Genomic DNA, 72,089 nt, shown 5'->3' with positions numbered 1-72,089 from the left:
AAATTAAAAATAGAAATAGAAATAACCTATGATCTAGTAAATATACTACTGGGTATTTACCCCCCAAACACAAAAATACAAGAACACTAATACAAAGGAATACATGCTGCCCTACATTTATTGCAGCATTATCTACAGCCATATTATGGAAACAGCCCAAGTGTCCACTGACAGATGAATGGATAAAGAAGAGGTGGTATGAATGTATGTATATGTATGTGTGTGCATGTGTGTATATACAAACAATGGGATATTTTTCAGTCATAAAAAAGAATGAAGTCCTACCATTTGCAATGACATGAATGGAGCTAGAGAGTATGCTAAGTGAAATAAAGTATTCAGAGAAAGACAAATAACATATGATTTCACTCATATGTGGAACTTAAGAAATGAAACAAACAAACATAAAGGGGCAAACCAAGAAACAGACTTTTAACTATAGAGAACAAACTGGTTACCAGAGGGGAGGTGGGTGAGACATGAGTGAAATAGGTGTTGGGGATTAAGGAGTGTGTTTATGATGAGCACCAGGTATTGTATAGAAATGTTGAATCACTATATTGTACACCTGAAAGTAATATTACATTGTGCTAACTAACTGAAATTTAAATAAAAGTTTTAAAAAATCATCAGTTAAATGCTGTTTGTATTTTTCTGTTGTAGTTGTCTTTTTGTTTTTCTTCTTTTGGGAGGCAGTGTTTTTGAAATACACTTCAAAAAAAATTTTAATTCCAGTCTAGATACTTTCTAGATCTATCCATGGTATTGCAAATAGCAAGATTTCTTTCTTTTTTATGGCTGAATAATATTTCAGTGTGTGTGTCTGTGTATACACACACACACACACACATAACGCAATAGAAATGTCTCTTCATGATTTCTGCCCACTTTTTAATTAGAGTATTTGTTTTTTGAGTGTTGTATCAGTTCTTTGGTATTTGGGATACTCCCTTTATCCAATATATCATTTGCAAATATTTTCTTCCAGTCCATAGGTTGCCTTTTAGTTTTTTGGTTGTTCCCTTTGCTGTGTAGAAGCTTTTTATTTTGATGATGTCCCAATAGCTTATTTGTGTGTGTGTGTGTGTGTGTTTCTCTTGCCTTAGGAGACATATCTAAAAAGTTGCTATAACCAATGTCAAAGAAGTTAATGTCTTTGTTCTCTTCTAGAATTTTTATGATTTCATGGAGCACATGGGTGGCTCAGTGGGTTAATCTTCTGCCTTCAGCTCAGGTCATGATCTCAGGGTCCTGAGATCGAGCCGCACATTGGGCTCTCTGCTCAGCAGGGAGCCTGCTTCCTCCCTCTCTCTCTGTTTGCCTCTCTGCCTACTTGTGATCTGTCAGATAAATAAATAAAATCTTTTAAAAAAATGAATTTTTATGATTTGTTTTCATGTTTGTGTCCTTAATCCATTTTGAATTTATTTTTGTGTATGACATAAGGAAGTGGCCCAGTTTTATCCTTTTTCATGTAGCTGTTCAGTTTTCCCAACACCATTTGTTGAAGAGACTCTTTTTCCCATTACCTATTATTTCCTGCTTCATTAAAGACTAACCAAATAGTTGTGGGTTCATTTATCAGCTTTTTTTTTTAATATTTTATTTATTTATTTCACAGACAGAGATCACAAGTAGGCAGAGAGAGAAGGGGAAGCAGGCCCTCTGCCGAGCAGAGAGCCCGACGCGGGGCTCGATCCCAAGACCCCGGGACCATGACCCGAGGCAAAGCAGAGGCTTTAACCCACTGAGCCACCCAGGCGCCCCTCATTTATCAGCTTTTTATTCTGTTCTATTGATCTGTTCTATTGATTGTCACTACCATACTGTTTTGATCACCACAGCTTTATAGTATAACTTAATATCTGGAATTCTAATGCCCCCAGCTTTACTTTTCTTTTTCAAGTTTCCTTTGGCTATTAGGGGTCATTCGTGGCTTCATACAAATTTTAGGATTGTTTGCCCTAGCTCTGTGAAAAATGCTGGTGGTATTTTGATAGGGAATGTATTAAATGTGTAGATCTCTTTGGGTAGTACAGACATTTTAACAATATTTTTTCTTCTAATCCAAGAGCATGGAATGTCTTTCCATTTCTTCATATCATCTTCAGTTTCTTTCATCAGTGTGTTATAGTTTTCAGAGTACAGGTCTTTCAACTCTTTGGTTAGGCTTATTCCTAGTTATCTTATGGTTTTTAGTGCATGGTACATGGGATTGATTCCTTAGTTTCTTTTTCTAACTCTTCATTATTAGTGTATGGAAATGCAACAGATTTCTGTAAGTTGATTTTGTATCCTGTGACTCTACTGAATTTGTTTATCAGTTCTAGCTATTTTGGGTGGAGTCTTTCATGTTTTCTGTATAGAGTATCATGTCATTTGCAAATATTGAAGCTTGACTTCTTCCTTGCCAATTTGGGTGCCTTTTATTTCTTTTTATTGTTTGATTACTGTGGCTAGGACTTCCAGTACTATGATTAATAACAGTACTGAAGCTGGATATCTCTGTCTTATCCCTGATCCTAGAGGAAGAGCTCTCATTTTCCCCCATTAAGGATGATATTAGCTGCAGATTTTTCACAGATGGCTTTTATTATATTGAGGTATGTTCTCTCCAAACCTACTTTGTTGAGGGTTTTTATCATGAATGAATGTTTTACTTTGTCAAATGCTTTTTCTGCATCTACTGAAATGATTATATGGCTCTTATCCTTTCTTTTATTAATGTGGCATATCACATTGTTTGATTTGCAAATTTTGAACCCTCTTGCATCCTGGGAATAAATTACACTTGAAGATTTTTTTTTTTTAATGTATAGTTGCATTCAGTTTGCTAGTATTTTATTGATAATTTTTTCATCCATCTTCATCAAAGATGAATTCTTTTTTTTAGTGGACCCTTTATCTGGTTTTAGAATCAAGGTAATGCTGGCTCCATAGAATGAATTTGGAAGTGTACTTCCTTTTCTATTGTTTTTGGAATAGTTTGAGAATACATACGAACTCTTCTTTAAATGTTTGATAGATTTCACCGATTAAACCATCTGGCCCTGGACTTTGTTTATTGGGAGTATTTTGATTATTGATTCAATTTCTTTGCCAGTTATGGGTCTGTTCAAGTTTCCTGTTTCTTCCTGCTTCAGTGTTGGTAGTTTATACGTTTCTAGGAATTTACCAATTTCTCCAGTTGTCCGATTTATTGGCATATAGTTTTTCATAATATTTTCTTATAGTTGTTTGTATTCCTGTGATCCTGGTTGTTATTTCTCCTCTCTCACTTGTGGTTTTATTTATTTGGATCACTTTTCCTTTTGATAAGTGGATTGGGAGTTATCAACTTTATTAACTTTTGCAAAGAACTATCTCCTGTTTCATTGACATGTTCTGCTTTTTAGTTTCTGTACCATTTACTTCTGCTCTAATCTTTATTATTTCCTTTTTGTTGCCTTTGGACTTTGTTTATTGTTCTTTTTCTAGCTCCTTTACATGTAAGATTAGATTGTTTGACATTTTCCTTGCTTCTTGCTTCTTGAGGCAGACCTGCATTGCTACCTACTTCCCTCTCAGGACTACTTTTCTACATTTGGACCACTATGTTTTCATTTTCTTTTGTTTCCATGTATTTTTAAATTTTGTCTCTGATTTCCTGGTTCTCCCATTCAGTGTTTAGTAGCATGTTGTTTAACCTCCAGGTATTTGTGGTCTTTCCAAACTTTTTCTTGTGGTTGACTTCTAAATTCACAGCATTGTGGACAGAAAAGGTACCTTGTGTGATTTCAATCTTTTTGTATTTGTTGAGGCCTGTTTTGTGACCTAATATGTAATCTATTCTGGAGAATGTTCCATGTTCACTTGAACAGAATGTATATGCTGCTATTTTAGGATAGAATGTTCTGAATAGATCTATTAAGTCCATCTGGTCTAGTATGTCATTCAAAGCCATTGTTTCCTTATTTTTTGTTTAGTTGATCTGTTCCTTGATATAAGTAGGAGGTGTTTAAGTCCCCTACAATTATTGTGTTTTTATCAAATAGTTCCTTTATGTTATTATTGTTTTATATATTTGGGTGCTCCATTTTGGTACTCTCACTTTGGGTGCATAAATATTTATAACTATTACATCTTCTTGTAGGATTGTTCCCCTTATGATTATATAATCCACTTCATCTCTTGTTACAGGCTGTGATTTAAAGTCTAGTATGTCCAGTATAAGTATTGCTATTCTGGTTTTCTTTTCATATCCATTTGCATGATAAATGTTTCTCCATCTCTTCACTTTCAAACTACAGACGTCTTTAGGTCTAAAATGAGTCTCTTATAGGCAGCATATAGATAGGTCTTGTTTTTTTAACCATTCTGACACCCTATGTATTGGAGTGTTTAGTCCATTTATATTCAAAGTAATTATTGATAGATATATATTTTATTATTTGTTTCATCATTGTTTCTAGTGATTTTCTCTGATCCTTTCTTATCTTTGTCACTTTTGACCTTTCTATTCAAAGAGTCCCCTTTAATATTTCTTACAAGGCTTGTTTAGTGGATCACGAACTCCCTTAGTTTCTGTTTGTCTGGGAAAATTATCTGTACTTCTATTCTAAACAATGCCCTTTCTGGATAGAGTATTTTTGGCTGCAGACTTTTCCCATTCAGCACGTTGAATATATCATGCGACTTCCTTCTGACTTGCCAAGTTTCTATAGAGAAATTTCCAGGTAGCCTCATGGGTTTTCCCTTGTAAGTTAAAGACTTTTTTTGTCTTGCACTTTTAAGATTTTTTCCTTTGTCATTATATTTTACAAAATTAGTTACAATATATCTTGGTGTTAGCCTGCTTTTATTGATTTTGATAGCAGTTCTCTGTGCCTCCTATATGTGAATGTCTGTTTCCTTCCCCAGATTAGTTTTCTGCTATTATCTCTTTACTTAAACTATGTCTTCTTTTCGCTCTTCTTCTTTTCAAACTCCTATCAGATAGCTGTTATTATGCTTGATGGAGTCACTGAGTTCCCTATGTCTGTTCTTATGTTGCATAATTCTTTCTTTCTTTCTTTTGTTCAGTTTCATTACTTTCTATTATTTTGTCTTCCAGATCACTAATTCATTCCTCTGCTTTTTCCAGCCTGCTGTTCATTGCATCAAGCCTGTTTCAAATCTCATTTATTACATTCATCTCTGATTTTTTAAAATCTTTTTTATCTCTGTAATAAGAGTCTCACTGATGTTGTCTATTCTTTTTTTAAGCCCAGTGAGTATCCTTATGATCGTTGCTTTAAACTCTCCATCAGGCATGTTATTTATATCTGTAACACTTAGATCTTTGGCAATGGCCTTATCTTGTTCTTTCATTTGGGATAAATTCCTCTGTCTTGGCATTTTGTCTAAGTCTCTGCCTTCTTCTCTGTGTTAGAAAATCCAGTTATGTTTCCTACATCTGAAAGTAATGGCCTTATGAAAATGAGACCATGTGGTGCTTGGGGTCTGGCACTTTAGAGAGTCTCTCCAATGTGTACTGTGTGCACTTCGCTATAATGTTTTGGCTGCTCTATCCTTCAGGCCTGTCATGTGCAGAGCTCTCCGTGCCTTCTGAGGGCAATGTTTGGGCCCTGGCCTGAATGTGGTGAGTTTAACTAGGTGCACTCTGGTCTGCTTTTGAAATGGGACCTGACACAACTTCTACCAGAACTGAGGCCCTGCAGAACTTTCTGCTTGGGAGACATAGTGTGGGCAAGGGTTTGTGCTGGTCTTCAGGGGGAGGGCTCTTCTTCACTGGTAATGAAGCAACTTAACTGAGAGGAGCCTTCCCACCAGAGCACAAAGTGGGTGGGGCTTAGTGTAAGTAAGTTGGGCAGCCAGTGTTGATACTACACTGTTTCCTGCGGGTGTTTCTGTGTGTATGCTGAGAGGCAGAAGAGGGAAATAGTGCCAGCCAGCTCTTTTGTTCCCAGAGAGGTGTCTCTGTGAAAACTGGCTCTTAGGGATTCCCTCCAAGAAGAGCAACAATCCCCCTGTGTGCCCCAGGTGTTCTTCAAATCACTGTTTTCCTGCTGTCTGCCCCACCCCCTCCCCTGAGTTGTTTGCTGCGGGCCTTCTCTCCAGGAGTAGGGCAGTGCCCTTAGGGCTCTATCCCAGCCAAGTCTGCTGAACTTAAAAACTCCAGGCTTTAAGCCCCACTGGTTGTAAGAACTCTTGAAATTCAGCCCCTCTCATTTTCCAAGCCAGTGGCTTTCAGGATATGTTCTCCTTGGGTATTCCCCTGTGTGCTCCTCTCTCTTACCCTTCTTCATGACCACAGCTCCCTCCACTCTACTGTACCTGCAATCAAATAAATTTGTATATCTTTCCTCCTGTTAAACTCCTGTTCTCAGTTTACTGCTCAGATCCAGCCAGCCAACCTAAAAGGGTAGAGAAGAATTTTTTTCTCCTATATATACATATTGATATTAAAGCCAAAATTTTGATAGTGAACACCACTTCTGACAGTTCTATTGATGATTTTATAAGCATAAACAACAATAGATCTCATCTGAAATATCTATTTAAAAGGCATAAATATCTACTGGGAAAAAACTAAGAATAGGATGTTAAAATTAGGGAGGTTTCAGTCTAAAATTCAAAAAAGATTGCTAAACTTCTGTTCTGTTAGGGAATTCTGAGCTGTAAGTTTATTCTTCATATGGTTTAGGGAAATTAAGATTTTTCATACAGAGGAGCAACTCCCAATTTAACACCTTGGTACATGGCTGAAGGAACTTGATAACTGCCATTTTCAACAGTTGCCCACCTTTTTTTTTTTTTTCTTTTTAATGGTTCTATTTATTTATTTGGGGGAGAGAGAGAGTGAGCAAAAGAGAGCACAAGCAGTGGGAGGGACAGAAGGAGAGGGAGAAGCAGACACCCCACTGAGCAGGGATCCTGACCTGGTGCTTGATCTCAGGACTCTGAGATCATGACCTGGGGGGAAGACGGACACTTAACCAATTGAGCCACCCAGGTGCCCTCACTCCCACCTTTTTAAAAGAAAGTCATGGGGGTCTGGGAGGAAAGCGCATCCTATATGGTTTAGTAACCAGTTGGGTAAGTTGGAGAATATCTTATTGCCTGCAAGATCTCTTCTAAAATCCCAGATCCAAGACCGGAATAAAGAACACTGCATCCTAGAGCTGGAATGAGCCTCACCGTCATCTAATCCAATGGTTCCACACTTGGACTCAGCTACAAGTGTCAAAAAAAGAAAAACCCTCAGGGCTTCTCCTTCCAGAAAAGTGGAAATATTTTCTCTATCCCCCTTCCTAATTATAACTTAAGTTCCTGGACATTGTATATAAACATACCCAAGAAGGCTCTGAAAAGTTGAGAGAAGAAAGCAGACTTGCCAGGATTTCAAGAAACAACATGGTGGTGAGTTCCTGGGATTCTGTTTTGTCTTAAATATCCCAGAAACCAACAATCTGGAAATGTCAATGGCTGCAGACAAAAGAAAACTCCTCCATAAGCCTAGCCTCTTTGACCAAAACAGAAGGAAAGAGGCAGCCTAGCAAGAGAAAAACCACCAAGGCAATAACTGCTCTACTCTAGCCAAATGCTATATAAAAGAACTGTGGACCCACTAACCCATACCAGTAAATGCCAAGTGGGAATCCTGGAATTCCACTCAAACCATGCTGTGAAGAGACATCTTAACCCCACCATTGGGTAGTGTCAGAAAAGTCTGAGTAAGTTTCTAGGACTTTCATCCCTACAGGGATGGGCAGTTTGAGGCCATCTCTATGTTATCAGCGGAAATTACATGGGGAGTCTGGACTTTCACCCCTTCTTCCATCTTTGTGTTATGGTGTTGTCCAAGGAGGGCTACTGGAGGACTTGTGTCACTATTAAGACAGCCAATCCCCTCTTGGTGCCAGCAGAGGCCACGTGGGAAGCAATAATGAAACACTCCTACATCTCCAGGAACTATCAGTGGAGGCTTACTGGGGAGTTGGAACTCCTGTCTTCACACAGCGGTACTGAGGAGTCTCCCTCACACCTGGCTGGATATCAACATAGGCTGAGGGAGAGATCTGGTTGTCTACCCCCAGCTGGCAATAAAAAGGTGCTACCCCACTGCTCTCTTCCTCTTCCTCCCTAGTCCACTGCTCTCTTCCTTCCCACTCTGTCAGAGTGATAGCATAGAAAGTTAGCCAAAACAAAAGATGTAAGCAAGATCTAGAGTAAGATTTAAAATCTTATAACATAATAATGAAAATATACAGACTTCAATTGAAAATCACTTATACCATGAGTCAAAAAGATCTCAAATTGAATGAGAAAGATAATCAAGAAATGCCAACACGAAGGTGACAGAAATGTTAGGATTATCTGATAAGTATTTTAAGACAATCATTATTAAAATGCTTCAATGAGGGACGCCTGGGTGGCTCAGTTGGTTAAGCGACTGCCTTCAGCTCAGGTCATGATCCTAGTGTCCTGGGATCAAGTCCCACATCGGGCTCCTTGCTTGGCAGGGAGCCTGCTTCTCCCTCTGCCTCTGCTTGCCACTCTGTCTGCCTGTGCTTGCTTTTGCTTCTCTCACTATGACAAATAAATAAATAAAATCTTTTAAAAAAATTAAAAAAATAAAATAAAATAAAATAAAATAAAATGCTTCAATGAGCAATTATGAGCATGCTTGAAATAAGTGAAAAATTAGAAAAGTTTCAGCATGTTATATACATATGATATATAAAAATGTATATAATACATGTAAATATAAATGTGTAAATATATAAATATATATATAAAAGTTTTTAGTAAGCAATAAAAAACTGTAACAAAGAGATACACTCAAAAAACTATAAATTAAGATAATTTTCTAAAAAATGTTCAAACAATTCATAGGAAGACAGGTAAAAGAAAACAGAAACAAATAAACAAAAAACCCCAGAACAAACAGAAAACAGAAAAAAATGGAAGAGTTAAACCACACTTTGCTAATAACTAAACTAAAAGAGTATGGCTAGATAAACCAATTAAAAGCAGAAGTTGACACAGAGGATTAAAAAACAGAACCCAGGAGGACTGACTGGCTCAGTCAGTAAAGCATGTGACTCTTGATCTTGGGGTTGTGAGTTCAATCTCCATATTGAGTGTAGAGATTACTTATAAATAATAAAATATAAAAAATTTTAAAAATTTTAAAAACAAAGAACAGGGCGCCTGGGTGGCTCAGTGGGTTAAGCCGCTGCCTTCGGCTCAGGTCATGATCTCAGAGTCCTGGGATCGAGTCCCACATCGGGCTCTCTGGTAGGCAGGGAGCCTGCTTCCTTCTCTCTCTCTCTGCCTGCCTCTCAGTGTACTTGTAATTTCTCTCTGTCAAATAAATAAATAAAATCTTTAAAAAAAAATTTTTTTTAAAAATTAAAAAAAAAAAAAAAAGAACAGGACCCAACTATGTAATCTCTAAAAGAAACTCACTTCAAATATAATGAGAGAAACAGGTTGAAAATTTAAAACAAAAATTGAAAAACATATGCCATGCAAATATTAATCAAAACAAAGCATGGATAAAATTAGCAGGATACAGAAGAACTCAATATTAAACAACAGTATCTAACTGACATTTATAGAGCACTCTGCCCCACATCAGCAGAAAACACATTCTTTTCAAGTTTCCCTGAATATTTCCAAGAGATACTGTATTCTGGACACTGTAATAAAACTAACCAAATGTAGAAAAATTGAGATCATACAGAGTATGTTTTCTGACCACAATGGAATCAAATTAGAAATCAATAGTTAAAAGGTAATGAAAATCAGGATGCCTGGGCAGCACAGTTGGTTAAATGTCAGACTCTTGGTTTCAGCTTCAGGTGGTGATCTCAGGGTCCTGGGATCAAGCCCTGTGTAGGGCTCTGTGATCAGTGTGGAGTCTACTTACGATTCTCTCTCCCTTCTCCCTCTACCCCTAACCCCATGCTCTCTTTCTCTAAAATAAATAAATAAATGTAAAAGAAGGTAATGAGGGGAACCTGGGTGGTTCAACTGTTTAAGTGTCTGCCTTCAGCTCAGGTCATGATCTTAGGGTCCTGAGACTGAGCCCTGCATTGGCTTCCTGCTCAAAAGGAAGTCTCCTTCTCCCTCTCCCTCTGCCTATTCCCCCTGCTTATGCTCTCTTTCTCTCTCAAATAAATAAATAAAATCTTTAAAAAAAAAAAAAAAGAAAGGTAATGAAAATCTCCAAACACTTGGAAACAAGAATAAATGAAAAGACAACATATCAAAAATAACTGGGTGAAGCAGTGCTTGAGAGGAAAATTTATAGTTCTAAGTGCATACATTAGAAAAAAAAAAGTCTCAAATCAATTATCTTAATATCCACCTCAAGAACCTAGAAAAGGAAGAGAAGATAAAAATCAGAAAGAAAACAGTGTAAGAGTATAAATCAATGAAATTAAAAATAGAAAGACAATTGAGAAAAGCAATGAACCAAGAACTGGTTCTGTGAAACTATCAGTGAAACTGACAAACCGTTAGTGTGACTGACAAAGAAAAAATAGAAAACACAGATTAATATTATCAGTAATAAAACAAGGATATCATGATAGACTCTTCAGACTTTAAAAGAATAACAAGTGAATACTATGAGTAACTCTACATTCAGAAATCTGGCAACTTAGGTGAAATGAACCAATTCCTCGAAAAATATAAACTACCACAACTCATCAAATTGATAATTGGAATCCTCCCCCATAACTATTAAGGAAATGGGATTTATAATTTAAAAGCTTCCAAAATAGAAATCTCCAAGCCTAGATAATTTTACTAAAGAACTCTAAGAAATGTTTAAAAGAAATAACACCAATTCTCTACATTATCTCTTCCAGAAATTAGAAGAAGTAAATATTTCTCAATTCATTTTATGAAGCTAGTATTACTCTAATAGCAAAGCTAGACAAAGACAAAAAGAAAACTACAGACCAACATCTCTCCTGATTAAGATGGAAATATACTTCACAAAATATTAACAAATTACACTCAGCAATATTTGAACCAACTATGACCAAGTGGAGTTTATTAGAGGGATACAAAGGAGACTCAGTATTTGAAAATCAATGTACTCTATCATATTAACAAGCTAAAGACGAAAAACTGGATAATCATATTAATTGATACAGAAAAAGCATTTGACAAAATTCAGCACTCATTCAGGATTAAAAACTCTCAGAGAAAACAGAAATAAAGGGAAACTTCCTTAATTTGATAAAAGGCAAATAAAATATACAGCTAATATATTAAATGTGAAAAAATATTTTCTGTTATGGGCTGAATTATGCATATGTTGAAATCCTAATCCCCAGTACTTCATAATTTGACTGTACTTGGAAATAGGGTTTTTAAGGAGTTAATTAAATTAAAATAAAACTATTAGTCATCCTTATAAGTAGAGGAGATTAGGACATTCAGAGACACACCAGGGGTATGCATGCACAGAGAATGGCCATGTGAAGAGATAGCAAGAGGCCAGGTCAGCTATTTACAAATCAAAAAGAGAGGCCTAAAAAAAACACAAACCTGATGGGGAGGAGTCAAGATGGCGGAGAAGTAGCAGGCTGAGACTACTTCAGCTAGCAGATCAGCTAGATAGCTTATCTAAACATTGCAAACACCTACAAATCCATCAGCAGATCGAAGAGAAGAAGAACAGCAATTCTAGAAACAGAAAAACAACCACTTTCTGAAAGGTAGGACTGGTGGAGAAGTGAATCCAAAGCGACGGGAAGATAGATGGGGGGGTGGGGAGGGGCCGGCTCCCGTCAAGTGGCGGAGCAATGGAGCACAAAATCAGGACTTTTAAAAGTCTGTTCTGGGCCCCTGGGTGGCTCAGTGGGTTAAGCCACTGCCTTCCGCTCAGGTCATGATCTCAGGGTCCTGGGATCGAGGCCCGCATTGGGCTCTCTGCTTAGGGGGGCCTGCTTCCCTTTCTCTCTCTCTGCCTTCCTCTCTGCCTACTTGTGATCTCTCTCTGTCAAATAAATTAAAAAAAAAAAAAAAGCAACTTTAAAAGTCTGTTCCGCTGAGGGACATCGCTCCAGAGGCTAAACCGGGGTGAAGCCCACGCGGGGTCAGTGTGGCCTCAGGCCCGCAGGGTACAGAAGGACCTGAGGTGTCTGAGTGTCGCAGAGCTTATAGGTATTAGAACGGGGAAACCGGCTACAGAGACAGAGCCGACAGTGAGATCACAGCTCGGGGTTACCTTGAGCCGGTCGCAGGCTCGGTGAGCTCGGAGCCCACAGCTGGGGTCGGGCCGAGGGGAGTTGCGGGGCACTGTTCTCTGAGGGCGTGCTGAGGAGTGGGGCCCCGGGATCTTCGCTCCTCCGGGCTGGAGACCAGGAGGCCGCCATTTGTATTCCCGTCTTCTGGAACTCTACTGGAAAGTGCTCAGGGAACAAAAGGTCCTGAAAGCAAACCTGAGCGGAGTACTCAGCCCGGCCCCTGGTAAGGGCGGTGCAATACCGCCTGGGGCAGACACACTTGAGAATCACTACACCAGGCCTCTCCCCCAGAAGATCAACAAAAAAATCCAGCCAAGACCAAGTTCACCTACCAAGGAGTGCAGTGTCAATACCAAGGAGAGCAGAGGAATTCCAGAGGAGGAGAAAGCAAAGCATGGAACTCATGCCTTTCTCCCTATGATTCTTTGGACTTGCAGTTAATTTAATTTTTTTTCGTTTTTTTCTCTTCTTCTGCTAAATTTTTTTTTAACTTTTACCCTTTCCTTTTTTAACATTTTTAAACTAGTTTATCTAATATATATATTTTTTCTTTTTTATACTTTTCTTTATTCGTTTTCTTTTTTTAATTCTTTTCATTCCTTCCTTTTTTTTTTTCTTTCTTTCTTTCTGAACCTCTTTTTATCCGCTTTCTCCCCCCACGGTTTGGGATCTCTTCTGATTTGGTTAAAGCATATTTTCCTGGGGTTGTTGCCACCCTTTTAGTATTTTACTTGCTCCTTCAATACTCTTTTCTGGACAAAATGACAAGACGGAAAAATTCAACACACAAAAAAGAACAAGAGGCAGTACCGAAGGCTAGGGACCTAATCCATACAGACATTGGTAATATGTCAGATCTAGAGTTCAGAATGACAATTCTCAAGGTTCTAGCCGGGCTCGAAAAAGGCATGGACGATATTAGAGAAACCCTCTCGGGAGATATAAAAGCCCTTTCTGGAGAAATAAAAGAACTAAAATCTAACCAAGTTGAGATCAAAAAAGCTATTAATGAGGTGCAATCAAAAATGGAGGCTCTCACTGCTAGGATAAATGAGGCAGAAGAAAGAATTAGCGATATAGAAGACCAAATGACAGAGAATAAAGAAGCTGAGCAAAAGAGGGACAAACAGCTACTGGACCACGAGGGGAGAATTCGAGAGATAAGTGACACCATAAGACGAAACAACATTAGAATAATTGGGATTCCAGAAGAAGAAGAAAGAGAGAGGGGAGCAGAAGATATATTGGAGAGAATTATTGGGGAGAATTTCCCCAATATGGCAAAGGGAACAAGCATCAAAATTCAGGAGGTTCAGAGAATGCCCCTCAAAATCAATAAGAATAGACCCAACCATGTCACCTAATAGTAAAATCTACAAGCCTTAGTGACAAAGAGAAAATCCTGAAAGCAGCCCCAGGAAAAGAAGTCTGTAACATACAATGGTAAAAATGGTAAAAATATTAGATTGGCAGCAGACTTATCCACAGAGACCTGGCAGGCCAGAAAGGGATGGCATAATATATTCAGAGCACTAAATGAGAAAAACATGCATCCAAGAATACTATATCCAGCTAGGCTATCATTGAAAATAGAAGGAGAGATTAAAAGCTTCCAGGACAAACAAAAACTGAAAGAATTTGCAAACACCAAACCAGCTCTACAGGAAATACTGAAAGAGATTCTCTAAGCAAAGAGAGAGCCTACAAGTGGTAGATCAGAAAGGAACAGAGACAATATACAGTAACAATCACCTTACAGGCAATAAATGGCACTAAATTCATATCTTTCAATAGTTACTCTGAATATTAATGGGCTAAATGCCCCAATCAAAAGACACAGGGTATCAGAATGGATAAAAAAACAAAACCCATCTATATGTTGCCTCCAAGAAACTCATTTTAAGCCCGAAGACACCTCCAGATTTAAAGTGAGGGGGTGGAAAAGAATTTACCATGCTAATGGACATCAGAAGAAAGCTGGGGTGGCAATCCTTATATCAGATCAATTAGATTTTAAGCCAGAGACTATAATAAGAGATGAGGAAGGACACTATATCATACTCAAAGGGTCTGTCCAACAAGAAGATCTAATAATTTTAAATGTCTATGCCCCCAATGTGGGAGCAGCCAACTAAATAAACCAATTAATAACAAAATCAAAGAAACACATCAACAATAATACAATAATAGTAGGGGACATTAACACTCCCCTCACTGAAATGGACAGATCATCCAAGCAAAAGATCAGCAAGGAAATAAAGGCCTTAAATGACACACTGGACCAGATGGACATCACAGATATATTCAGAACATTTCATCCCAAAGCCACAGAATACACATTCTTCTCTAGTGCACATGGAACATTCTCCAGAATAGATCACATCCTTGGTCCTAAATCAGGACTCAACTGGTATCAAAAGATTGGGATCATTCCCTGCAAATTTTCAGACCACAATGCTCTGAAGCTAGAACTCAACCACAAGAGGAAGTTCAGAAAGAACCCAAATACATGGAGACTAAACAGCATCCTTCTAAAGAATGAATGGGTCAACCAGGAAATTAAAGAAGAATTGAAAAAAATCATGGAAACAAATGATAATGAAAATACAACGGTTCAAAATCTGTGGGACACAAAAAAAGGCAGTCCTGAGAGGAAAATATATAGTGGTACAAGCCTTTCTCAAGAAACAAGAAAGGTCTCAGGTACACAACCTAACCCTACATTAAAGGAGCTGGAGAAAGAATAAGAAAGAAACCCTAAATCCAGCAGGAGAAGAGAAACCATAGAGATCAGAGCAGAAATCAATGAACTAGAAACCAAAAAAAAAAAAAAAAAAAATAGAACAAATCAACAAAACTAGGAGCTGGTTCTTTGAATTAATAAAATTGATAAACCCCTGGCCAGACTTATCAAGAAGAAAAGAGAAAGGACCCAAATAAATAAAATCTTGAAGGAAAGAGGAGAGATCACAACTAACACCAAAGAAATACAAACAATTATAAGAACATGCTATGAGCAACTCTATGACAACAAATTTGACAATCTGGAAGAAATGGATGCATTCCTAGAAACATATAAACTACCACAACAGAACCAGGAAGAAGTAGAAAGCCTGAACAGACCCATAACCAGTAAGGAGATTGAAACAGTCATTAAAAATCTCCAAACAAACAAAAGCCCAGGGCCAGACGGCTCCCCAGGGGAATTCAGCCAAACATTTAAAGAAGAACTAATTCCTATTCTCCTGAAACTGTTCCAAAAAATAGAAATGGAAAGAAAACTTCCAAACTCATTTTATGAGGCTAGCATCACCTTGATCCCAAAACCAGACAAGGATCCCATCAAAAAAGAGAGCTATAGACCAATATCATTGATGAACACGGATGCAAAAATTCTCACCAAAATACTAGCCAATAGGATTCAACAGTACATTAAAAGGACTATTCACCACGACCAAGTGGGATTTATTCCAGGGCTGCAAGGTTGGTTCAACATCCGCAAATCAATCAATGTGATACAACACATCAATAAAAGAAAGAACAAGAACCATATGATACTCTCAATAGATGCTGAAAAAGCATTTGACAAAGTACAGCATCCCTTCCTGATCAAAACTCCTCAAAGTGTAGGGATAGAGGGCTCATACCTCAATATTATCAAAGCCATTTATGAAAAACCCACTGCAAATATCATTCTCAATGGAGAAAAACTGAAAGCTTTTCCGCTAAGGTCAGGAACACGGCAGTGGACATTATCACCACTGCTATTCAACATAGTACTAGAAGTTCTAGCCTCAGCAATCAGACAACAAAAGGAAATTATAAAGGCATCCAAATCAGCAAAGAAGAAGTCAAACTATCACTCTTTGCAGATGATATGATACTATATGTGGAAATCCCAAAAGACTCCCCTCCAAAACTGCTAGAACTTGTACAGGAATTCAGTAAAGTGTCAGGATATAAAATCAATGCACAGAAATCAGTTGCATTTCTCTACACCAAAAACAAGACAGAAGAAAGAGAAATTAAGGAGTCAATCCTAATTACCATTGCACCCAAAACTATAAGTTACCTAGGAATAAACCTAACCAAAGAGGCTAAAAATATATTCTCAGAAAACTATAAAGTACTCATGAAAGAAATTGAGGAAGACACAAAGAAATGGAAAAATGTTCCATGCTTCTGGATTGGAAGAATAAATATTGTGAAAATGTCTATGCTACCTAAAGCAATCTACACATTTAATGCAATTCCTATCAAAGTACTATCCATCTTATTCAAAGATATGAAACAAAGAACCCTAATATTTATATTGAGCCAGAAAAGACCTCGAATAGCCAAGGGAATATTGAAAAAGAAAGCCAAAGTTGGTGGCATCATAATTCAGGACTTCAAGCTCTATTACAAAGCTGTCATCATCAAGACAGCATGGTACTGGCACAAAAACAGACAGATAGATCAATGGAACAGAATAGAAAGCCCAGAAATAGACCCTCAGCTCTATGGTTAACTAATCTTTGACAAAGCAGGAAAGAATGTCCAATGGAAAAAAGACAGCCTCTTCAATAAATGGTGTTGGGAAAATTGGACAGCCACATGCAGAAAAATGAAATTGGACCATTTCCTTACACCACACACAAAAATAGACTCAAAATGGATGAAGGTCCTCAATGTGAGAAAGGACTCCATCAAAATCCTTGAGGAGAACACAGGCAGCAACCTCTTCGACCTCAACCGCAGCAACATCTTCCTAGGAACATCGCCAAAGGCAAGGGAAGCAAGGGCAAAAATGAACTATTGGGATTTTATCAAGATCAAAAGCTTTTGCACAGCAAAGGAAACAGTGAACAAAACCAAAAGACAACTGACAGAATGGGAGAAAATATTTGCAAATGACATATCAGATAAAGGGCTATTGTCCAAAATCTATAAAGAACTTAGCAAACTCAACACCCAAAGAACAAATAATCCAATCAAGAAATGGGCAGAGGACATGAACAGACATTTCTGTAAAGAAGACATCCAGATGGCCAACAGACACATGAAAAAGTGCTCCATATCACTCGGCATCAGGAAAATACAAATCAAAACCACAATGAGATATCACCTCACACCAGTCAGAATAGCTAAAATTAACAAGTCAGGAAATGACAGATGCTGGCGAGGATGCGGAGAAAGGGGAACCCTCCTATGCTGTTGGTGGGAATGCAAGCTGGTGCAACCTCTCTGGAAAACAACATGGATGTTCCTCAAAATGTTGAAAATAGAACTGCCCTATGACCCAGCAATAGCACTACTGGGTATTTACTCTAAAGATACAAACATAGTGATTCGAAGGGGCATGTGCACCCAAATGTTTATAGCAGCAATGTCCACAACAGCCAAACTATGGAAAGAACCTAGATGCCCATCAACAGATGAGTGGATAAAGAAGATGTGGTATATATACACAATGGAATACTATGCAGCCATCAAAAGAAATGAGATCTTGCCATTTGCAACAACGTGGATGGAACTAGAGCATATCATGCTTAGCGAAATAAGTCAAATGGAGAAAGACAACTATCATATGATCTCCCTGATATGAGGAAGTGGTGATGCAACATGGGGGCTTAAGGGGGTAGGAGAAGAGTAAATGAAACAAGATGGGATTGGGAGGGAGACAATCCATAAGTGACTCAATCTCACAAAACAAACTGCGGGTTGCTGGGGGGAGGGGGGTGGGGAGTAGGGGGGTGGGGTTATGGACATTGAGGAGCGTATGTGCTTTGGTGAGTGCTGTGAAGTGTGTAAACCGGGCGATTCACAGACCTATACCCCTGGAAATAAAAATATATGCTATGTTTATAAAAAATTAAAAATTTAAAAAAAAAACACAAACCTGCTCATACTTTGGTCTCTTGGACTTCTACCCTTCAGAATGTGAGAAAATAAAATTCTGTTGTTTAAGCCATTCTATGGTATTTTGCTAATGGTAGCCCAAGCAAACTTATACACTTTTCCGCTAGGATCAGGGATAAGGCAAGAATGTCTGTTCTCTCCACTGTTAATATACTGAAAGTTCTAGCCAGAGCAACAAGGCTAGAAAAGGAAATCAAGTGCATACAGATTGAGAAGAAGAAATAAAACCTCTCTCTTTACAGGTGATATAATTGTTTACATAGTAACAGTAATCAAGACTAAGTAGTAGTGCTAAGGAGTAAACACATATATAAGCGGAACAGAATAAAAAACTCAGAAATATATCCATGCAAATGTGCCCATGTAATTTTCTTAAGTATTCATTCATTCATTCATGTAAACTCTATGCCCAAAGAGGGGCTCGAATTTAGGACCCCAAGATCAAGAGTTGCATGCTCTACTGACTGAACCAGCCAGGCATCCCAGCCCACCTAATTTTTTACAGTTTCAAAAGTAACTCAATGGAGGAAAGATAGTCTTTTTAAACAAATGACACTAAAGCAATTAGATTGGCCACAAAATTAGCTTAAACCTAAACTGTATACCTTATATAAAAATTAACACATAATAAATCACAAGCTTAAATGTAAAATATAAAACTACAAAACTTTTAGGAAAAAACATAGGAGAAAATTTTCAGGATCTAGAGCTAGGCAAAGTGTCCTTAGACTTAATCCTCAAAATTGTGATCCATAAAAGCAAAAATTGATAAATTGGATTGCACCACAATTGAAAAAAAATTCTCACTGGGAAAGACCTTGTTAAGAGGACGAAAGGACAAGCTGCAAACTAGGAGAGAACATTTGCAAACCATGTATCTAACAAAGGAGAAGTATCTAGAATATATACATCTCTTAAAACCGAACAGCAAAAAACCAACAATTCAATTAGAAAATGGGCAAAAGACCTACACAGATATTTAACCAAAGAGGATATACAGGTATTAAGCAAGCACATAAAACGATGTTCAACATCATTAGCCATTAGGGAAATACAAATTAAAACCATGAGGAGTTATTACTACATACTTAACAAAACAGCTTAATTAAAAGATAGTGGCTGTGCCAAATGCTGGAAAGAATGCCGAGAAACTAGATCACTTATACGTTGCTGGTGGGAACATAAAATGTTATAGTCATTAAGAAAAACACTATGGCGCTTCTTAAAAAACTAAACATGCAATTACCATATGACCTAGCAATCATACTCCTGGGCACTTTATCTCAGAGAAAACAAGACTTAATTTTTACATAGAAATGTGCACATGAGTGTTTATAGCTTATTCAAAATAGCCCCTAGGTTCTTTCTTTTAGAAAGAACCTAGATGTCCTTCACCAGGTGAATAAACATATTGCACACAATATGGAATACTACTCAGCAATTAAAAAAAAACAACAACAACTCTTAGCACATGCAACAACCTGGGTTAATCTCCAGAGAACGATGTTGAGTGAAAAAAAAAAACAAACCTAAAGGTAATCTATTTATGACTCCATTTATATAATACACTTAAAATGACAAATTATAGACATGAAGAAAAAATTAGTGGTTTCTAGGGGTTAAGGAGGGAGTATAAGTGGGAGGGAAAAGGATGTGACTATAGATGAGCACCAATGAGAAATCCTGATGGTGATGAAAATTTCTGTATCTTGACTGTTATCAATGTCAACCTCCTGGTTGTGATCTTGTACTACAGTTTGCAAGACGTTACCATTGGGAGAAACTAGGTACTGGGTACAAAGATCTCTATCATTTTTTATAATCACATGTGAATCTATAATTATCTCAAAATTTAAAAAAATTATTAAAAAAAATAAAAAGGAAATTTTTGTCCTTGGGCCCCATCTATAACCAATCAGTCAGGATCCCAGGAATAAGACCCAAGAATCTGTACTTTAAACAACTTTGACTATTTTTGACCACCAGCCTGACAGTGGGCACACTACCATTTAAAAACAACTGATATAGCATAGCTTCTTGTTGATGTATGGATTCTTTCCAAAATTATCCCTACAAGTGATCCCTGGATAGCTACTTAAATATTATCATGGGAATGGACCCACAGCTGGGCAAGGCAGCCCATCCCACCATGGGAGAGTATTGTATAGGAAAGCTTTTCAGTCTTGAGCCCAAATCTGCCTCTCTTTAAGTTCTAGACTTTGGATCTAGGGCTTCTCTCTGGGCCAACTCTTCATCCCTCATTTCTCCCATTAGGTATGGTTTCAAGTTCCTTCACTATCCTGGACTCACTAATCCCATACTGAGATATATTTAATCCAGGCCTGAAGGGTTTTCCAAGATGTAAAACATTCACAGTGCTAAAACTGAGAAAGTACTGGTCACATGCAGACTAAGTTGGCACTCTAAAATTAAATTTGTCAGTTTTTCTTTTCTTATTTTTGTAAAGATAGTATGTATGTATGTATATATGTATGTATATATGTATTTAGTAGAGAGAGAGAGAGAGAGCACAAGCAGTGGGGAGAAGCAGAAGTAGAGGGAGAGAGAAGCAGACTCCCCGCTGAAAAGGAAGCCTGATGTCAGGCTTGATTCCATGACCCTGAGATCATGACCTGAGCCAAAAGCAGATGCTTAACCAACTGAGCCACCAAAGCACACTCCTTCCTTTCTTATTGAAGTACAATTTACATATCGTGAAGTTTATCTGTTGAAGTGTGTAATTCAATGAGTTTGCCAAATATACAGTCATGAAACCACCACCACAATCAAGGTATTTACATCTCTCTAAAATGTTGTGCCCCTGAGAGAGTCAATCTTGTCTCCTAATAACCTGCAACCATATGACTTTTGTTGTCTTTTCTAGAACATCATAAAAAGTGAATCAATGTGTAGCTTTTTTATTTGACAGACAGAGATTCCAACTAGTCAGAGAAGCAGTCGGGGAGAGAGAGGAGGAAGCAGGCTCCCCGCTGAGCAGAGAGCCCAATGTGGGGCCTGATCCCAGGACCCTGGGATCGTGACCCGAGCCGAAGGCAAAGGCTTTAACCCACTGAGTCACCCAAGCGCCCTCAATGTGTAGCCTTTAATATGTCTTTAATTACCATAATGCTTTTGAGATTTATCCACTTTGTCACATCAATAAGAATGACTTTTTTTTTTTTTTTAATTTATTTGACAGAGAGAGATCACAAGCAGGCAGAGAGGCAGGCAGAGAGAGAGGAGGAAGCAGGCTCCCTGCTGAGCAGAGAGCCCGATGCGGGGCTCGATCCCAGGACCCCGAGATCATGACCTGAGCCAAAGGCAGCGGCCTAACCACTGAACCACCCAGGTGCCCCAAGGATGACCTTTTTTATTCTTGAATTTTGTCAGTGCTCTTAAATGCCTAGAACTGAACCCAAGACCCTAGAAATTGTCCACTCCGATGAACATAGCAAAAACAATAATTGCTTTCTTCTTCAACTGGAATGCTTATCTTCTATAATTGCAATAAAGAATCACATTAGCTCTCTCAGCAGTCAGAGGGCAAAGTTGTCTCATTTAGACTATAGTCACAAAAAAATCCCAAGTCATTTTCACACATACTGCTGTTCAGCAATCGATAGGATCCAAATGGTGTTTGAGACTCAAGTACAACATTTAACATTCATAACTCATAACACTTGTAACATAAAATTCACCATTTAATAATGTACACTTCAGTATATTTACCATGTTGTACAGAAATCACCACTACCTATTTCTAGAATATTTCCATTACCCCCCCCAAAAAACCTCATACTATTAGCAGTTAGTCCCTATTTTCCCTTTTCCCCATCTGTTGTTAACCACTAATCTTTCTTTATCTCCACTTTTGTTTATTCTGGATATCTCATATAAATGGAATCACACAATACATCTGGATTCTTTCACTTAGGATAATGTTTTTAAGGTTCATCCATGTTGTTGCCTGTAATAGTACTTCACTCCTTTTTATGGCTAAATAATACTCCTTTGTGTGTATATGCCCCATTTTACTTATTCATTCATCAACTGATTAACATTTAGGTTTTTTCCTACCTTTTGGCTATCGTAAATAGTACTGATATGAACACTTGTAAACAAGTCTTTATACAAATGTATAATTCAATTCTCTCAAGTATATGCCTGGGAATGGATTACTGGGTCATATAATAGCTCTCTAATTTTCTGATGAAATGTTTTCCACGAAAATATTTAACATTTGCCCTTCTTAAATTTTATCAGTCATCTAAATCATTTCCCTAATTAACTAGGCTAGTAACTTGATTTAAAAAAAAAAAACACGAGAGAGTTAATTTGGCATTCTGACCCCCTTTCTGAGGTCTGGAGTGGACCAGAGCTGATCAGGAGTTGCAGGGCTTAGAGCAAAGGGGAGAGAAAGGATCCAGGGAAGAGGTTGGTTCAGAAACCAAAGAGACAAACCAGACAAGGCACCAATATAGAAGGCTTGGCTAGCAAGGCCCAAAACAAGTCAGAGCCAAAGGGGCTATGCAGGGCTCAGAAATGAGAAGCAAGGGCAGTAAGGAAGGGAAATTAGTAGGTTTGATCTAAATAGACTCCTTAAGACATTGATATATAGATCCAAGACACAGAAAGGGTTATGGCTTCATCTACAGGTCTGAACTGAGGTATTAGGGTATCCAGTTTGGGTGTTCTCTCTAGAACCTTTGTTCAAGGTGGAAAAGGGAATGGAGTTTTCCCAGATCTGTTCAGTACAATAGTTTTCAATCTTTTATTTGAGTCAGTCACCCAGAGGGCTGTTAAAATAGAGACTGCTGACCCCATTCCCCAAGTTTACAATTTAGCAGCAGTGTGCTGGGGCCCAAGAATTTGCATTTCTAACAAATTCCCCAGTGATATTTATGCTGATGGTCAGGGGCTGCACTTAGAGAACCTCTATCTTAGTGAACAGCTTTATCCCATCAGAAAACATTCTGAAGAAGAGAGGTGGTTTCCACTATCAACTTCCTTTAGGGTTAAACCCCTTGCTGGTGAATTTAGCACTAGAGTTAGCCATAGCTACTCTCCTTGTTTTTACATGACTTATATATTATCTTACTTGACTTTTGGGGAGATAACTGGAGTGGAGGGAGAAGTGTCTTAGTATAACTACTGCAGCTGTAAGTAACAATAGGAGAGAAGGGACTAAAGTGAGAAGGATCTTGAATTGATGCTTTTACTTCTTATGTTAATCCTTAGCCAGTCTGAGGGTTTCCTGGAGGTCTTTACTGGTAACCACTGAACAGTTTTCTTAGCAACTGACTAGCTGCCAGAGTGTCCATGGTGCTGGAAGTTGAGAGACAAGAACAGGTTCCATTTGATAGTTTCCATGCATTGAAAGGTGCAATGAAGTGATATTGGCAAATTCTGTGGTGGAAAGAGAAACAATTACAACTGTAGTATTGTTGGTAAGGAAGTGAGGCAACATTTCAAATATTTTGCCAAGTGTGCTGAAAGCTGGAATGTGGGGACCTGGCAGCAGCCCAGTGGACTTAAGAATTACAGGGCTTTGGAAATTTCCTTCAAATATCAAGAGATAAATTTGGAACTATGATCAGACAAGAACAACACTCATGGAGGTGACAGAAAAACAGTATGGATCCTTGGGTGCTTTCTGACCTTGTGGAGAACAGGTCATCTATCAACCTGGACTGCTCACCCTACTAAATGCTGAAAGAGAGAAAAATTCTTTTTTTTTTTATTTTTAAAGCCACTATACTTTTGTGTCTTAATTATAGCCACTTAGTCTGTCCTGGATATATTATAAATATATACGGTTAATGTATTGGGGGAGATAAGACATGCGTTTATGAAAATAAAGGTAATATATGATGAGCACTAAGTCAGAGGAAGTAGAAATGGCTTTGGGCTAGAGATGTCACAGATGAAACAGACTTCTGTTTCAGTCAAGGTTCTCCAGAGAAACAGAATCTAATACACACACACACGCACTATAAACATAGAATATAAATTATAAATATATGTATTTGAAGACTTTTAAGGGATTGGCTCATGCAATATGGATGCAAGTCTATAGGGTGGCAGGAGTTAAGGCTTGAGCCAGAATCTCTTCTCCCATAAACTTTAATTTTTACTCTTAAGACTTTCATTGGTTAGATGAGGTCTACCTACATTATCTTTACTTAGAGTCAATTGATTATAGATGTTAATCACATCTACAAACTACCTCCAAGGCAACATCTAGATTAGTATTTGACTTAATAACTCAGAACTATAGCCTAGCCAAGTTAACATGTAAAACAAACCATCATAACTTTTTTTTTTTTAAAGATTTTATTTATTTATTCAACAGAGAGAGAGAGATCACAAGTAGGCAGAGAGAGAGAGGAGGAAGCAGGCTCCCTGCTGAGCAGAGAGCCCGATGTGGGACTCGATCCCAGGACCCTGAGATCATGACCTGAGCCGAAGGCAGCGGCTTAACCCACTGAGCCACCCAGGTGCCCCAAACCATCATAACTTCTTATAAGAAGTGGTAATTGAGCTGAGCCTCGAAGAATCAATAAGATTTCAATGGGCACTTGGCTTACATTAGGCTGATTTTTTAATGCTTATTATCTGGCTACATATTGCCAAAGGTGTAACAGCTTTCTTAATGGGTATAAACTGCCTAATTTAATCCTTAGCTCCACACAGAAAGAGAGATTATTTAAACCCATAGTCTGGCTCAATCAGTGAGTTAAATGCTGCAATTCTAAGGGGTCATTTGTTCAAATAATGCAATACTGAATTATGCAAGTGGCCCTAATAGTTCCACACATGGACACTGGTATGACATTCTGGAAGGAGAGAACATTAGTGCAGTGAGAGGATCTCTGTCTTACGCATGTATGCATGCGTGCACACACACGCGCGCGCACACACACACACACACATAACATACACAGAGTCTAGTTAACTTTGGAGCTTTGTACATGGCATCTAACACTTGTACGGCACACCTTCTGGGTGAAGAAGAGATTCAAGGACTTGAACTCTTAACGCAAAGCAGAAAATCCCTCAGTGGAGCAGATCTCAATTCAAACAAAGGTGTGTTTTTATTTGAGACAAATAAGGAAATGATTGAAACCAGGACTGTCTCCTGCGTTTACAAACAGGCAGCTCTATAGAAGGATCCCACCAGGTGGCTCTCCTGCCTGCCTCAAAGTCTCCACCATCTGTTGAAATGTATCAGCACTGGAACTTAATTTCCTTCAGTTAGGGTTTAATCACTATTAAAATGTTTTAGACTTTCTGAGAAAAAGGTTTTGATAGAAAGGATTTTGAGACTGCAGGAACTTGAACATAAAAGGATTCAGAAGTAAAAGGCAGTTGACTCTGAAGATAAACCTTGCCGGGGCACGTGGGTGGCTCAGTCAGTTAAGTGGCTGCCTTAGCTCAGGTCATGATCCTCGGGTCCTCGGATCGAGCCCCACAGCGGGCTCTCAGTTCAGTGTAGAGCCTGTTTCTCCCTCTCCCTGCCTCTCAGCCTACTTGTGTCCTGTCAAATAAATTAATAAAATATTTAAAAAACAAACAAACAAATAAAACCCTTGCCAAATTTACTTCAGTCTAAACTGCTTATAGCACCTGTTTAGAGAATTTAAGTCTGATTCAGTGTGGGCTATAGATCTTGGATTCATTTGTTAAATCTCAGCCAAAGTGTAGAGTATACAGGTGGATATAATTCCTGATAAGAGAGTTTGAAAGTAAGACTTTGGCCCTTAAAAGACTAACTACTACAAATCCACACTACTCCTTGTCTCCCATTAAAAAATAAAATAAGATAAAATACCAGATAATTTGACCAAAAAAAAATGCAACACCTTTTTCAGATAATGGGTAATAGGCAGTGCAGTACTATGATGTCTAAGAGAAGGGAATAAAATAAGATGAACTGTATAATTGCCCTTTCTTTTGGAAACAAATTCTTGGCAATGGCTCAGGAAAGGGAAGTGAAACAGAGCCTGATGGTCTTCCTGAGTTGAGGTGACAGGGATCCTGAATAGTGGAGAAAAGGGAGTTTTGCAGAGAAACAGATCGAGAAATCTGTATAGAGGTCCTTTTGAGACTTTGGCTATCAGTCTGTACACACAAAGAGTGAAACTCCCTGGGGCTGGGCAAAGAATTGGGAAAGAACAATTTCTGGGAAACTGTAAGCCAAATAGTTCCCAAAGCTCACACAGGATCAAGACCGAATCAGGTTCCCATCCCAAGTGGAAAGATCTTGTTAAATATGTGGTGAGTTTAGTAGAGATCCCAGAGAGGTCAAATATTAATAGTGGGGCTGAACTTGATTTATAATTAGGTTACTCTAGATATATCCTAAGGAAATCTTCAAAGCAAGCTTGGAAAAGATCAAGTTAGTCTGCAAACAACTTCCTGTCATAACAAAGTCAAACAATCTTTACAGGAATAAAACAGGAATAAAACAATATCCAGCTCTCAATAATGTGAAATTTAAGTCCAATACCCAACAAAAATTACTAGACATTCAATGACAAGGGAAAATAACCCATAGCCCAGAGAAAAATTGGTTGATAGAAACAGACCCAGAAATGACAGTTGATGGAGTTAGAAGACAAAAACTTAAACAGAACTACCAGAAATAATATAAATAATATAATATAAATATACTGTTCTCTCTATGCGTCTGAACAGTGTTCTACATCTCCACTGGCCTGAACAGAGCAACTTCTTCACATTATAACTCTGATTTTCACTCATTTTTTAAACATACAAATGTTTCAAATGGCTTAGATAGAGTTGTCCTGCAATAGTGCAAGGAGAGTGTGCAAGATCCAGATGATCCCTGCCCTGAATAATCTCTGTTCAATGTCAAAATACATCCCTAGAAAAAGATAGAGTGGGTGGTTTAAGAAAGTCCTTCCTGGGATGTGTCAGCTGTTTTGCAGCCATGTACTTTTCTACTCCATTTCTGTGATGGGGTAATCAGCCTGAGGTACTGACTCTGCAGAAAGATCATTTAGATCCAGTACTGACAGAAAGTAGCTGCCTAGGATGAACAGCAGAGACTATGAAAGAGAAAACCTTTTAGAATAGAATTGAGTATTTTGATTGAATCAAGTACTTTAATTAAAAGCCTTTAAAAATAATGTACATCCTTATTTACTATAAAAATAAAACACTATGGAAGTACATGTAACTCAGTAGTTCCCAAAGTCAGGAGTGATCTACACTTCCTTTAAATACCCAAATAGTAATAATTTGTACCCCCTATCTTATGTAGTGGTATAAAGTACAGTGGCTTGTTGGGTTCTCTGATCTCAGTATTTCTGGGAATTCCCGGGAAATGCTGACATTGCTCCAGAATCATAATTTTTTTTTTCTTTTTTTGATCATTTCAGCTGACTGGCTTGCTCTGGCTTAGTTTTTCTCTCTTCAGGCCTTCTCACTATTTAACATTCAGCTGGACTGCTCCTGACATCTTCATCTCAAGTGGATGAATCTCTTTACCACAAGACTAGGTCTGATCCCACATGACTGAAAAGTTGAAGACTACAGAAAAAAAAATTACGATGCTCATGAGAAAAAGAAATAAAACTAGATATAGTGGGCTGTATGGGGCCCTCCAAAAAAGGCACGTCCTAATCCCTGGAAACTGTGAGTGTTATCTTATTTGAAAAAAAAAAGGGGGGGTGTCTTTACAGATATAATTTTAAGTTAAGGATCAGGAGAGGAAGAGCTTATCCTTGATTATTTAGATTATTTAGAAGGTAACCACATGTGTTCTTACAAGAGTAAGGGAGATTAGACTGAAAAACACAGGGGAGACAGACACAAAAAGAAGAGGAGGAGGCAACATATTCATGAAGGAAGAGGTTGGAGTGTTGTGGTCCCAAGTCAAATATACCTGAAGCTTCTGGAAGCTGGAAGAGACAAGGTACAGTTTATCCCCTAAGCCTTAGGAAAGAGGATCTTTTGATTTTGGACTCTGACCAACAGAATGGTGAGTGAATACATTTCTGTCATTTTAAGTCATCCAGTTGTGGTAATGTGTTACAGCAGCCACAGGAATCTAATACACAAGATACCACTCATTATGGATCCTAGAGCTGCCAAAGTGTCCCTAAATGTCCATGTCTATCCTCAGCCCTTGGTCTACAGCCACACTGTAGCACCAGCTCTCTTCCTCACGATCTCCTTGGAGTCTAGGACCCCAACTTCTCTTTCATTCTGGAGAATAGAGAAAATCCTTCCATTTTAATAATCTAACCATTTTAATAATCTCTGTAAAAACGCAACTTTAGCCACAACACAGACAGCAGACGGATTATAGGAAGGTGAGTACCCAAGAGTGAATCTGTGCAGGGAATGTGAAATGAAGACAGAAAATGAGACGAAGGAAAGAAGTAATGAGAGCCTGAATCTATTAGAGACCATATTCCCATTTGAATAATACCTTTGTAACACAGAACCTTCTTTTTTAAGTTTAGTACTTGAACTTAGTGAGAGCTCTTCACATAAGAATATATTCAACTACAATTTATCACTGCAAATGTTTTCTTTAACATCCCTAAAAAGGACCATTTAACTACATTCATTTGATAAAATTAAATTCCATTTAGTGGGGGAAATCTAAATCTAAAATCAAATTAGGAAACAATATTACAACCTCTTATTCCATTATTTTAATTCATAGCACTTACCATTTGTAGTAACAACTGTAACAACTCTCCTCAAAACTAAGTGGCTTAAAACAACACTCATTATCTCAGTTTCCATGGGTCAGTTTCTGTGGGTTCTTTGGGCAGAGATTCCCTGAGTCTTCTGCTTCAGGGTCTCTGAAGACTGTTATTAAGGTGTTAGCTGGGGATGTCATCTTATTTGAAGACTCCACTAAGGAAGATTTACTTCTAAGTTTATTCAACTCGTTGTTGGCAGGATCCACTTTCTCACAGACTGTGGAATTGAGGCCTTAATTCTTTACAAGCAGTTGGATCCTTGCCACATGGGCCTTTCCGTAGGGAATCTCCCAACATGGTAGAAGTGATGTGGACAAGAGAGAGCCAGTAAGAAGAGAGCAAGAAAGAATTCACAGTCTTTTGTAATCTAAACATGCTATCCCATCACTTTAGCTGTATCCTATTCATAGCACCGAAAGTAAGTTGGTGAATTCAATCCACCCACAAGAGGAGGGGATTACACAAGTGCCTGGGTATTAGAAGACAGGGATTGTTGGGGTCATCTTAGAAATCTGCCTACCACCGTTAGGTGTTCAGTTAATGTCTACCATCCTACCCCCTGAAAGGGACTATAAACTTTTTAGAACATCTGTTTGTTCATGACTATTTCCTAGCACCAAGGGCAATGCATGGCAAACAGTAACACTTAATACATACTTATTGGAATAGTGACAGAATGAACATATTTACTGGCTATAATTTACTGATGTTTAACAAGAGAAAAGGATAATTCTGTTATCATTTATGACATGTATTGCTTGAATCATCTTTAACACAGATGCTTTCTGTTATAACTTCCTGCTGTGAACCTAGATGCAAGATGCCATGAAAGTGAATAGCTACACACTACTGTTTTATTTTGAAGTATCTGTGAAACAAACAAAATGGTCGGTGAGGTAATAGAGGCCAAATACAATATGGAGCAAATGAATATTGCAAACAATGGGTGCTGTGGGAGAGGTATCACCAAGATTCTGTTGATGATTTTAGGTACCTTGTTGACAAATGGAAGGTGGTAAGGAGAATTTCCAAGTGGAAAAAACACCTAGACTAAGATTTAAAGATATGGGTATGTGTGTTGTGCATAGAGATTCATAATAGAACAGTAGGCAAGAGAGGAGGGTACCTTTAAGGAGAACTTGGAAACAAGGCAAGAGGAGAAGTACAGAATCTTAAAATGATGGAATTGTAATGGAGCTTAGTGGTCATATAATCTAATCCATTCACATTAAATGTGAAGAAAGTGAAAAATGACCTGTCCTCTGTGGCACAAGTCAATAGCAGAGTAGGAAGTATTAGAACACAAAGAGTACATACTTTAGGTTGAACAGCTGTATTTGAAACCCAGCTCTGTCACCTATCATACTCATCTAAGGAAAATAGTTACTTCACTGAACTTTAGTTTTCCCATCTGTGAAGTGATAAGAATACTTCATACCACTTAATTTTTTTGATGATTTAATTAGTGTTAGTTTTGCCACATGGTCTGTGTGTGTGTGTGTATGTGCATATGGATAAAGACACGTGTGTATTCATTCATATTCTGACAAGAAACATGAGATCTCTGGATTCAGAGAACTGACGGCTTTATTATTCACAGAGCACTTTGGCACTGGTTCCCCAAGTGCCAAGCCCCATGGGTCAACATGAACCTGATGCTACAATGCATGTGCAACAGGGTTGCTCCACAGAAGAACCTCCAAATTATTACACTTGAAGCTTATGTAAGGCTTCTGGCATATCTGCCCATTCTCTTATCAAGAGATGAACAGATACTTACCTTTTCTTTACTCTGGAATGTAAGCAAATGTTTCAAGGAGGGAGGAGCAAAGGGCTCCAGTGAAAATAAATCTCTAAATCTCTCCAGAGCAATACTCTCTCTCTAATTCCCTAGGTATGTTGCCATTAAATCATCCTTTAATGAAGTTTGGTGGTGTTCTTTATTTGGAAGGCCCAGGTAGTTTAGAAATGTGAAAATATTCATGGAGAATTGAATCTTAATAGTAGATCCCAATACATGTTAGCTCCCTTCATAAGTCCAAAAACAATGCTATCTTCCCTCCTCCAAATGTCTCTAAAACTTTCCCCTGCAAATGCTGTCGTTGAGAGGCAAAAGGCTCACTGGCCTCTGTATCCCCTAAGGTGAACACTCCACTGACTACTCCATGTCATATGCGCTTCCATTTGGTCATTTTCTCAACAATCTGTTGGCTGCTTTCCTGGGATTCTTTCACACATATAATTTCTGCAGATGAAATATTCTGGAGGGCATCTTATATGTAGTGAGATAATATTTTAAACAATTAAATGATTTGTTCCCTGTGCTCTGTCTCCTTTCCTCACCCAACTTTGGTAGCTATGCATGGGATCACTATGGGGGGGGGTGTTTATTATAAGGGAATTAGAGAAAACTATGCCAAGTTCTTCATAAACTCTGGTCCAGACTTGAAACAAATATTTGGAAACTACATTACCTTATAAAACAAGTTACACAATGTACTCAAATTACACAATGTTCTCCTTCCCTATCTTAAGACTAGATATAGATCCCTGGAAGAGAAAGTAAGAGAAAAGAGCAGTAGTGAACACTGGTGTAGGTTGGCTCCCAGACTGGTGGAGATTGAGGGATAGGCAATAAAAAGAAATACAAATACAATCTTCCATAAAGTGGCAACTGCATATTACAAATGAGAGATGATTAAATCAACAGAAAAACCAAAAGAAGGGGCGCCTGGGTGGCTCAGTGGGTTAAATTTAGCCTTTGCCTTCGGCTCAGGTCATGGTCTCAGGGTCCTGGGATCGAGCCCCGCATCGGGCTCACTGCTCAGCAGGGAGCCTGCTTCCTTCTTTCTCTCTCTCTGCCTGCCTCTCTGACTACTTCTGATCTTTCAAATAAATAAATAAAAATAATTTTAAAAAAATTAAAAAAAAAACAAAACAAAAGAAATGGAGAAAAGATTAAGGGGTAAACGTGAGTGGTTTTAAGATTTTTGAAGGTGGGATTTATAAGACTTGGTTAGAATCCAGAGTGATTCAAATTTCTAAATTGGTTGATATGAGACTAAAACAGTTGGAGGGGGATTACAGATTAATTGAATGTTGTAATGATGGGCTTTTACCTTATATTCTGGTAAAAAAAAATATTTGTAACTCTTCTGCTATTATGAAACAACTAGAACTGGAATGTGGTGGGTTTTTTCATTTTTAGTTTTCCTTCCTTTCGTTTTTAGCTTTTATTTAAGTTCCAGTTACTTAACATACAATGTAACATTAATTGCAGGTATACTCTCTTTTTTTAAGTGGACTCTGCTCCCAATGTGGGGCTCCAATTCACAACCTCAAAATCAAGAATCACATGCTCTACTGATTGACCAGCCAGATGCCCCTGGAATATTTTAATTTGTTAACTGATGTTGACTTCATGCATTTGTCTTTTTTTTTTTCCCATATTTTCAACAGAAACCTTTATTTTCTTCCTAGTTTGAGAAGTTGGTAGGGCATTTGCCCCTATATCAACACCCATACCATACCTAACCCAAGGTGTAGTGAAGGTCATTTGAGCACCTGGTAATCCCATTAAAAGATGAAGTAAGGTTTCCAGAAATTTGAGATCATTGAATTACACTTGGGTATGCACATGTTTGTCTCAAGGTCGCTTTTAGAATATACAGTTGGAGAAGTGAGAAGTAGAAGCTGAAGATTAAGGGTTGGAAATCATCAATATACGTGATCATTGCAACCAAAATTGTATCTATCAGTGTTCTTGGTTACAAACAACAGAAACCAACCCTGGTTAGTTTATACAGGAAAATAATTTATTAGAGATAGTAGGTAGCTCACAGAATTTCCAGAAAGATGAGATACCATGCTTAGAGACTTATGATGAGAAATAATCTCCAAATCACATTGCATGGCTGGGCCTTGCCTCTGCATCTGGTACCACCAACACTGCCAACATGTGCCATTAGACACTTTCACCAGCCTCTGCCCCAGCTGCCTCAGGATCCCAGAGATCTGTGTGCACCTTTACCAGGATGGATCCATGAGAGGCTCATTCTTTCTTTACTGGCTCTCAACTCAGTCAGGTGTTGGTATAATTAAAATTACCATCTCCTAGGTGCAAGAGAGCTAGGACTGTGACTCTCAATAAGGCCTATATAGTAGGAGGCAGGATTCTTTACAGTGAGAAGGTTAAATGTGCAGTGTGGCCAAAAGGAATAAGATATATCCACTACAAAAATAGAAACTGGGATTATGAAAGAAGAGATGTGGAAGGAGAAAAGATAATAGTTATAGCAAATGTTTATAGAGGGCTTACATGTTCAGCACTTAATATATATGAAACAAATTACTGCTTTGGACAACTCTCTAAAGCAGGAGTTACTTGTTTGCCCATGGGGTGATCACACACATACTCAAGGTCACCCAGTAAGGAGAGCTGACTCAGAGCTTGTGTTTTTACTATACTGCCTCTCCATGGAGAGGAGGATGAAGATGGAATTCTAGGAAACACAGACATTTAGGGAGGAGATAGAGGAAGTGAAATAGATTGAGAAGAAATAAATGATCAGAGAGATGGAGGAACCTCAAGGAGAGTGCCCTGCAATAAGAAGATTTCAAGGACTGGTGGTTATATTGGCTTCCTAGGGCTACAACACAAACTGGTACCACAAATTGTAGCTTCAACAATTTATTGCCTCACTTCTGGAGGTTAGAAGTCTGAGACAGTATTGGCGGTGTTTGTTCCATCTGGGGTTGTGAGGAACAATCTGTTCCATGCGCCTCTCTTAGACCTTCCAGAACTTTGTTGGCAATCTTTGGCATTCCTTGGCTTGTAGATGGATCACCCCAATCTCTGCCTTCTCTGTATCATTCATACAGTCTTCCCTCTTCGTATGTCTGTTTCCAAATTTTCCCTTTTTAGAACACCAGTTCTATTGAATTAGGGGCCCACACTACTTCCAGTATGATCCCATTTAAACTAATTATATTTGCAATGGCCCCACTTCCAAATAGGATCACATGGTACTGGGGGTTAAAATTTCAACATATACATTTTGGGAGGGGGACACAGTTCAACTCATAACAGTGGTAAACTGCACAAATGCTGCTGAAAGCTAAAGAAGGATGAAGACTACAGATAAACTATTGTTATTTGGCAACTGGGAAGTTACGATGATTTGATGAGAACAATTTAGTAGCATGCTACTGGCAGACATAGAATATAAAGATATAGGATAGGGGCTTAGGAGAAGATGCAGAGGAAGTACACACAGACAACTCTTTACATAAGTCTGACATGATAGGAAGGGTATAGCCCCCTCTATACAGGGAGGCAGATCCCTTTACCAAGGACCCAATGGTATGAATGGAAATTTTATGGTTTGGTGGTGTTATTGCCTATGTGTCAAGCCAAATCTTTAAAAATTGTAATTTAAAGTCAACTTGTTTTGGGCAGACATCTGCATAACATGTGATGGACTTGCCATAGTGATTGTCACTCTAAGAAATTCAGGGGAGGACATTTACACGGAAGCTTCTGTGTTCCCAAACGAAGACATAATTTTAGATACTAAGGACCATTATACAAATCCCTCCTGAACGTTAATGCTATTCAAATGAGTAATAGAACACTTCAAACACTTTCATTCCTTGAAAATGAAATGCCTTTCTTTCCTCTGTCTGGAGATACCCTTCTAAAATGCAAAAGCTCAAATAACTGCAAATTCAAATAGAGTTTTTGAGCTGTACAGCAGGAAGGAGTTAGGATTTAGAAGGCTGATTTCAGTGCCTGCTGTGTTTTCATTTCTCTTTGCTAAGGCCAGTTGTTGTATTTCAGAAATAGAGAAGCTCTGAAAGCAAAGATGTGTGACTGGAAACATGGAATTGGTTTCCTATGTACGTTTAAAACTCCAGTTTGAAAGAAATGCTTTATTCCTTTTCAAACTTCCCCACTGTTTCAGTGAATTCATTTCTTGCATGATCCCACAGGACTGAGTTTTGTGTTCCCCCTTTTAGAATGGAAATAGTTTAGTCCTGTGTGCTGATGCCTGATTCTCCCCAAGTGTGACCACCTGGCCGCCTGGGCCTTTTGAAGTTCCTGCTACAGCCTAGAGGCTCAGCGCTGGGCATTTTCTACTTCCTCCTGTTTCCATTCCCTCGCTTTCATCTGCTTAACATTGTGAGAGTCCACACTGAGCATGTTGGAACCTTAGCATGACTCCTACCCCCCACAAAGATATCCACTCTCTCCACGTTCCACATTCTCTGCTGGAGAATCAAGGAAAGCAACATTGGAATCCTGTCAGATCTCCCACTGACAGAGCCCAGCAGAACCACAGAAAAGGGGGCTGAATCACAATACAGATGTTTTCTGTTAAAACATTTTAGTAAGTTTATTTCCTTTGAGGAGGTACTTGACTCAAAAAGAAACATCTCCAGAAAGCATCCATACATGTTTAGTAGCGGGATGGGCCCTTATCTTGATTATAGAGATGATTTGGGGGTGGAGGGGGGCTCCATTTGTTAAAACTTAACAATGTATACTTTAAAAAAAATGCAATTTATTGTATGTTAATTACACCTCAATAGGGTTGTTAAAATGTGTGGGCTCCTGAGCAAACTTACCCTTCTGGTTTTGGGGGAGTGGTCTCTCACTGCCATTGTTTTATCTCAGAATTTGGTCAATAACATTCACACACCCATTTATTCACAAAGGGTAAGGCTGGCACTGGACTTGCCCTCTAGGGCAGGACAAAGCTGGCAGAGGTCTTAGGGAGAGGCAAACACTTCATGTTGCATACAAAGTGATTGGAAAAGCCTGGCAAATAATCCAGTGACTTCTGGCTCAATAGATGGAATACTGAAATTATTTTTTTAACATTTTAACAATAGTAATTGACCACTTTTCAAGGGGGAGGTAGATTATGTACATCCAGAAGCCGTTCAGAAACTTTCTGGTGTTGTCCTTGTTTTCTCTTTCTCTTCCTCTCTTTCATTTTTTAAAAAAACATTTTATTTATTTATATGACAGACAGAGATCACAAGTAGGCAGAGAGGCAGGCAGAGAGAGGGGGGAAGCAGGCTCCCTGCTGAGCAGAGAGCCCGATGCGATGTGGGGCTCGATCCCAGGACTCTAGATCATGACCTGAGCCAAAGGCATATGCTCAACCCACTGAGACACTCGGGGGTGGGGGGGCTCTCTTTCATATTTTTTCCAGAGCTGTATTTTTTTTTTTAAAGATTTTATTTATTTGACAGAGAGAGATCACAAGTAGGCAGAGAGGCAGGCATAGAGAGAGAGAGGAGGAAGCAGGCTCCCTGCTGAGCAGAGAGCCCGATGCGGGACTCGATCCCAGGACCCTGAGATCATGACCTGAGCCGAAGGCAGCGGCTTAACCCACTGAGCCACCCAGGCGCCCTCCAGAGCTGTATTAAACCTATTTTTCCTCCTTGGATGCCTTTTGCAGGGTAGGGGGAGAACAAGGAGGTAGAGGGGAAATGCATAAGGACAAGGTTCTTTTCTAACCCGGGAAGAAGAGCTTCAGCTAATATTTCACTACCCGCTTTGGGTTCCCACTAATGAAATCAAGAGGTCTTCAAGTTTTCCAAGCTTCCCTACTTTAATATTCAAGCAAAGTAACTCAAGCCCCCTGCTGCACAGCTAGAAATCCCAGTGCTTTTTGCATGTTTCTTAGGCCTCCGAGGACAGTGTTCACACTCTCTGGACTCTGTCCTAATCCCCTCTTTTTTCTACCTGATTACTGCTTTTCCAGGATGCTGGACCCTCTCTCTGGTTCTCTTTGTTTTAAAGCCCAGATTCTCCCTAAGACAGTGAGTGCTCACCGAAGTCAGCAAATAAATTAAGATGATTAACGAAAGCTTTTAAAAGTGTTTTGGTAAAAAGAGAAGCACAGGTAGGTGGCCATTATGGGGTAGAACAGGACACAAATGAGACATCAGATGGGCATCTCTGTTCCTAGTATCTATGCCTCTCTCCCCAACCCCTGACTTCTGCAGGGAGTTGCTGGCTGTCTCTGGTCATTTCTCCCTAGAACTCTGGGGTAGTGGCTCCTGCATCCTCTCTCCCTCCATTCCCCAGCCTCAAAATTCCACTTACAATGTCCCTAAGAAAATGAAAAAAAAAAAAAAAAACAATTAAAAAGTTTTAACACAAAAATAATTTCTCCACCAAAAGAAGCCAATCCTTTTGTAAAAGAGCCAACAGAAAAGCTTTAGCTCAAATTGTTCGGGTTTTTCTGGATTTGACTTTGGCACAACTTTAAACCCATTCAAAGTTCTCTATTGCCACCCCAGGAGAACAGCTGTCTATACCAGAAGATAATCCAGATGTGCACCTTTAGGGCATCGATTTAAAAAATCTGTGAAATTAACACTTTTTATGTATAATGTAAATATACATTCATTGGCAGGACTCAGGATCAAGACCAGTATCTGTGTTTCCCTCCCCTGCTGACAATCCACAGATGTGGTGGGGATGGAATGGTAGATTTGTCACACAACTTATGATCCCCACAATCTTTCCAGGAAAACTGAGGGGTTTGGGCTCTTTCTTCCATTCTTACCTCCTCCTTTCTGTACACTCCTGGCTTATTTTGAGACTTCTATCTTTACTTATGTTGTAGAAGATTCTAATAAGCTGGAGTTAGATCTAAAGCTGATTTTGATGTATCACTCATAAATTAGTGCTGGTGTAATTTAAAGGGCACTAATTGCTCTCTATTAACTTTCCTTTCCAGGAGGGAAAGAACAGACATTTGAAACTGCTGCTGGCATCATTTCAGGCAGATCCCAGTGATCTAAAAAGCTCAAAACTTGGCAGTGTTAGGTAAACCTCTCCAGGGTACATAAGTTGGCAACATATTTGTTCTTTTCTGGTATGAAGTAGTGTAACAGTGTCCCAAGCCACATCCAGAAAAAATATTAGGGGGAAAGATTTGATACTGGCTTCTTAAACTCTGTGTCTTCCCTTTGGTACTCCAGAAGATAAAACTATGAAATCTGGCAGGAAACAAACAGTAGCTAAAGCCTGTACAGCACAAAGTAATAAAAGTCTAAACAACACAACAATGAATATCCATTTAAATGCAATCTAAGCAATCTGAGTCTTCCTCGATGTTTAATTTTTAGCTTAAAGTATACATTCTTTAAAGTATGTACATTCTTGTTACATACATTTAATTCAGAGACCCAGTGGTATGCTTAAGCACTCTGGGTTCATCAGGATTCTGTGCTGTACAACTCCACTGAATCCATCATAGTCTCTGTGAATAACTATCCCAGGAGTTTATCTAGTGCACAGCCTGCACAACAGTACATGGAGCCCCTAGTTTGAATCCTGGTCTACTACTGACCAGCTGTGTGAATTCAGGGAAGTTTTTAATCTTCTGTAAGCAACATGTGCCTCAACTGTAAGGACGGAGTACTAATAGTGCCTACTGCTTAGGATTACCATGAGATTCAATGAAGTAAACTAATTAATGACATGAATATAATCGTTAGGTATCATTGATAAAAATAACAAATGGGTATAAAGTTCTGATACTCTAAGGTTCCCATTGCTCTGATACTCAGTCACTGAGAACAATCTGTAATGGTGCTAAGTGAGCATGTTCATAGATCAGGAGCACACCCACACAGGTGGTAACATGTTACCACGCACAGGAATGCAGTTTTTCAAAAGCCCAAACTTGATGCAATTTTATGAATCTTGAGCCCTAGAAATTTTTTAAGGCTTCTATATTATCAATCTTCACTCTCAGGTCTGCTGCAGATACCCAGCACACCCAACATGTCACATGGCCCCTTTCCTTCTTTCTCCCAACCCAATGCCTGCCCAACATGGAGTATTTACATGGACCATGCATAGTTAGGACTTAGGGAAGGTGGGGATCTAGTGTGGGGAGCTGTAAGTTCTAGGACCAAGTATACCGGGAAAGGTGGCTTCTGAGTTTTTCCCTCCTGGCCCCTTGAATGCCAGGTCTGGTTCCATCCGAGAAGCAACAGAGGCAGCAAAATCACAATGCAGCAGGGAAATTATAGGAATGTAAATGCCCAAGGCTGAGTGTGTATAGGGGTAAGGACATGGAGGGGACATGGGATAAAAAGAGAAATAAATCAAAGAGAAATAAGAGAATAAAAGAGAAAGTAAGATGGAGAACATAAGTGATGGGAGCCTATAGTTGCTGGAGACCATGTTCCAACCTGCCCTTTATCAATCTACGTCAAAGTCTGGGCTCTGGTCAAAAATGGCACCTGAGGTTATTAATCACACTTACCTTTGGACTGAGTTAACATTGTAAACAACAAGAGTCAGCAACCTCTTATTACCTGGGGTAATGTGGGTACATCTAAGGTAAAAGCATGAAATGAGAGAGAGTTGTGTAAGAAGTAGAAAAAAGGGGGGAAGAGGACTAGAGAACAGGAGAGAGGGGGAAAGAAAGGCTAAAATGTTATTGCTCTTGAGGAACTAATTAACAGGCAGGGTTAATTAGTTAATAAATGCATAAAGTATTGTGCAGAGAAGGGAGTGAAAGAGGTGAGGCCTACTGCAGAACTAGGTAGGACTTTTAATTCTGTCCTCACCCAGGCCCAGCCTTGAGATTGTTAGACAGACTAGAGTAGTCCTCAGAGGGACCAGGAGGGCAGTTAGGATCCTCTTTCTCCTGCTGGCATGTGCCTATCTCACCTGTGTGGCTGCCATGAGAATGCTTACCAGATCCTCAACTACCAGGGATATAACTAATGGAGAGTTCCCATGCTCTGAAATCCATCAGCACATTTATTCCAAGGCCATGCTTCCCATGGGCTGCTCCTAGCCAATGACACAGTGCAGCAGAAATAGTAAAGGCCGGCCCGCTTCTAGGAGACACAGGAAACTTCTGATGACTACTTTGGCTGAGGGACTTCTGAACCTTTCTTACACTATGGCAATCTGAGACACTTTCACCCATCTCTTCTTCCCTCTCTCCTCCTGGGGTCAGACTTGTTTCATGAACTGATAACTCCCCTAACCTTGCCAGGCTTCCTCCTCATTTTCTTTCACAGATGGTCCTCCCTGATAAAATCTTCATATATTTAATTCCAGCTTGGCACCTGTTTCCCAAACTAACATAATCTCCAAGCACTAGCAGGAACAGGAAATCCTCATTCTCACTACGCATCTATAATGTAATGCCTTAAGCCAACGCTTGTTCAATTGTACTTAGACAATTGTCATTGTGCTCTGGTGTGATGTAAAAGCTTCAGGTTCAAGGTTCCAATGCTCGAATAGAGCAGTTCTGGCTTTATCTGTGGGTATTCCCACAGTCCATCTCTGTGAGGAGGCGGGATAACCATTTTTTCCAGTTGAAAGCCTGGGTTTTACTTTTCAGATTCCATTAGAAAGGAGTCAAATGCAACAGCAGCTTATTCAGTCTCTACCTTATAGGGGTCCAACCAAAGACTTGGAATAATTGCTTTCTATTTCTTCCTGATGGCCTTGACCTTCAATTGACCCATTGAAGGGAAGAAACCTATTGGGAGATATGTTGGGAACCTTGTTTGTCCAGCCAATCTTGCAGATTCTAGACTTCATCATTAGATCCATGAAAAGCTCAATACTTGTACAGGTTGCCTTGGACATACAAAGAAAAAACTGGGTTCACTATGAAGCTATGCCCTCACAGTTTTGTTTTGTTTTCTGAAAAGCATTACTTTCATGAGCTTATAATTTCTATATAAATTAGAGCATGCACACAATGAACATATATTTGAGGATGCTGGCATAGTATATTATTTGGCATAGAAAACATACAAGTCATAGTATTTTCTCTTGCTTAAAGAAGTCTACCCAACATAGCCTTCTAAATGAGAAGGCTTATTTTTATTTCTTTGAGAATCTAAGATTTTCTAATTTTTAAAATTGTGGTAAAATAAACATAACATAAAATCTAGTATTTTAACCTGTACAGTTCAGTGACATTTAGTACATTCTCAGTGTTGTGCAATCATCACCACCTACTTAGTTTCAGAACATTTTCATCACTCCTAAAGGAAACCTTGTACCCACTAAGCACTTAACTTACCTTTCTCATTCCTTCCCCAGCCCAAGGCAACCACTAATCTGATTTCTGTCTTTATGGATTTACTTATTCTGGATATTTCATATAAATGGAATCCTACAATTCTGTCCGGCTTCTTTCATGTAACAAGATGTTTCTTCAAAAAAAAAATTTTTTTTTGGTATTTTATTTATTTGTCAAAGAGAGAGAGAATGAAAGCACAAGCAAGGGGAGTGGCAGGAATAGGGAGAAGCAGGCTCTTTGCCGAGCAAGAAGCTGGATAGGGGACTCAATCCCAGGATGTTGTAACCAGAGGCTCATAGAAAACTAACCCTGTATTTCCTCTAGGAGCAGTAGTTCAATATTCACTAATTCAATGTTCATGGTAACTTTACACAACATAATTACCTTGAGTAATGAGATTTGACTATATAGTCCACATTTTATTTATTCATTCTTCAGTTGATGGACATTTGGGTTGTTTCCACTTTTTTGGCTCTTATCAGCAATGCTGTACAAATATTTGCATACAACCTTTGTTTGAACACCCTTCTTTTAAAAATCTTTGGGGGCATATAACCAGATGTCCTCAGTTTTTAATCAGTATAAGGCGACAAAAATGTGCTGCTTAATGGTGAAGGGGACTTAGGGAATAAAAGGCAAAGGAAGAGACACAGGATACTAAGGATACAGGTTGGGTTTAGGGAGAAAACAGAATTGGGCTTTGAGCTGCAGACTTAAGGAGGTGATCAAAAGGAGGTCAGGGACAAAAGAAAAATCAAAAATCAAGGAGGCTAGGGATGGTACAAATCAAAGTATCATGCAGATACTTAAGTTAATGGGCCAGGCAGAATGCAACAGATGGAAACAGAGAAGAGCAGATCAGAGTTCTGAGGAAGAAAATATTTTCCCCCCATTTATCTGTAACTTCTATTGAAGTCTTATTTGAAAAGTCCTTCCTTCCTGTCTCAAGAAACTTGGTTCCTGTAACAACTATTTCCCCATACATAGGGAAAGCTCCATAAAGGCCAGGTACTCAGGCTCACCATTGCAGATAATCAACAAATTTCCTTCTAATTGTCTTCATGAACTTGTTTCATTTCTCATTCCCTTTGCAGTGGATTCTGCCTTTCCACTCAATTCCTGTTGGATGTGAGACTGGGTCTGCTTTATGGATTCCCGGGTCTTTTTCCATGAATACTCTTCTTGCTTTTCTACTTGTTTCATGTCCCCAAAGCTTTAGATCAACCCTGCCCTATTCCTAATGCCAGCCCTGGTTTCCAGAAACCAAACCCATATCAGAGTCCCAGGGCCCCACTGGTCTGAATCCAGTAACTGAGAAACAAATGTTTTCTCTTCATGGATAAAAAGAATAATGAGATTGACTTTATATATTTACTTTTTCTTTGACTTCAACTTATAACAGATTAAATTTTTTGTTTTTTCCTCCCACCGATTATAATATAGATTTATATATAGTAATCAAAATTTCCTCAGTAACTTTTGAGAAATTGGGTAGAGTAATTCAGAGTTTAACAGATGGAATGAAAAACGCAGAAGAATCAAATCATTTCTAAAAAGAAAAGCTACAGAGGGGCATTTCCTTATATGATCTAAAAAACATATTATAAAGAATATTACAAGGGTACCTGATAGCTCAGTCAGTTAAGTGTCCATGATCCCAGGGTCCTGGGATCTAGATCCCTAGTCAGGCCCAGCAGGGAGTCTGCTTCTTCCTCTACCTCTGTCCCCACTCCTGCACTCACTCTCTCTCTTTCAGATAAATAAATAAAGTCTTAAAAAAAAAGAATATTATAGTAGTTTAAAATTTATAGACCAAGGTACAACAACTGAATTAAATTTAGTTTTTTGACTTTTATTTTTCTTGATGATAGAGAATGCTCAATACATGTCTCATTATTTTAACTCAGTCAGTTTGGCCTAATATGTAGTAAATACTCAATCAACTTGAAGATAAGAGGCTGCCCAACTTCTTGCCAGGTGTGCATTTAATCTAACTTACCCTGAGAGTTCATCAGACAACTTGGCATGGGGCACGGGCATCTTATTATTTATACCAGGCTTTATCAAAATGAAAGTATACCTGGTCCTCACCTGCCCTGTCTTGGGGGTCCTTTTGATCCTCAATCTAAGCTTCTTTGTGTCCTCTGGCTCTTATCACTTTTTCACCTCCATTGGGAGCTCAGCAGCTTTTTGTGCCTTCTGGAAACCCCCTGGAGTATGAGACTCTGTCAAGTGCCTCTTAGGCCCATCTGCCTACACACTTGACCCAGCATGGCTCTTTTACCACCCAGACAGTGAGTTCTTAGCATCCTGGCTGAACTCCCTGAATTTGGGGCTACTCTAAGAGATCCATAGTTTCCTTGACTGGGATTCCCCAGAGCTTTCTTGGTGTTTCTATCACACTCTTTCAATCTGGGCTTTAACTCCTGGTAGGTGGCATATATACATGACATGACACATACATACATATGTGTATATATATATACATGATAGACAAAGTATATCATGTCATTTAATAACCACTCTATGACAGAATAGTGTTTATCACTTAGGAATGTTTGGCTGTGGGACACCTGTGTGGCTCTGTTGGTTAAGCGTCTGCCTTTGGCCCAGGTCATGATCCCAGAGTCCTGGGATCGGTTCTGGGCATTGGGCTCCCTGCTCAGCAGGGAGTTTGCTTCTCCCACTCCTGCTCCACATGCTTGTGCTCTCCCTCTCTCTCTCTCTGATAAATAGTCTTTTTTTTTTTTTTTTTTTTAAGGGATATTTGGCTACAAGTGTTTGAAAACCTAACTATAGCTTAAACAAATAGGGGTTTATTTTTCTCATAAAGCATCAAATTTAAGATAGATAATCCATGGCATTTATAGCTGCTCAGTGTAATCAAGGGCTCAGGTTTTCTCTCTCTCTTTGCTTTATTATTCTTAGTTTGTTAGCTTTCACTTTTATAGTCAACAGATGGACGCACCTCCAGGAATCACATTCCCATTTGAAGTAAGAAAAGAGAAGGAAAAAACCTCATCAGCTGTTTTGTTTCCTTTAAGGGGAAAGCAATACTTTCTCCAATCTGCTTAGCAAACTTCTGCTTACATCTTACTGGCTAGAACTGTTTCACAGGGCACCTTCACTTATGAGAGAGACTGGGAATTGATAGAGCATTTGTCTTTCCAGACTTTATTATAGAGGAAGGTAAAAGGGAAGGGGGCTGGGAATTAATGTGAAGCAAGCCAACCTACAGTACCTGCATGGTAGATAAGGTAAACTGGCTCTCTAAATATTCATTCCACCCACCTTTCAGTGTACCATTTTGTATAGAGACTAGAAAGGTAAAAACAACTTTCCCCAACTGGGATCCTGTATTATTTAGTTTTTGCTAATCAGATGCACTTACACAAGAGTTGGGAGGTAGAAGTGAGTGAGGTGGAAGCCATTCTGTTGTTCTGGGTGGCAAGTTGCTAGTTTCCTTGGTAGTGGTGGACCTACTGTAGAACATGCACATTTCAGAGATTTGGCAGAGCTCAAAAGTCAGCAGTGGTGGTGATAGCAGAGCCATCTGATCCTTGGTGTGTGCTCCTCAAGCCAATAGTCCCAAAGATGGTCTCCTGCTGGTGGCAGAAATAACATCTCTGCCAGTGGCTAGTTCTGCAAACCTGTTCTGGGACTTATTTTTGCAGGTCTGGCCTGGAACTTAACTCTTCAACTCTACCTAAAATTTTAAAAGTTTCTAATTCCATGTGTTCAGTACTTTTGTTTAAAATAGATAGTTTGTTTTTGCAGTGGATCCTGGCTAATATCATCTGCTACAGTTTACCTCTCTAGGTTTCCGATATGCATACCTATCTTTCCATCGAGTATCTCTTTATTTGGAGGGTTCATTCCTTCCCCCAAGATTTCATCCAGTTCTTGGATTCAGTTTGAGTGATCTTTATCCCTCCCTGTCGGGTTCATGTATGGCTCCCCCCACTGTGGTTAGTCTATCTTCCATGTGTAGAGAAGCAGCAGGGGGACTACAATATAAATATGAAACCTGGAGCTGTCAGTGGTCCACAGCACACACACACAGCACACACACAGAATCCTGCTGGGCAGGAATGGGGAAGACTCTCTACAGGGACAGTGGAATTAATAAGCTCCTGGTTGAACCATCTTTTTGTCAGTCATGTTCTGTTTTCTGGGAAAATCTCTTTATCCTCAATGGCCACATCTTATTTGGTCACTGGAGAACATTCCGTTCATTTAGAGATTTTGTAGCTCATCTCCTACTGACATGGATTCATGAGTCCTGGGATTGCCTTTGGGGCTGAGGAGTCAGTCGTTGGCTTTTGGACAGCCAGGCCTGGCATTTCTTTGAAGCTTCCACCAACTTAGGAGGTTTTTTTGTTAATCCCGTGCATAACTAACCATAGTCAAAGACTTATTTAGACACAGAATTTAAGTCTGAAGATATTTTTTTAACGTGTAGGGCCTGTATGCTCTATTTTTCCCCTTAGTTCTAAGCTAATCATAGCCACTGCCTTAGGGCACTTTCAGTCAGTAGCCTCCTGTAGGGAGACACCAAATTTAATCACTTCTTTTTTCTGTACTCTCCCTCTCTTCTTCTCTCTGGTAGAGAATTTCTAAGGGAAATTGCATGAGAAAGGCCTGGAGCCCTAATCTTGTCTTTTGCTAAAGCTGTCCTTTTCTTGCCCTTAGATAACTTTCTGCATCAATAATAGAAATTAGCTTTTAACCTCTCTAAAGTTCCAAATCCTGGGAGTTTCAGGAATTTAGGGTGACAGCAGGCAGAGCACTTCTCCAGGCAAAGCTGCATTTTCTTTCACCTCTTCTTCTAGGCTGGCTCCTCTTGGGCCAAGTTCATCTCTTTTGTAGGACTTTGTAGAAAGCGGCTAGCATTCTCAATAGGGTGTGTGTTGGGGGTGGGAGGTAGGAGGTGCATAATTTGAATGCATCAAACTGGTTTTTAAAAACACTATCCAGAGAATTCTGAGTAACCAGTTTATTTTTCTTTATAAAATTTTCTTCAACTGAATAGATTTTTCTTCCACTGAAAAGCATTTTTAAAAGTAAGGCCTGGATGATGTCACCACAATGGTGGTGTAGGAGACCCCAGCTTCTCTCCCCCCAACAAAGATCAACAGTTAGACAGTTATTCATGAACAAAAACAGTTCTGGGAAAGATCTGGAGTCTATGTAAAAAACTTTAGCAACACAGTGGAGCAGAAAATGGGTGAATAAGAGCACAAAACAGAAAGGAAAATAGCTTCATTTTGTCTGTATCATCCCATCCCCCAGGCTTTCATTGCTCAGCACCAGGAGGGAGCTGGAAACAGTTCCCCTTGCTGAGAGAGGGAAAGTGGAGTGAACAATCAGCTTCTCCAGCTTTTTGGTGAAATGAAGGACCCATTTCAGTTTTACCATACCCAGAGAACAGCAGCACTGAGATGTATAGAGACAGCAAGGACCATGGAAGGAAAGCAGAGTATCAGAATCAGGTATGCATCAGGAGCAACTGCAGTTTTTAATGAACTCCTGGCAGAGGTGGAGAAACCAATGGCCATCACAGCCATGGTGGACTCCCTCCAGATTTTACCAGTTTTTACCCCACAGGTATTCATGTCACAGACATCAGACATCTAAGACCCTTCCAGCTTCCTCCTGACCCCCAACCCTTGCCAGAGCCAGGACATAAAATGGCAGTCAGCTCAGTCTTCTGCAGCTGCATTAATGCAAGTTATTAACCTAGGCCTTACAGTTGTGCACCATTGATGTGTGCACACTCAGTACTAGCCCCTCCAGCTGTGCACCGGCATGTTGACAGCCTGATGCCTGTCATCAGCCTCCACTGATGTGTGTGCATGCATAGCAAGATCTTGCAACCCCAGAAGTGTAAATTGACCCTTTTTCCTGTCACTGCCCTGTATCATGGGGCTCATCTGCAACTAGTTTCTCTTGCATGCCCTTGCATGCCCCCATTCTGACTCTCAACACCAGCCTCCAATGCTGTGTGCTCATGGCAAGACCCAGCAGCCACAGCAGTGCACACCAATAGTCAGGACTTTCATAACTGCCAGTGTGCCTGTAGTTGTTTGGCCTTGGCCCTCTTTGCTGGCCTGGCCCCTACCACTATGTGTGTATCTACAAAAAGCCCCTGGCACTATATATGTACCTACAGCTGCCTCCTGTAGCTGCATGTGTGCACACCACAATCTCTAGCCACTAGCACTGCCTACTCTTGTCCTTAACCACTGGACCTGGAGGTGCTAGTGAGGGCCCCAATAGACCTTGCAGACACTACAGGCATCCCACACCACTAGCCAAGGACCACATAGTCTCAATGCTGTGGACCTCAGCAGCCTGAGCCAGAGCCATCATGCCTCCCCAGATCCAGAGCCACTACATGTCCCTGTACTTGACAACTGGCACCACTAACCCTTGAATCACAGCATGTTCCAGCATGTCCCCACCCACAAGTGAAAGTCCTTCTTAACCACAGTCAGTCCATAAATTCTGGAAGCATCTTCAAATACACAAGGTACCTATCTTGTACCTACACAAGGCTACAGATATCACAAAGAATCAGGGAATCATGACACAATCAAAGGAACACAATAAACTCCTAGTAACTGACCCTGAAGAAATGGAGACACATTAATTGCCTGACAAAGACTTCAAAATAATTATTTGAAAGATGCTCAGAGAGGGAGAATGACATCAGTACCATGGTAGTGTGCATTGTTCCTCTTTTCCCTCCCCTTTGATTTACAACTCATCAGTTATCCATAACAACAACAACAAGAAACAACACAAACAAATTAAAAAAACACATGTGTACAGCAAACCAGGACACCTGAGAGATCCATCCATCTATGCAGGTGGATTAGACTGTGGAAAAGGTAGTGGAGCAAGAGAAGGGGCAGTGAAACCCATGGCAGCCCTCTGGCAGCGAGCCAGCCCAACTGTTTTGGGCACAGGAAGTGGAGGTTGAAGTTGGTGAGTGTGTGTGTGTGTGTGTGTGTGTGTGTGTGTGTGTTGAGGGGAGAGGTGTGCCCTATCATGTGCGGGCTGCCACTGGAGGGACCAGTTATTCTCTCTGAGGAGAGATGACAGTGACTTGCGGGAGGGAAAGGAAAGAGAAGTAGGCAAAAAGAAGTGAAGAAAACTATCTCCTGTTGTCTGCCTCATGAGGCCAGAGGACAACACACATTATCTGGGACATACTCCTTCCCCCCAAATGAGGATTCCCCTTCAGGACTGTGGGCACCCAGAATGCCAAGTGCTAAGTATACATCTCCCATCCAACCATTGCCACCCTTTGCTTTTTTTTTCTTTCTTTTTTTTTTTTTTTTAAGTACTGGCTCCTAACTCTAGTGGCCAGTCAGTGCTAATGAGAGAAATCAAAACTTGTGCTATCGCGCCACCTTCTGGAAAACAAAAGGAAGATTCCCAACTATCAACCTGTTGGAACTGTTAGAATCAAAGTAAACAAAGCATTGCTTAAAATGAGAAAGTTAGGGAACAAATGTGGTGGCAAAGTTACTTCTCATCAAACACCATGAAAATCACAGTAACACAGTATCACAAAAAGAAAATGACAGTTTTTCAGCAACTGAACTCAAAGATACGGATATTGTGATCTAACTGATTAAGACATTTAAAGAGCTGTTATGAAGAAATTCAAGAAACTACAAGAAAACTCAGAAAGGTAATACAACAACGTCAGGAATAAAATGAAAGAACAGAAGGAAAACTTTACCAAAGACATTAAAATTCTTAAGAAGAACCAAACAGAAATTCTGGAGCTGAAGAATTCAGTAATGAAATAAAAAATAGAATGCACTGGAAATAGAGCCGATCATATGGAAGAGAGAATTAGTAAGCTCGAGAATACAGAAATAACTCTGGTAGAAGAAAGAACTAAGATTTTAAAACAGCAAGGTAACCTTGTAAGAACTATCTGACTCCATTAAAAGAGTCAACATAAGAATAATGGGTATCCCAGAAGGAAGACAGGAGGGGGGAGTAGAGAGTGTATTTAAAGAAATAATAGCTGAGAAGTTCTCAAATCTGAGGAAGAAGCTGGAAATACAAGTCCATGAAATGAAAAGAACACCTTGCTATCCCAATGCAAAAAGACCTTCTCCACATCACATTATATTAAAACTGTCAAAAATCAATGATAAAGAGTTTGAAAAGCAGCCAGTGGGAGAAAAAGGGAGTAACCTACAAAGGAGTCCCTCATTAAGCTATCTACAGATTTCTCAGCAGAAGCTCTATAGCCCAAGAGAGAATAGAGTGACATATTCAAAATACTGAAAGATAAAAATTGCCAGCCAAGAATACTCTATCCAGCAAAGTTATCCTTCAGATATGAAGGAGAAATAATGGCTTTCCCAGACAAACCAAAGCTGAGGGAGTCCACCACCCTTAGATCTGCCTTATAAGAAATATTGTAAGTAGCTTTTCAAGCTGAAGTGAAAAAACAAAAGTACACACAACTCTGATTAAGGTGATATATAGAATTAGAATACTCTAATCCTTTTTTTTTTTTTTAAAGAATGGTATATATTAAGCTCAGTGGTATATAAACTCAATGGTATATATTAAACATAAAGATTAAAGGGAAAGATTATGAAAAATAACTGTAGTTACTACAACTAGGTAATGAAATCACAACATAAAGACATCATTTGTGACATCAAAAATATAAAAGGGGAAGAACAAAAGGATGGGACATTTATAAGTGAATGAAGAAGATAAATTGCTATCAGCAGAAAAAAGGACTATTATGATATCATGGTAACCACAAAGCAAAGACCTAGAGCAGAGACACACCATAAAATTAAAAGAGGAGCCTGAGCAAATTACAATGGAAAACCACAAACGTACAAAGGTAAACAAAAACAGAAGGGAAAGGAAATGATGAAGAGGCAAAATAACCAGAAAGCAAAAGATAAAATGGCAATAGGAGATCCTAAATATCAATAATTACCCTACATGTAAATGGATTGAACTCATCAATAAGGCACAGAGTGGCTGGATGAATTAAAACAAAACAAAACAAAACAAAACAGGACCCAACTATATGCTGCCTACAGTAGATTCATTTAAGTTCTAAAGACACTCATAGGCTCAGAAGCTGATATTCCAGGGAAGAGTTAAGATGGTGGAGTAGTAGGGGGACCCTTGGCTTGACTTATCTCTTGAACATAGCTAGATCAGTACCAAATCATTTAGAACAACTAGAAAATTGATGTGAAGGTTAAGGGAACAATCTGCACAATTAGAGGGACAGAACAAGGCGGGTGCAAGGTTTGGATATGTGAATTGGGGGAGAGAAAAGTCCTGGTGCCATGGAGGGAAGGGAGTCCTTCTTGGCAGAGAGAAGAGCAGCATGTTGGTTTTTGCAGGAAAAACACTCCCCCAAGACCATTGACTGGGGAATTGGAAAGAGGTGACTATGACAACTTTTTACAAACAGTGGAGTTCAAATTCTGAGGTTTTATTTATTTTAAAATTAATTAATTAATTAATTAATTAATTGTTAGTGGGGGGAGGGGTAGAGGGAGAGGAAGAGAGAGAATCTTAAGTAAGCCCCATGCCCAGCGCAGAGCCTGATGGAGGCCTTGATCTCACAACCCTAAGATTATGACCGGAGCCCAAATCAAGATTTGGATGCTTAACTCACTGAGCCACAGAGGTGCTGAGGTTTTAGAAGTCTGTGACATTTGTTGAATCCAAGGCAGGTGAGCAATAGTGATCCTGAGGAGAGGGAGGGCAGAGGTCCAGGAGTGGACAGTGCACACCATAGTGTGGAGATGCCCTGGGCCACAGTGGGAGAGAAAATTCCCCTTCCTGCAGTACATTTGGAAGAGGGTATACTGCCTCTCCAAGAACGAAGGACCTGGTGGGTGCCATTGAGAGGACAGAGGCATACAGAGGGCAAATAACCCGGTCACACTTTTCTTGCTGTGCTTCACCATAGACTCCAGGCACCTGTGCAGCCATTTGACTGCTTTTCTGTGACAGAATGACACCAGGTACAGTGCTGGGAAGGAGGAGGAGGGGAGGATCTGCACCTTGCCAGGTCCTTTAAGATTTAGAGTTTTAAATCCCAGTTGCATGCCAGAGATAAAAAGCAGGAGAACTGTGGTGTTGGGCGTCTCATTCAGGTTGAGGGCAGGGATATGACAGAAGCCTGGGACACAAGAGGGGAGATTGTTTGCTTTTCTGTGAGGGCTTCCTGAAGAGTGGCAGAAATGAGTTCCCCTCCCTGAGAACAAAATGGTGCAGTGATGCCATTTTCCACTCCCTACCCCCTGCCCACCAGCACAGTTGGACTTCAGAGAGCAACACAGTACTCCCTGCCCCAGTGGAGGCTGGAGCCACTTATACCAAACCCTGCTCTTCTGCACCTTGTAGGAGCATCTTTACCAGGGCAGGTCTGACTGTCAGCCAGCCTAGCAGACCTCTTCCACAGAGGACCAAAACAGGTCCCCCACATGTACCAAGTCTACTGATCATGGAGTGCTCTAAGGCATCAACATCAGATCTGGTGGGAATAGGAGCAGTGTGTGTGTTTCTCTCTCTCTTCTTTCTTTCTTTTCTCTTTAGAATCAAGTTTATAGTTTTGTTTTGGGGGGGGGAGTTTGTTTGTTTGTTTCCTTATTTTTTCCATCAGGCTTCTTTTTTTTCTTTCTTTTTCTTTGGAATTGGGTTTATTGTTTTTTATTTGTCTGTTTATTTGCTTTTGTTGCTGTTGTTGTTGTTCCTTTTCATTTATCCTTCTTTGAATCAAGAGTTTTTTTTTTTTTTAAATCAGTCTTATTGTAACAAAGAAATCAAAGCACACCTAGTGAAAGGTCTAAACACTCCCCACTGCATACAAGGAGGAATTCTGCAGAGGACTGACCTTTGGGAAAGAACAGTCAAAACACAACAGTAGAGTGCACACAGCACACACCAGAAACACTTCCTGAAGGGCCAGGCCCTGAACAGTGTATGACCCTTTCTCAATATAGCATTTGTCTCGGGAGCAGAAACATAATAAGCTTTCATAACATAAAAAAGACAGAAACCTAGACAAAATGACAAGACAGAGGAATTCTCCCCAAAAGAAAGATCAAGAAGAAATCATAGTCAGAGATTTGCTCAAAACAGGTATGAGCATTATATCTGAACAAGAATTTAGAGCAACATTCATAAGGATTCTAGCTGAGCTTGAAAAAGCATAGAAGACAACAGAGAAACCCTTGCTGCAGAGATAAAGACTTAAAAACTAATCAGGATGAAACAAAAATGCTATAATTGAGATGTAAAACTCACTGTAATCACAATGAGGACAGAAGAAATAGAGGATCAAATAGGTGATACAGAAGATTAAAAATATTGAAAATAATTAAGCAGAAAAGAGGAAGGAAAGAAACTATTAGATCACAGATAAAGATTTAGGGAACTCAGCAATTCCACAGAGTGCAGTAATACCCATATCATAGGAACTCCAGAAGAAGAAGAGAAGGGAAAAAGGGACAGAAGATTTCTTTGGGCAAATTATAGCTGAGAACTTCCCTTATCTGGGGAAGAAAACAAGCATTCAAGTCCAAAAGGCCCAGAGAACTCCCCTTAAAATCAGCAAAAACAGGTCAACACCAAGACATGTCATAGTGAAGCTTGCAAAATACAAAGATAAAGAAGAATTTGGAAAGCAGCTGGGGACAAAAGGTGCTTAACCTACAAGGGTAGGCATAAGATCAGTAGCAGAACTGTCCACAGAAACTTGACAGGCCAGGACCTAATATATTATAATAGTATATTCAATATGCTAAATGGGAAAAATATGCAGCCAAGAATACTATATCCAGCAAGGCTGTCATTCAGAATAGGAGAGATGAAAAGTCTAAACAAAGACTAAAGGGAGGCCATGAACACTAAGCCAGCTCTGCAAGAAATATGAAAGGGGGCCCTTTGAGTAGGAAAGAAAGACCAAAACCAATGAAGACTAAAAAAGAACAGAGAGAATCGATAGCAACAATAACTTTACAGGTAATGGCACTAAATTCATATCTATCAATAATTACTCTGAATATTAATGGACTTAATGCTACAATAAAAAGACATATGATATTATAATGGATAAACAAATTAAAAAAAAAACCACCAAAACCAAGACCCATCAGTATGCTGTTTTTAAGAAAGTCATTTTAGACCCAAAGACACATCCAGATTAAAAATGAGGGGGTAGAGAACTATCTATCCTGCCAATGGACATCTAAAGAAAGATGGAGTAGCCATACATATATCAGATAAAGTAGATTTTAAACCAAGGAGAGTAACAAGAGATGAAGAAGGGCACTATATCATAATAAAGAGGTCTATCCAACAAGAAGACTTAACAATTATAAATACTTATGCTCCCAATGTGAGAACACCCAGATATAAAAATCAATAACAAGCTTAAGGAAAATTATTGATAATAATACAATAGTAATGGGGGACTTTAACATCCCACTCACAGCAATGCACAGATCATCTAAGCAGAAGATCAACAAGGAAACAATGGCTTTGAATGACGCACTGGACCAGATGGGCTTAACAGATTTATTGAGACCATTTAATCCTAAAGCAGCAGAATACACATTCTTTTTGAATGCACATGGACCATTCTCCAGAATAGTTCTCATACTGTGTCACAAATCAGGCCTCAGCTAATACAAAAAGACCAAGATCATACCATGCATATTTCCTGACAACAACACTTTGAAACTTGAACACAACTGCAAGAAAATTTGGAAAGACCACAGATACATGGAGGCTGAAGGACTTCCTACTGAAGAAAGGAAATAATTAAGATTAAAACAGAAATAAATGAAATAAAAATAAAAATAGTAGAACAGATCAACAAAACTTGGAGCTGATTTTTTAAAAGAATTAACAAAATTGATAAACTCTTAGCCAGACTCATCAAAAAGAAAAGAGAAAGGATCCAAATAAATAAAATCAAGGAAAGAGGAGAGATCACAGCCAACAACAAAGAAATACAAACAATTATAAGAGAAGATTATGAGCAGGTATATGTCAACAAATTGGACAATCTGGAAGAAATGGATAAAGTACCAAGAGAAACAAGCCTGCATGAAAGAGGCCTATTTGTTTATCTTAAAAGCTGTGGCCTGAAGGTCAGACTTTTCTCATTTAGGAGCTGACTACAGTCCTCTCTAGATACTAGGGAAGCTAGCAAATGCCAAATGCCAACTTCATGCTCTTCCTGTGATTCATCCCAGGTTGTGTCTCTGAAAGGAGCTTGTGTACATGTCTGGCATGTACACAGGTTTTGTAACTGCCACCCAGGTTTTGTAACTGCCACCCAGAGGACACATCCCTTGATAGACACAACTATGGTTATCACTTCAGAGTTCAATGTAAACAGAGAAGGCAGAAATGTCCATCATCCAGTCTTCCCCTTAAAGAGTTATATTTGCATACTTTAAAGAAGATCATTATATAATGATGAAGGGATCAATACAACAGGAGGATACAACATTTTCAAATATTAACACACTCAACCTAGGAAGCCCTGAATATAGATAATGCAAATATCAACAGATCCAAAGAAAGAAATAGACAACAATACAATAATAGTAGGAGACTTTAAAACCTCCCTTTCACCAATGGATAGGTCCATCCAAACAGAAAATCAATAAGGAAATGTTGGCCTTAATACATTAGACCAGACTGACTTTACAGATACTTACAGAACATTTCATCCAAAAGCAGCAGAATACATGTTCTTCTCAAGGGCACATAGAACATTGTCCAAGATAGATTATATGTTAGGCCACAAAACAAATCTTAATAAATTTAAGAAGGTTGAAATTATATCAAGCATTCCTTCTGACCACAATAGTATGAAACCAGAAATCAGTACAAGAATAAAATTGGAAAAGTCACAAAAACGTAGAGATTAAATAATATGCTATTAAGTAACCAATGGGTCAAAGAATAAATCAAAACAAAATTTTTTTAAAAAGTTGAGACAAATTAAAATAGAAATACAATATACCCAAACTTATGGGATGCAGCAAAAGCAGTTCTAATAATATCATCTATATTTTTAAAAAATGAGAAAAATCTAACATAAAAAACCCCAACTTTACACCTCAAGGAGCTAGAAAAAAGAACAAACAAAGCCCCAAATTGACAGAAGGAAAAAAGTGACATATACTAGAGCAGAAATAAATGAAATAGAGAAAAAGAAAAACAATAGAAAAGATCAATGAGACTAAGAGTTGTTTTTTTGAAAAGATGATAAAAATTTACAAACCTTTAGCTGGCCTTAGCAAGAAAAAGAGAAAGGACTCAAATAAACCTAGAACTGTAAGAGGAGAGACTACAACTGATACTGCAAAAATATAAAGGATCATAAAAAACTATTAGGAACAATTATATGCCAACAAATTGGAACAACCCAGAAAAAATGGAGAAATTTCTAGAAACATACAATCTACCAAGAATGAATCAAGAAGAAATAGAAAGCCTGAACAGACCAATAAAAAATTAAGAGGACAGCTTTTCTGCCTGTGGACGCCACCGAGTAAGCATCATTAAAGTCTCCCCTCCTACTGCCGTCATGTCTAAGTCAGAGTCTCCCAAAGAGCCTGAACAGCTGCAGAAGCTCCTCATCGGAGGTCTGAGCTTTGAAACAACCGATGAGAGTCTGAGGAGCCATTTTGAGCAATGGGGAACACTTACGGACTGTGTGGTAATGAGAGATCCAAACACCAAGCGCTCCAGAGGCTTTGGGTTTGTCACATATGCCACTGTGGAGGAGGTGGATGCAGCCATGAATGCAAGGCTACACAAGGTGGATGGAAGAGTTGTGGAACCAAAGAGGGCTTTCTCAAGAGAAGATTCTCAAAGACCGGGTGCCCACTTAACTGTGAAAAAGATTTTTATTGGTGGCATTAAAGAAGACACTGAAGAACATCATCTGAGAGATTATTTCGAACAGTATGGGAAAATCGAAGTGATTGAGATCATGACTGATCGAGGCAGTGGCAAAAAGAGGGGTTTTGCTTTTGTAACATTTGATAACCATGATTCTGTAGACAAGATTGTCATTCAAAAATACCATACTGTGAATGGCCACAACTGCGAAGTAAGGAAAGTGCTCTCTAAGCAAGAGATGGCTAGTGCTTCATCCAGCCAAAGAGGTCGAAGTGGTTCTGGAAACTTTGGTGGTAGTTGTGGAGGTGGTTTTGGTGAGAATGACAACTTTCTTTGGTCGCGGTGGAAACTTCAGTGGTTGAGGTGGCTTTGTTGGCAGTCGAGGTGGTGGTGGATATGGTGGCAGTGGGGATGGCTATAACGAATTTGGTAATGATGGAAGCAACTTTGGAGGTGGCAGAAGCTATAATGATTTTGGCAATTACAACAATCAATCCTCAGATTCTGGACCCATGAAAGGAGGCAATTTTGGAGGCAGAAGCTCTGGCCCTTATGGTGGTGGAGGCCAATACTTCGCCAAACCACGAAACCAAGGTGGCTATGGTGGTTCCAGCAGCAGCAGCAGCTATGGCAGTGGCAGGAGGTTTTAATTACTGCCAGGAAACAAAGCTTAGCAGGAGAGGAGAGCCAGAGAAGTGACAGGGAAGCTACGGGTTACAACAGATTTGTGAACTCAGCCAAGCACAGTGGTGGCAGGGCCTAGCTGCTACAAAGAAGACATGTTTTAGACAATACTCATGTGTATGGGCAAAAAAACTCGAGGACTGTATTTGTGACTAATTGTACAACAGGTTATTTTAGTTTCTGTTCTGTAGAAAGTGTAAAGCATTCCAACAAAGGGTTTTAATGTAGTTTTTTTTTTTTTTTTTGCACCCATGCTGTTGATTGCTAAATTTAATAGTCTGATCATGACGCTGAATAAATGTGTCTTAAAAAATAAATTAGGAGGTGGGGGCACCTGGGTGGCTCAGTGGGATAAAGCCTCTGCCTTCGGCTCGGGTCATGATCTCAGGGTCCTGGGATCGAGCCCCGCGTGGGGCTCTCTGCTCCGCAGGGAGACTGCTTCCTCCCCTCTCTCTCTCTGCCTGCCTCTCTGCCTACTTGTGATTTCTCTCTCTCTGTCAAATAAATAAAATCTTAAAAAAAAAAATTTAGGAGGACTGAAAGAATAATAAAAAAACTCCCAATAGGAACCTGAAAAGATGACAGAGTAGGAGGATCCTAAGTGCACCTCATCTCATGGATACACCTAGTTTACAGACACATCAGTGTGACCAACCCAGAAAAATAAACTAAAGACTGACAGAACAGATTTTGTGTAATTGTAGAGAGGAGGCCCCATAAAAAAGATAGGAAGGTCAGAGTCCTGGTTGGGAACCAAATTAATCTGCAAGATTAACCACCAATGGAAAGAATGCCACAAAAACAGAGGAGGGATATCTGAGACACAGATGATACACATTGGATAGAGTCCTCATTAACATTTGGCTTTGAAACCCAGAGGGGCTTGACTATGTGAATTCTTACCATCAGTAGGGCTTATTTCTGAGAACCTTAAAAATCAGTGGGCTCAGCTCTGGGGGAGCCAGAGGGTGATAGGAAACTCTCCCCTTTTAAAGAAACAGCATAACAAACAGTCCCACTGAGACACAGAACAGAAGCAGCAGTTTGAAAGCAGCTGGGGTATTCAGGAAGACTTACTTATCTCAGAATGTGTGCTGGAGGGACAGAGATTTTTAGGAGATATCTTCAAGAACAAAAGAGTTAGCAGGTACCATTCCCTACCCCACCCCCCCACCTAGATACATGTGATGTGGGAATCAGAGGCAGAAGAAAATCATTGAAATTCCTTACCTACTGACAAGCCCTTGAAACAGGCAGAGTGGCTCTCCTCTAGGGACTCAACTGCCCTCACCTTGAGGTTTTGCTAAGGGCAAAGGACAATCCTAGTCTGACCAATGCCCTACCCCAACCAGGATCCTGTAAGTCTACTTTAACAATTCCTTTAGGAAACTTTATCTCTAAACCTCCAAGATAGTGTTGAGAATGGTTCCCAAGCATATGGTCCACTGATATACATCTAAAGGGTCTCATTCCCAAGCATATGACCCACTGATATACATCTAAAGGGTCTCACAAGAAGGTTTTATTACTGGTAATGAATAACCTTTTTCCCAGACAATAGCTAGCCCCTCAAGGTCCTAGAAACCTTGCTTCCAAAATTCCTTAGAGACTTATATCATCTCTAATCCCCTCCCCAACTTACAAGTATATAATAGACCACTCCTCACATCCCCAGGGCAGCAGCTCTTCCTGCTCATGGGTCCTGTCCCCATGCTTTAATAAACCACCATTTTGCAACAAAGATGTCTCAAGAATTCTTTCTTGGTCATCGGCTCCGGACTTCACCCCACAGAACCTCACCTATGTTCTAAAACTTCATCACATAGATGTCAGTGGGAACCAGTGTAGATACTCACTACCCAGTTTGCTAACACCATGCCCTGTCCCTGCCTGTGGACCTTCTCCCTCCAACCTGCCCCACTTGGCAGAAGTCCCTTCAAAGTGATACCTGGCTTATCTCATTCTGAAGCAGCCCTAACACGGTCCAGAAACACTCCAAAGTGACTCTTGCCCTGGAGAGAGGGGAAGATAACTATATACACAAGTTTGACTGCAGCCCCAGTGGTGGGTTGGGGACAGAGAGTTGATCTAACTACCACCCCTGCACACCAATAATAATAATAATAATAATAATAATAATAATTCACAGTTAGCAGTACAAGCTACAAACTACAGCACAAACTACAGTGTTCCCATAGTTGAGGGTCACTGCAACCCCATGGGGCAGGGCAGATGTCTGGTCTGATTGCAGGCTCTGCCCACCTTTCAGGGGACATCACAAGGAGAGTGCCCTGCAGTTCGGTGCAACAGCAGATTGGGCAAACAGGCTGAAGACAGGCATCTGGTCTGATCCAATGACAAGTCCAGTGTGGCACTAGACTTGATTCTTACTAGCACAGAGATATAACTTGCCCAAAATAGGCAGGAAGGGCCATTGTAGCCAACTGGACTGAAGATAAATGCAGCTCAACCACAATAGTATGGCACATGTAGTAACATAAATATACTTCTGAAGTGCCAGGTTCTGGTGAACAGAGGACATTGCACCACAAGGTCTCTTCTTCATTAAGCTACTACTACTTTCAATCAGGAGACAAAAGCTGACTTTCCTAACACACAGAAATAGACACAAAGTTACGACAAAATGAGGAGACAGAGGAGTATATCCTAAATAAAAGAACAGGAAAAAAGTCACAGCAGGAGAGCTAAGTGAAACAGACCTAAGTAATATATCTGATGGAGAATTTAAAGTAATGGTCATAAAGATATTTATGGACTTGAGAAGAGTGGAAGATCTTACTTGTGGGAAAGAATAGGTTCAAACTTATTTGATCATCAAATTAATATAGATGGCTGCATGCATAAGATGTTAAATATACAAACCTAATGGTAACCACAAATAAAAAAAAAACAGTAATAGATTTGTAAGAAAAGAGAGAAAGGAATCCAAGTATATCACTAAAGAAATCCAGCAAATTATGAGAAAAGTAAAGGAAGAAAGGAACATAGAAGAACTATAAAAACAACGATAAAACAAGTAACAAAATGGCAATAAGTATGTACCTATCAATAATTACTTTGAATGTAAATGGATAAAATGCTCCAATCAAAAGACATAGGGTGACTGAATGATAAAAAGCAAGACTCATTGATATGTTGTTTACAAGAGACTCATTTCAGACCCAAAGAAACATGAAGATAGAAGGATGGAAAAGCATCTGTTACACAAATAAAAGTGAAAAAAACCTGCAGTAATTATCAGACAAAATGGACTTTAAAACAAAGACCATGATAAGAGACAAAGAAAGATACTGTAAGATCATAAATGAAACAATCCAGCAAGAAGATGCAACAATTTTAAGTGTTTATGCATCCAACATGGGAACACCCATATACATAAAGCAGCTAATAATGGACATAAAGGAAGTGATTGATAGCAATACAAGAATAGGAGGCAACTTTAGCACCCCGCTTATGACAATGGATAAATCACCCAACACAGAAAATCAACAAGGACACAGTGGTTTTGAATAACACATTAGACCACATAGATTTAACAAATATATTCAGAACATTCCATACTAAAACCTCAGAATATACATTCTTTCCAAAGAGCACATGGAACATCCTTCAGAATAGATCACATATTTGGCCACAAAGCAAGTCTCAACAAACTCAAAAAAGATCTAAGGTATACTGTGCAACTTCTCCAACCACAATGATATTAAACTAGAAATCAACCACAAGAAGAAATCTGGAAAGAGCACAAATACGTGGAAGTTAAATGATGTGCCACGAAATAATGAATGGGTCTATCAAGAAATCAAAGAGGAAATAAAAAAATACAGGGAGACAAATGAAAATGAAAACACATTGATCCAAAATCTTTGGGATGCAGCAAAAATGGTCCTAAGAGGCAAGTTTATGGCAATACAAATCTAACTCAAGAAGCAGGAAAAAGCAATGTAAACTTAACCTAAAGGAGGTAGAAAAAGAAGAATAAACAAAACACCAAATCAGTTGAAGGAAAGAAATAATAAAGATTACAGCAGAAATAAATGATATAGAGACTAAAACAACAACAGCAACACCACCACCCCCACAACCTCCACAAATTAACATCAGTGAAACCAGGAGCTGATTCTTTGAAAAAATGAACAAAACTGATAAGCCTTTAGCTAGACTCATTAAAAAAGAAAGAGAAAGAGTACTCAAGACAAAATCAGAAAAGAAAGAGGAGAAATAATAGCTGACATCACAGAAATACAAAGGACTGTAAGATAATATTATGAAAAATTATATGCCAAAAAACTGAACATCCTAGAAGAAATGTACACATTCCTTGAAACATATAACCTTCCAAAACTGAATCAAGAAGATATAGAATATTTGAACAGACTAATTATCACCAATTGAATCAGTAATCAAAAAGCTCCCAACAAACAAAAGTCCAGGCCCAGATGGCCTCACAGAAGAATTCTACCAAACATTTAAGGAAGCATTAATACCTATTCTTCTCAAACTTTTCCAAAAATAGAAGGAAAGCTTCCAAATTTCATTCTGTGAGGCTTGTGTTACCCTGTTACCAAAACCAGATAAAGACACTACCAAAAAAAAAGGAATTATACATCATTACTTCTGAACATAGATGCAAAAATCCTCAACAGAGTATTATTAGCAAACTCATTTCAGCAATATATTTTTAAAAATCTTTCACTGGGGCACCTGGGTGGCTCAGTGGGTTGATGCCTCTGCCTTCCGCTCAGGTCATGATCTCAGGGTCCTGGGATTGAGCCCCGCATCGGGCTCTCTGCTCAGCAGGGAGCCTGCTTCCTTCTCTTTCTGTCTACTTGTGATCTCTGTCTGTCAAATAAATAAATAAAATCTTAAAAAAAAAAATCATTCACCACAATCAAGTGGGATTTATTCCCAGAAAGCAAGGATGGTTCAATATTCACAAACCAATCTACATAATATATCACATCAACAAGAGAAAGGATAAAAGCCATATGATCATTTGATTAGATGCAGAAAAAACATTTTACAAAGTACTACATCCATTCATAATTAAAAAAAAAAAACTCTCAACAAAGTATGTTTAGAGGGAATATAACTCAACATAATAATGGTCTTCTGTGGGCTCTGAGAAACAAACTGAGGGTTTTGGAGGGGAGAAGGGTGGGGAGTTAGGTGAGCCTAGTGGTAGGTATTAAGGAGGGCAAGTATTGCATGGAGAACTGGTTGTGGTGCATAAACAATGAATCTTGGAACACTGGGGGGAAAAAGGTAAATATCAAATAAAACTTAACTAGTTTGTTCTAGTAAGTAAGTAAATAAATAAACAAACAAATAAATAAAAGTCTTATGTAAAAAACCCACAGCTAACACCATACTTAATAGGGGAAAACTGAGAGCATTCCCCCTAAAGTCAGGAAAAAGACAAGGATGTCCACGCTTACCACTTTTATTCAACATAGTACTGGAAGTCTGAGCCATAGCAATGACTTCCAAATTGAAATGAAATTTGAATTCATTTCATTTGGATGAAATGAATGGCATCCAAATTGGTAAAGAATTAAATCTCTCATTATTTACAGATGATGAGATACTATATAGAAAACCCTAAAGACTCCGTCAAAAAACTACTAGAACTGATAAATGAATGCTGTAAGTTGGCAGAATACAAAATCCAATGCATTTCTATACACCAATAATGAAATAGCAGAAAAAGCAATAAATAAAACTATGTCATTTACAATTGCACCAAAATAATTAAATACCTAGGAATAAACTTATCCAAGAAGGTAAAATACCTGTACTATGAAAACTATAAAACATTAATGAAAGCAACTGCAGATGACACAAAGAAATGGAAAGACATTCCATACTCTGGATTAGACCCAGTATTTTTAAAATGTCCATACTACTCAAAGCAAGCTATAGATTTAATGCAATCCATAACAAAATACCAAGAGCATTTTTCACAGAACATTGAACAAATAATCCTAAAATTTGTTTGGTATCACCAAAGACCCTGAATAGACAAAGCAATCTTGGAAAAGAAGAATAAAACTGGAAACATTGCAATCCCAGATTTCAAGATATACTACAAAGTTGTAGAATCAAAGTAGTATATTACTGGCATAAAAACAGACACAGAGATCCATGGGACAGGAGATTATAATATAAAACCATGATTATATGGTCAAATAATTATTGACAAAGGAGGCAAGAATACATGATGGAAAAAAAAATCTCTTCAACAAATAGTGTTGGAAAATGTGGACATTTACTTGCAAAAGAATGAAACTGGACCACTTCCTTACACCATATATTAAGATAAACTCAAAATAGATTAAGGACCTGAATGTGATACCTGAATTATAAAATTCACAGAAGAAAATGCAGGCAGTTATATCTTTGATATCAGCTATAGCAACATTTTTCTAGATATGTCTTCTTTGGCAGGGGAAATAAAAGCAAAATTGAACTTATTGAGACTACATCAAAATAAAAACCTTCTACACAGCAAAAGAGACAACCAACAAAACTAAAAGACAACCTATTGAATGGGAGAGGATGTTCACAAATCATATATTGATAAAGGGTTTATGTCCAAAATATATAAAGAATTTATGCAACTCAACACAAAAAACTCCAAATAATCTAATCTAAAAATGAAATTGGAAGGGGACGTGAACCATGAGAGACTATGGACTCTGAAAAACAATCTGAGGGTTTTGAAGGGGCGGGGGTGGGAAGTTGGGGGAACCAGGTGGTGGGTATTAGAGAGGGCACGGATTGCATGGAGCACTGGGTGTGGTGCAAAAACAATGAATACTGTTATGCTGAAAAGAAATTAAAAAAAATAAAAAAATAAAAATGAGCAGAGGACATAAATGGATATTCTTCCAAAAAAGACAGTCAGCAGACACATGAAAAGATGCTCAACATCACTCATCATCAGGGAAATGCAAATCAAAACCCCAAAGAACTATCATCTCACACTTATCAGAATGGTTAAATAAAAAATATGAGAAATAACAAATATTGGCAAGGATATGGAGAAAAAGAAACCATTGTGCAATGTTGGTGGGACTGCAAACTAGTGCATCCACTCTGGAAGACAGTACAGAGATTCCTCAAAAACTTAGAAAACGAAACAATCCCATGATCCAGAAATCATATATACTTATCTAAAGTATAGAATACAAAAACACTAATTTGAAGGGATATATACTCCCTTGTTTATTGCAGTATTATTTACAATAGCCAAGATATGGAAGTAATCCACATATCCATTGATACATGAATGGATAAAGAACATGCACATACAATTGAATTCTACTTAGCCAAAAAAAGAATGAAATCTTGCCATTTACAACATCATGGATGGATGGGTCTAGAGGGTACAGTGCTAAGTGAAATAAGTCAGTGAGAGAAAGACAAATGATTTCATTCATATATATCATTTAACAACAAAAAAGGAAAGAAAAACAAAAAAACAGTCTCAAATATAGAGAACAAACTGGTGATTGCCAGGGGGAGGAGGGTGGGGTTATGGATGATATAGATAAATAGATGAAGAATATTAAGAATACACCTATTATAATGAGTACTGAATATGTGCAGAATTATTAAACCATCATATTGTACACTTAAAATACAACACTGTATGTTAACTATACTGGAATTTTAAAAAAGAAATAAAAAAAATAGAAACAAAACTAAAAAAAAAAAACAAAAACAAAAACAATAAAAAATAAAAAACCGCTCAACAAAGAACAGTCCAGCCCCAGATGGTTTCACAGGTGAAGTTTCTTAAACATTTAAAGGAGAACACCAAGTCTTCTTAAACTCTTCCAAAAAAATCAAGAGGCTACTATTAGCCTGATACAAAAGCCAGATAAGAATACTATGAGAAAAGTATAGGTCAATATCTTTGATGAATCCATTGCAAAAAAGTGTTAGCAAAATTTAAAAACACATTAAAATAATTGTATAACATGACCAAGTGAAATTTATTCCTGGGATGCGTGAATGATTCAATATATGCAACTCAGTGAATATGATACACCACATTAATAACATGAAAGATAAAAATAACATGATCATCTCAATAGATGCAGAAAAATCCTCTGAAAAATTCAACACTATTTCATGATAAAAACTCTCAATAGACCAAGTATAGAAGGAACATACCTCCTCATATGAAGACCACATATGACAAATCTACAGCTAATGTCACACTTAGTGGTGAAAGGTTGAAAGTTTACCTCTAAAATCAGGAATAAGGCATTCTCACCACTCCTATTCTTTATAGTACTGGAAGTCCTGGCATGAGAGATTAGGTAAGAAAAAAAAATAAAAGGCTTTTGCATTGGAAAGGAAGAAGTAAAATGGTCTTTGCTGATGATATGAACTTGTACATAGAAAATCCTAAAGACTGCACCAAAAAAATTTTAGAATTTTAAAAATTTACTAACTTAAGAATATAAAGTCAATAAAAAAAAATCAGTTGCACTTTTATGCCATAACAATGAACTATCCAATAAAATAATGAAAACAATATCATTTACAATAGCATCAAAAGCAATAAAATATTTAAAAATAAATTTTACTAAGGAGGTAAAAGATCTGTACACTAAAAACTATAAGATGTTAATGAAAGAAATTGAGGAAGACACAAATAAATAGAAAGATACCATGTGTTCATGGATCAGAAATGTTAATATTAAGGCACCTGGGTGGCTTAGTCAGTTAAACATCTGACTCTTGATTTTGGCTCAGGTCATGTCAGGGCTGTGAGTGAGACTGAGTCCTGTGTCAAACTCCATGTTGACTTGGAGACTGCTTAGGATTTTCTCCCTCTGCCCCTTCCACACCTCTGACTGTTTCTTCTGTGTGCTCTCTCATTAAACAAAATTTTTTAAAAAATGAAAAGAAAGAAATGTTAATAATGTTAAAATGGCCTTACCATTCAAAACCATCTATAGATTCAATGCAATCCCTACCAAAATTTGAACAGCAATTTTCACAGAAATAGAAAACACAATTCTAAGTTTGTGTGGAACCTCAAAAGACTGTGAATAGCTGAGAAAGAACAAGCTGGAGACTTTACACATCTTAATTTCACATTGTATTACGAAGTTATAATAAAACATTATGGTACTGGCATGAAAACAGACCAATAGATCAATGAACAGAAATAAGATTGTAGAAATAAACCCGTGTGTATGGGATGCCTGGGTGGCTCAGTTGGTTAAGCAGCTGCCTTCGGCTCAGGTCATGATCCCAGGGTCCTGGGATCGAATCCCGCATCGGGCTCCTTGCTCGGCGGGGAGCCTGCTTCTCCCTCTGCCTCTGCCTGCCTCTTTGTCTGCCTGTGCTCGCTTGTTCTCTCTCCCTCTCTTACAAATAAATAAATAAAATCTTAAAAAAAAAAAAAAACCCGTGTGTATATGCTCAGCTAATATATGACAAAGGGTCCAAGAATACTCAATGAGGAAAAGACTGTTTCTTTAATAAATGGTGTTGAGAAAACCAGAATATCCATATGCAAAAGAATGAAAGTGCATCCCTATGTTACCACTCACTTGAATTGGACTAAGGACTTAAACACAAGACCATAAACCATACAAGTTCTAGAAGGAAATGAAGGAAAAGCTCCTTGATGTGGATCTTGGCAATAATTTTTTGGATATGACCCCCCAAAGTATAAGCAACAAAAGCAACAAGTGGGACTACATCAAACGAAAAGGCCTATGCACAGCAAATAAAACCATCAACAAAATGAAAAGGCAAACTACAAAATGGGTGAAAACACTTGCAAACCTTATATCTGACGGGGAGTTGATATTCAAAATATATAAGGAACTTGTACAACTCAAAAGCAAAAAACAATCCTATTAAAAATTGGCAGAGGTCTCACCTAGACATTTTTTCAAAGAAAGCATGAAGATGGCCATGAAAAGTTGCTCAACATCATTAATTTTCAGGGAAATGCAAATCGAAACCAAAATGAGCTATCTCTTCACACCTCTCAGAATGGCCATTATCAAAAAATGAAAGTCAATGTTCCCTGTCTCTTCTTTCCACAACCAGGTTTTTACCATGAAGGTACAAGAGAGAGTGAGCTTAACAGTGAGTCAGTTGGCAGGACAACCGCTCATGGCTCTGAAAAGGCTGTGAGTTCCCCTGCTTCTGTCACCACCACCAGCATATCTGGTATGAGGTTAGCCCTTTCCAGAAGCAGTTATGAAAGAGGGTTTTTGGTAGCTGGAAGCTGATTTTTTTCCCTCAACTTCTATTCCAAACAGGAGTAAAAATATCTTATTTAATAATAGCTGATTGAGAACAATTAGTAACTAAGCACAAGCTAAATATTTCATATACGTGAAGTCTTCACAACAAACTGATGAGACAGGTACAACTACTATTCCCATTTTATAGATGAAAGAAATACTTCCATGGAGGCTCAGGTAAGATTTCATGAATACATTTCCACTGACAAATGTGTAAGGTTGGAGGAATCAATGTGGCTGTTAATTTATAAACTGATGACAAGTAGTGATTCTTTAAAGGAATTACATACTCTTGAAGCATTGGCTTACTTCTTATTCTTTAAGTTTAGAAAATTCCACAGCACTTACTGTCAACTTAATGCAGCACAAAAAAGTGTTCATAAAAACTGCATTTGTTTCTGAGTATTAATTTACTTACGTGGTAACTTTTCACATTTTAAAAGTATTTGCTTAATGGTTCAAAAGTGTTCTCTCTCTCTCCTTTTTAAATATTTATTTATTTATTTGAGAGAGAGAAAGTGAGACAGAGCATGAGCGAGGAGAAGGTCAGAGAGAGAAGCAGACTCCCCGTGGAGCTGAGAGCCCGATGGGGGACTCAATTCCTGGACTCCAGGATCATGACCTGAGCCGAAGGCAGTCGTCCAACCAACTGAGCCACCCAGGCATCCCAAAAGTGTTCTCTTTTTAATGTAAACATGGTTAGATGAAGTGTTAAGACTCTGAAGAACTGTGGAGGAAATGCCTGTGAAACTTATTGCAGACAAGTTCCAGGTGGGAATACCAATAAGCAATAATTAGCTAGGAAAAGCCATGATCTTAGGGAATATGGATTCTAAATGTGAGACTACAACATGAAACATTAAGAACAGAGGGTAACAAACATGTCACAGACACTCACTAACCCATATGATGGAAAGGTTTACCTAACCCTGGTATGAGAACATCCACAGGAGTGGTTTATGGGCAATTAAGCAATGAAAACTATACCATCCTGCTAGAGAGTCTTTTCAGCACTGGCTTTGACATCAGAGACAGCACTTTTGGTCCTTGGTTTCTTTCAGTCTGAGAAAAACATGACTTCACAGTGCTTGCAATAAAATAAATGAATATTAAAAAAAAGTAAGGCTGATTCAACATTTTCCTATTATTCTATGTTATTTCGTGGCTTATCCAAAGTTACTAACTCAGCTATTTGGTGTAATACAAATAAAGACCTTCAGAAATTTGCCAGGTTCTATGTAAACTTCCTTGCCAAGGGGTCCAGTTAATGTTATCAGCACACAGTACTATACAGAAGCAAGAATAAAAGTTATAAAATATCATTACAAGGTGAGTACTTAAAGAGGTCAAGAATCAGGGCAGCAGGGGGCAGGGCATGAGTAGGAATCAGGCTGAGTGGAACCATGAACAAAGTTGTCAAAAGACCATCTGTTTCTTCCATTTATACAGCCTATCCTGCATTGTTGAAAGTAGTTACAATCAGTTACTTTAATTAACCTATGAGACAGTTTCCTATGGAGTAGGATGGAAAAAAATTTATTATAAAAGGCTATTTAAAACTGTTAAACTCAGCTGCAGAGGTTAATTATCATAATTTTACAAATGAGGAAACTGAGGCACAATGAGGTCAAGTGATTTAAGTAGAGTTTGCTATTTTGCCCCCATTTACTTCCTGGCTCTGTGTTCTTTTCTCACCATCCCAATAAATCCCACTCAGGAACAACTAAGGCTCTCTGAATTTTGGCAATACACATTAAAAATGTCAAGCAGTTTGTTCTAAGGTAAAAATCATGGGTATGTGTAAACTGTATTTGTAATGATACAGATACAACAGCAGAGCTGTTGAAGGCAAAAAAGATCAGTACTAATATAAATATCTACCAAAGATGGCAAGTCATGGTGGTAAGAAAAAAATACCAAAAAAAAAAAAAAAAGTAGAGAAACATAATATTTTTCCCAATATCAAATTGGACAAAGGTTAATGTACATGCATAACCTTAAAAACAAATATTAATTTACCTAGATCTGTCATAAGCAATACCAACATCAACAGTACCATTTTTGCCTGCAACCAAATCTCATGTGGGTACCCGTAAGACCCAGATTTTAGTCTCTTATGCTTTTCCTCATTAAAATGAACCAAGATTCTTATAGGATAGATGACTCCATAATTTAGGGGCAGGAAAAATTATGTTGCATTTGAAATATCAGATTCTTGACAGAAATCAAGGATGCAAGGATAGAATTGTTTAGAAGACAAAAGAACTATACAAGGAAACTTCCCCTGAACAGGTTGTGAATATTTAAGTAACAAAAAAGAAGTGACAATAATAATGGTTAATTGCAACATGGAGGCTTAAGTGGGTAGAAGAATAAATGAAACAAGATGGGATTGGGAGGGAGACAAACCATAAGTGACTCTTAATCTCACAAAACAAACTGAGGGTTGCCGGGGGGGGGGGGTTTGGGAGAAGGGGGTGGGATTATGGACATTGGGGAGGGTATGTGATTTGGTGAGTGCTGTGAAGTGTGTAAACCTGGTGATTCACAGACCTGTACCCCTGGGGATAAAAATATATGTTTATAAAAATAAAAAATTAAAAAAAAAAATAATGGTTAATTGAAACATGTTAAAACTGTAAACGGCTATGAATTCATAGTTAATTAAAAGTGATAAAAATATAGTTTCCAGACAAAAGAATAATAAATTACATTTTGGTTAACCTTATTAATTTTAATAAGTAGAAAGGCATTGATCTATACAGATTTTTGAATATATATATAATGTATATACATGAATGTATGTGTGTGCATGTGTGTGTTTTTCTAAGAAGTTTACAAAAACCTCTTTCAAGAGTGAGAAATTCCCCAAAATATAGAATCTACTCATTTTCTAAATGTAATTATTTTCTCCATTATCTTTGCCAAATTGCTCTCATTACTTATATCTGGAAGAATATTCCTGGTAGGTTTTATTTGGGTCACAAATTTCTACTTATGCTTTATGGGAAGTACTCATCTAATTAGAGCCTGACTTTATCCATTCAGAAAAAAACATATACATCAATTTTTATATTTATGTACATAAACACCACTGACCAGCAGATGGCTCCACAGAGCAATAAAAATTACTTGAAATGATTTAAGACTGATGTATGGGTAAATCATTAGTGCTGGAAATCTTTTTTACACTGTGTGTTTGTGACAGAGAATTGTTTTCTAATCATAACAATTTTAATTGTAAAAACAAATATTTAACTTGCTAAATTAACCTTGGCAAGCTAATGTTTTGATAAAATTTTAAAAACAAATATATTTTAAGAAGTTCATCATGAAATTGTTATTGTCAATTTCTATTTCAAAATTAACTCATATATACACATGGAAGTAGTTAAACACAGATATGAAAAGCAAATCATGTAGAAATAATTACTACTATATTCTAAACATTATAAACAAGGTCAGGAATATTCAGCAATATCATTTATTCAGATCTAAAAGTAATGTGATATCTAGAAAAATTAGTGTACTAAAATCTTTTATATAAAGCTTATATGATTTTTTATTTAAAAAAATACAAAGTAAGGGGGAAGGTGGTAGAATACGAGAACCCTAAGCTCACTTCTTCCCACCAACTCGATAACATTCACATCAGTGTAAATAAGTCAGATAATGACCCAAGGCCACATCAAAGAGAGTAGGAAGGGTGGAGATGTGGGAGCTGAATGGACTTACATGTCATCTATGGGAAGGAGTCCTGGACATGGAGAAGGGAGAGAAACAGACCCTCACACTGAAGAGTTGAGGGGAAGATAAAGTCCATAGCATTTTGTTCTGAAAGCCAGAGAGGCCAAATTTTGTCAGTTCTTACAACCATTGGGACTAAAAGCCTAAAATTTTAAAAATCTCTAGAGAGCCTGGAGGGTGAGAGGAAACTGAGTCCTTGCCCTTAAAGAGATAACACAACAAACACCCCCATGGAGATACAGCATAGAAGCAGCAGTTTGAAAAATGTCTGGTACATATGGGAGGCAGAGTTATTTACTAATTCTGGAGTATGCTCCAGAGGGACAGATTTTGCTGGGAGATGCCTCCATGACAAAGAAGCTGGCTGGCATCATTTCTCTCCCGCCTAGCATAAACATGCAGTCACTTGCAGGAACTAACACTGTGCCAGCATTCACTACCTAACTTTCTTACACTATGCCCCACCTCCTCCAGCCATTCCTGTCTCAGTCCTGTTGCTGCAGGTCTCCTCTACCAGAAGACTGGTGCAATCCTTGCCAACACCGAATCTCCTTACTGCACAACTTGTGGAGCTTCAGTACTGGTGATGCCCAGTCATCTCCCATGAAGCATGCTTCTTATTAAAACTGCATACTTTGTCCATGCATGCTCTGAAGATTGGGCTGGCCAGCCCTGGTCTCCACAAAGACACATACAGCTGGCAAAGCATCATCTTGTTAAAACTGTGGTGCCCCACCTACTACTTTCAAGAACTGACTTTCCTAATACACGGAAACAGACACAGAGAGTTAGACAAAATGAGGAGACAGAGGACTACGTCCCAGATGAAAGAAGAGGACAAAGCCACAGCAAGAGACCTAAGCAAAACAGATATAATATACCAGAGAGAGAATTTAAACAATGATCATAAAGATACTCACTGGATTTGACAAAAGAGTGGAAGACCAGCCAAGCAACCCAGGCACCTCCAGACATAACAGACTTTAAAACAAAGACTGTAATAAGAGACAAAAGGCACTATATAATCATTAAGGGGACAATCCAATAAGAAGACATAACAATTATAAATATTTATGCATCCAACATGTGAGCACACAAATACATAAAATGTTAATAACAAATATAATGGAACAAATGAATAGTAATACAACAGTAGGGGAATTTAGCACTTCACTTATATCAATGCATAGATCATCTAAACAGAAAATAAAGAAAACAGTGGCTTTAAATGACATATCAGAACAGATTAATTTAATAAACATATTCAGAACATTCTACGCTAAAACAGCAAAATACACATTCTCTTCAAGTGCACATGAACATTCTTCAGAACAGATTACATATTAGGCCACAAAACAAATCTCAAACAAATTAAAAAGATCTAAGGTATACCACACAACTTCTCCAACCACAATGATATGAAACTAGAAATCA

At 38.6% G+C, this 72,089-nt stretch overlaps 1 pseudogene; it reads left to right on the top strand.

Moving 5' to 3' along the window:
* Positions 1-55,603: 55,603 nt before the first annotated feature.
* Positions 55,604-56,632, top strand: LOC132022543 (heterogeneous nuclear ribonucleoprotein A1-like; annotated as a pseudogene).
* The last annotated feature ends 15,457 nt before the right edge of the window (positions 56,633-72,089 follow it).

The sequence above is a fragment of the Mustela nigripes genome, chromosome 7 (genome assembly GCF_022355385.1).
Source record: "Mustela nigripes isolate SB6536 chromosome 7, MUSNIG.SB6536, whole genome shotgun sequence".
Classification (NCBI taxonomy): domain Eukaryota; kingdom Metazoa; phylum Chordata; class Mammalia; order Carnivora; family Mustelidae; genus Mustela; species Mustela nigripes.
Note: the sequence above shows the minus strand (reverse complement) of the source record. Positions and strands in the feature narration are given on the sequence as shown.